At 32.4% G+C, this 72,089-nt stretch overlaps 6 protein-coding genes and 1 long non-coding RNA gene across 7 annotated transcripts in view; 4 read left to right on the forward strand and 3 right to left on the reverse strand.

The window, feature by feature from the left end:
• Positions 1 to 12,839: 12,839 nt before the first annotated feature.
• Positions 12,840 to 15,269, forward strand: LOC112032254 (probable indole-3-acetic acid-amido synthetase GH3.1). The gene is made up of 3 exons (XM_024065018.2): positions 12,840 to 13,298; positions 13,414 to 13,515; positions 13,613 to 15,269. The coding sequence occupies exons 1-3, from the start codon at positions 12,964 to 12,966 to the stop codon at positions 14,985 to 14,987; spliced, it is 1,812 nt and encodes a 603-aa protein (XP_023920786.1). The 5' UTR covers positions 12,840 to 12,963; the 3' UTR covers positions 14,988 to 15,269.
• A 6,962-nt stretch (positions 15,270 to 22,231) lies between these two features.
• LOC111992695 (uncharacterized) lies at positions 22,232 to 24,125 on the reverse strand. Its single transcript, XR_010628917.1, has 2 exons — positions 23,865 to 24,125; positions 22,232 to 22,563 (listed from the first exon to the last, which is right to left on the reverse strand). It is a non-coding gene; the product is annotated as an uncharacterized LOC111992695 (long non-coding RNA).
• Positions 24,126 to 28,906: 4,781 nt separating this feature from the next.
• Positions 28,907 to 32,405, forward strand: LOC111989438 (uncharacterized). The gene is made up of 5 exons (XM_065773303.1): positions 28,907 to 28,968; positions 30,746 to 31,340; positions 31,388 to 31,465; positions 31,634 to 31,705; positions 32,271 to 32,405. Exons 1-5 carry the CDS (start codon positions 28,907 to 28,909, stop codon positions 32,403 to 32,405), a joined length of 942 nt encoding a protein of 313 aa, XP_065629375.1.
• A 943-nt stretch (positions 32,406 to 33,348) lies between these two features.
• Positions 33,349 to 34,292, reverse strand: LOC112008425 (aquaporin PIP2-7-like). The gene is given in 3 exon segments (XM_065773291.1): positions 33,349 to 33,548; positions 33,551 to 33,757; positions 33,760 to 34,292. Coding segments are annotated over 3 exon segments (777 nt in total). The 5' UTR covers positions 34,178 to 34,292; the 3' UTR covers positions 33,349 to 33,396.
• Positions 34,293 to 36,074: 1,782 nt separating this feature from the next.
• On the reverse strand, positions 36,075 to 38,635 carry LOC112008441 (uncharacterized). Its single transcript, XM_065773304.1, has 3 exons — positions 38,532 to 38,635; positions 38,385 to 38,472; positions 36,075 to 37,254 (listed from the first exon to the last, which is right to left on the reverse strand). The coding sequence occupies exons 1-3, from the start codon at positions 38,633 to 38,635 to the stop codon at positions 36,442 to 36,444; spliced, it is 1,005 nt and encodes a 334-aa protein (XP_065629376.1). The 3' UTR covers positions 36,075 to 36,441.
• A 10,938-nt stretch (positions 38,636 to 49,573) lies between these two features.
• LOC136067429 (E3 ubiquitin-protein ligase APD2-like) lies at positions 49,574 to 51,771 on the forward strand. The gene is made up of 5 exons (XM_065773281.1): positions 49,574 to 49,926; positions 50,554 to 50,689; positions 50,803 to 50,872; positions 50,993 to 51,320; positions 51,406 to 51,771. Exons 2-5 carry the CDS (start codon positions 50,606 to 50,608, stop codon positions 51,482 to 51,484), a joined length of 561 nt encoding a protein of 186 aa, XP_065629353.1. The 5' UTR covers positions 49,574 to 49,926; positions 50,554 to 50,605; the 3' UTR covers positions 51,485 to 51,771.
• A 19,564-nt stretch (positions 51,772 to 71,335) lies between these two features.
• The window catches only part of LOC112033213 (metal transporter Nramp3.2), a 4,850-nt gene continuing 4,096 nt past the window's right edge, over positions 71,336 to 72,089 (forward strand). Inside the window, 4 exon segments of the mRNA XM_024065985.2 lie at positions 71,336 to 71,713; positions 71,716 to 71,751; positions 71,754 to 72,086; position 72,089. The exon segment at position 72,089 is cut by the window's right edge and continues 17 nt beyond it. Of these exon segments, the coding sequence (XP_023921753.2) occupies positions 71,587 to 71,713; positions 71,716 to 71,751; positions 71,754 to 72,086; position 72,089 (497 nt within the window). The 5' untranslated portion in view covers positions 71,336 to 71,586.

Consider the following 72,089-nt stretch of genomic DNA (forward strand, 5'->3'; position numbering starts at 1 on the left):
TTTATAATAAATTATTACTTGCATTTAAAAAAAAAAAATAAAAGAGAGAAACTGTGAATTAATGTAATATTTAATATAAGTAACTAAGTCAACATAAATGCAACCTAATATAAAATTTAAGTTTTCTATAATTTTTAACTTACCTATAGATTTTTATTTCCTTTATTTCTATCTAAATCTCTCTCCCATTTTAACTTCGTTTTAGATTTCCATTGATTATAACGGGAATGAGAAAAACCCCACCATGAGGGCAGAGATAAGAGGAAGGGGGGTGGGGGTTGGTGTTGATTGATCTGAGTAATAAGCTGTAGGGAATTTTTTCTACACCACGTCAAAAAGATGGAAACAAAAGTGGTGAGTTCTTTAGTTTTGGGACCATTTTTTTTTATATACATATTCTTCTTTATCTTTTTCTATCTTATCTGTTCATAAGTGTTTAAGATGTTAAAGGTCTCTAGTTTCTTTTTAAATGCTCTGAAGTTAACTTTACATTTTATATGTTGCTACAATTGCAAACAGAATATCATACGCTCTAATATTATTTAAGCTTAGAATTTTTTTTTTTAAATTTTAGTGGGCATATAAGTTGCACCCACTCGTCAATACTATATATGGCTATACCAATAGGAGGAGAGCGGAAATAATTATCACTTCCTTTATTTTTTATGCTTTAATAAATGATATGAGGGATGAAAGAAAATAAAATTTTCTTTCTACTTGTGTTTTATTGTAGAATGAAAATGAGAAAAAAAAATATGGTAAAGTATGTATGTAAATTTAACTGGTGTTGGGTTTTAGACCTCGGTTAATGGATTACTTAGAAAATTAGCCTACTTAATAAATTATTCTAATTCTGCAATTTACCAATTCAAAAGTAAATATGTTTAAGTATGTTATATCAAGATAAATAATAGGATTTGACTTACCTTTGCTATTTTTTTACTAGATATCTCCTATTATTTTAAATATATATTGGCAAGTGGTTGTGAATTTTAATCTCCACATTTTATTTAGTTAGTAAGTAATATGGTAGTTTCTCATTAAAATAAAAGGAGATTCCAGTTAAAAAAGTAGTAGAGGTAAATTAAACCCTAAATAATATGCTACCAATTACACAAAATCAAACACTTGAGACCATGATATGCGAGAAAAATTAATAGAAAAACTTTCCAAAGGAAAAATCACTATGGGAAAAACCTTCCCCAAATCCCAATGAAGCAAATTCAGTATAACATGAGAAATTATTACGATCTCAATAACAACATTTGTCTAGACTCCATAACATGTAAAAAATTACAGTAAATATTTTATTGAACCAAAACATTTGGACTCATCAACTATATATACTGCCTCCACAAATGACGCACATGTGATCACAATTGGAACCTTCGATCGACTCCAAAAATATCCTAGAGATTTCTTCACATCAGCAGCTTGTACTCATTGTCTTCAATCACCGTGCTGGATCAATCTCTAGACATCGATCTCAAGTATTTAATTTGAATCAAATTTTCTAATATGAAGAGTATATGGTGGTTGTGGTGGTAGTGAAAGTGGTCGTGAGTAAAGGGCTGATAATGAATTAAAAACCATGCCAAACTGCTCAATTAAATTTTGATTTGTACATCATTGGGCAGACAGTATACTCTCTAGTGTGCTTTGATGTTTGTTTTAAACTGACAGTAGCTAGGGCATGAAACTACAAGTGCAATCGACTTTTTGAAATTAAAACACCTTAGCCACAAATTTCGATCAATTAAGTTGTGATAAAAAAATTTGTCGAACTTCAATCGAAGAGCTGTCGAACTCTGAGAGAATTGTACATTTGACTTAATTTTCTTGCACAGATGAGTTGTTTCTTTATCACTTCATATAAGACACATTACAAACTCAATTTTGACTCGCACAGAGGTCATGGAATTCCCCTACTATCCTACGACCTTAACTACAAACATGTAAGACAAGTAATAAAATTTATTTAGACAAGATAAAATTTTAATAAAGCTAAAAGTGGAAGATAATAACCATTATTTAGACCTGAGATCCTCGCTGTTCAGCTTCCTTCTATTTTAAAAAGCAGCGAAAATAAAGAACTTAAATTTGAGGGGAATATATCTCTCTCAAAGTCCCCCAAATTCTCTCTCTCTCTCTCTCTCTCTCTAAAATATTTATAAAAAAAAAAAATCTAAACAATGAAATCATTGGAATACAATTTCTAACCCATTTGTAGATTCTAGTTAGCTCAACTTGTAAAACCTCTAATGGTTGAATAAGTCTCCTTACCCATTTGGTTCGTTCTTCACCTTTTTTTTCCCTTTTTTATTTTTGGCCAATTCCTTTTACTCCCTCTCTATTTAAGGGCGTTTGATTCGTCATGATATTACATTATACTATAATATTACGTTATTTTAATTTTATATTAATGTAATCTCAATATAAGAATACAACATTGCATTATTTAGAAAAATTATAAGATTAAAATAATGTGATATATTTTGTAATTTTAAATTAAGATAATGTTAGAAAAAAATAAAATAAACCAAACATCTTAATGTCACATCATCATAATATGTATCACATTAAAAACACATCACAACGGACCAAACAGCTCACCGTAAATAACGTTTTAATGATAGTATATCCATCACTTATTACGCATGGATGATGTATATATCCAAAGGACAAGAGCCTAGCACTGCACAGAGGTGATAACTTGTCCCCCGCCACCTGCGTCATTCATGATCCTGATAATCTCCAACTTGATTGTGCCTGTCTACTTCACTGTTAGCTTCACAAGCTTCGAATAATATGGATATCAATATATTTTGCATGATTGGAAGAACGACAAATTGGGGAAAGCATTGAGGGTCAAGGTCAAGGACGTATGCTGATTTCCACTACATACATGAATTGTTAACAAGGGACCACACTAATCACTAACCTAGGGTAGATTTCGGTCTGCTAGCCTAAAGCTTTATATATATAACATTGTTGAATAGTTGTTCCCTATTTTTTTAGGGAATAGGGGTACCTTATATGCTTCAGGTTTGGGCATTTTAAAGGTGCAATAACCTAAGTTGAGAGTGGGATGGCCATTTTCATGATTTTTCTTTAGTCTAGTATTGCCCTAGGGTTCGTTTAAAAAAAATTGAAGGTTCTTTCCAGCATGCTGATTAGTTCTCCATCACATGGGTATGAAATTACTAATTGAAATTTTGTACCTTTAGTGCCCTTAATTATCCTAAAGTATAGAGATCAATTTTATTCAAGAAAAAAAAAAATATAACTCTATATATTGATGTCTGATTAACTCTATATTAAATAAGTTCAATCTCGTTAGTTCAAATCTGGTTATTATTAATCCTGAATCCAAGACATACATCATGGACTTAATCCTAATTAACATTTTCCAACATGACCGATGCCCCATTTGATGATGATCAACTAACTCAAGACTCAATGACATGAATCCCTGATCTGATTAGGTAAATATGGATGGAAATATTTCAAAGGATTTGATCTGCATGTTGAATGCATAAAAGTATAGTGTACTAAACTTGAAAATTCAAATTGGTTTTCTTGACGCCACCGATCATCTACTGCTTCAAAGTGACAAATCCAGTTACGCCACCCAATCACCTTGACCATGTTTGTTTGTTAACAATAAAAAAGATTAAAAGTCAATTGGTTGGAAAATTTAAGAGGTTTTAGTCAGTTTTCTTGTCGTAGTATTTCAGGACAAGAGGCCTGGCTGGCCAAGTGGATGTTTAACTGAATTTTGACGAAATTTTAAAATCTAATTTGATGAGAATTTTCAATTTGAAGTTTCCATGAACTTCCTATGAAACTACTAGCTATATAAATTAATTATGCTTAGGATTAGGATAAAAATATGGGTTGCACTCGTTTTTCGTAGATATAGACATTGACATCATGCATGCTTGAGCACAGTAAATGTGGTATAGCCTTATTTTAATTATTATTGGGTGATAGATGACTAGATGGTAGTTAGGGTGTCAAGTGTCAACATGCAAGAAAATTTGTTTCTATAAATAATTATTAATAAATCCTTTTTTTGAGAAACTACTAATCAATCATAAATCACTTTTTTTTTTTTTTTTGATAAACCAGTAATCATAAATCATGGTCTCATAACCCAGGATCATAGTTTTTTTTTTTAATTAGAATTCTTTGTTCGACAGCTGGTTTTAATATAATATAGAAGAAAAAAAAAATCCAGTGATATTCTGCAGCTGGTTGACATTTCATTTGGGTGTTTAAAAATTATGTAATTGATTTTTTTTTTTTTTAAATTTTGGTTAAGTGCATATAACGACCCAAAATTATGATGAAATTTATAACTTATGCCTAAAATTTTGAGAATTTGTAACTAATACTTTATAAGAATTTGTGTCAATAACTTAATATACAGTCAACCGTCCAAAATAAGAGGGTTAAAGTTAAAGGAAAAATTCTATAGTTTTCAAAAAATACTTACACGCGTAGTTTTTTGAGTCATGATGATTTTTGTGCAAAAGTGGCGAGTGTGTGTATTGTAGGTGTGAAATAGATATTTTTCTAAAGTTAATAGACCCATGATTTGTGGATGATCTTCAGCAGGCAAAAAGATGGATCTGCGATCGATTATCAAACCACAAATTATAACTTTTTTCATTTTTGAGAACAACAAATTATAACTAAATACCTATAAACCAAAGTCTCCCATCTCTCGTACAAACACAGATTCATGATAGTTGGGTTTTGTTGTGAGTTGGAATTATGGTGTCGATTGGGATGGCTTCAAGGACAATATGGATGAGTTTTATTAATCTCTCTATATAATTCCAAAACTTATAATAGGCCAACTATAAGGATAATAACACCAGAAATTGGCTATGAGATCCACTTTCTCCCTCACGAAAATATTTACAAGTTAAATAAACATATTTATAAACTATATATCCTTAAACCCCAATGCTAAAATTAAAAATTAGAAACTATAATTACTAATTCTAATTCTACTCTACATCTATGTCTCTAACATAAATGTTGATTTCTTTTTAAGGGCAAGCCTATGTGAATTGTAGAGGCCACAACAGTACGTCTAACACAGCAATAAGTTTGCAATATTCTTAATTTGCTAAGTCTAGTTCTTCCCTAGCTATCTCAGAAAGCAAATGACAAAGCGAAAAATTCCGTATGCAGAGCACTTTTGTTTTTTGCCCCCATATTAAGGATAATGACAATTCCATTTGATTCAACCTGTGGGATGCAGGTATAAAGTTTTTTTTTTTTGCTTTTTTGAGAAACCCTTAAACCTGCTTCCCCCAGGTTGAATAAAATGGAATCTCATTATATATGTTCTTTTTTGGGGCTAAACTGGAATCTCATCATAAAAAACTAAAAGCGAAGTAAATTGCATGTCAACAAATATTGCAAACGACACAGTATCAATACAACAATGTACCACCAACTTCAGGGTTTACTCAATATGACGAGACTTTTATAGTTTTATTAGGACTATTCTTTCATTTTCATCAAGTTATTCTAAATGATTGTCTACACTTTTTTTTTTACTATAAATACCAAATAATCCTTTTATTGATTCCTTAAATACATGTCTAGCATATAACTACTGCAAATTAAAGTCAAGTATTTTCTTTTAAAAAAGTTTTATTCTCTCTTTCTTCCATTTTTATATCTAGCTAGTTAGATATCTGATAAGGCGGAGGACAAAGTAACTAATTATGCACATTGCAATGCGAATGATTTTTGCAGCACTTAAGAAATCACCTACTGTCCATTTTAGGAGAAATTATTATTTACACTGGGAGGACTATTGATGTGGTCCTTCCTGACCAATGAAATGATGTTATCTATATGTATGTGTGAGCTTCCTAATCAGCACAATGAATAAAAAATAAAAATTACCAGATGATGTCACATTTGCATAAATAACATCATTTTATTGATTAAGAGGCCATGAAAGATCATGTCAGCAGTTCTCCTGGTGGACCTAATAATTTCTCCCATTTTTAGAGCCTTAAAGACTAATTTCACCTTCATAAATGTTGTCTTTTTGGTAAGTTCACATTCCAATTTTACTTTAGAAGAAAACTAGATTTCTTCTCCAATCAGAGCTACATGAACTATTAATTCCAATCAGTGAATCTCCATTTGAATTGAAAACCTTATCGCATTCTTATTTCCATTTCAACGGGACCATTGGCTCATTCGTAAAGATGGGGATTTGCTCCCTCAAAGGCTCAAACTTTCGCTGTCAAAATATCGATATTTATTTTCCCTCAATAGGTAATCTACTGGGTTTATCCTAAAAGAGATGATTATTTAATCCTTAAATTCATCATGCCTTAATTTTTCAATTTATTTTTTTAGATAAATAATTGTTGAAATAAAGATGAGGGTATTTAGTTAAAACCTACACAAGATTTAAACAATTACAGATGACAGAGTTGAGGTTCATACTCTAAAAGTCATTTTTTTAAGACGATAGGCACCATCTACCGATTCTTTTGGTGTAGCAAATCAAATATTTTTGCACTTTATCCCATTACACAAACAAGCCCAACTATTTAGTTATGTATTCTTAGGTCAAGACTTTGTAACTCAACTAATCGTGACACTTTCTAATGTGAAAAAAAAAAAAAATTTGAAAACTAAGACCAAACCCCAAACAATTTTGTTAGTTAGCTACATTTCCAAACTATTTAGAGCACCCACAACCCAAATCGCCCTTGTCTCTACCCACAAACGGCGAAGGCTCCAAGCGGCAGTGGCAAGGGCTCCAAGTGAAGGATTTGTTGCAAAGCTTTTCTTCTTCCTCATTTGTTTGGTTTTCCTCTATCTCTTTTCTCTTTAAATGTGCAGAGTAGGAACTCGAGTGTTTCATACTCGAGTTCCACTGGAAAAATCATAAAACTTGAAGTTATTTTGTGGCTCGAGTTCAAAGAGCAAAATCAAGTCTCTTAGACTCGAGATGTTAGTTTCCTAAATAGTTTGGAAACGTTGCTAACTAACGAAATTGTTTGAGACTTGGTGTTATTGTCCAATTTTTCTCTTTGTAATATTTCTAAATTCCAATAGAGACATTCAATATTCAAATCCCTTCTCTCCCATTGTAACTATCAAATTATCAAAAAATAAAAATAAAAAACAGTTATATAGTCATAAAAGTCTACATCACTTGTAAGATAAGAAACACCTTAAAGTAATGTGTTTCTTACCTAGAAATAATAGTATAATAATGTGATTATATGAGTATGAAAGATCAAATTTGTTTTATCCTTGTGTTGTTATAAAGATAAATGAGAATAATGATTCAAGGTGGACCTAGAATTTCATGTTGGGGGGGGGGGGGGTTGCAGAAGTATAAGAAGAAGAAAAATCCAAATAGGTATCCACTAATACTAAAAAATTATCAACCAAGATTAATACACAAAATCATTGTTTCTTAATACATTAAGACACAATCATTTACCAATAAAGACAAAATAATACAAAATAATATTGTTTCTTAAAAACATCAACTATTGCAAAAAAAAAAATATTTTTTGACAAACCAAAACTTACTTTTGCTATTCTAATATAGCATTTAAAATGTCTTGTAAAATAGTATTTTTGGTATTTGGTGTTCTAAATACTAAATATTTGCCATTTAGAACACCTAATATTAGTACTCTAATACTCTACTGACTATGATATTTTATTTTTTATTTTAAAATTTTGTTTCAGTTTTTGAGTTAGGTAGTTGCTAGCTAGGCTAAGCTAATTAAAAGAGAGGGGCCTAAATTTTTGAAAGAGTGAGTCACAACTCTAGAAATAAATAAATATATATAATCATTAAAAAATTCTTTTTTTTTTTCTTTGGGCTTGGGGGGGCCCAATTTTTTTTTCCTTTTTTTCTTTGGGCCAGGGGGGCCCGGCCCCTTGGCCTTCCCTGTGGGTCCGTCCCTGAATTATTCTATTATAACTATTCCTTATAATATTGATTTCTATTGCATTATAACAACCATTTACAATGTACCAAAAGGCATCTTAAATTAGAAAGACAAATGTATTTTGTTCACTGTATAGTCTTTTTCAACTTTAATTAATTTTATAATAATATTAAAAGTAGATTAATTAATTAAAAATGGTTAAATTTCTGCTCTATTTAATTAGCTGGAAAACATGTTCCAAAAGTATTACTTATTTTCATGCGTTTGAATGTGACTTTCAAAATAATCTATAAAAATAAAATAAAAAATAGTTTGTTATGTTGCATTGATTCACACAAGAGCCTTTGATATTTCGTTTTAGTGTGGTGGTGGTTTTGGTGGCAGAATTAGAGGTGGTGTGGTCGCGACTGGGTTCTGGCGGTGGCAACAATGATAGTAGTGAAGCTATTGTAGTAGTAACTAGCAAATAGCATATAGTAATAGTAATAGCAATATCAATGGTGGACACAATATGGTGGTGTTGGAGACTTGGAGTTTTTTTTTTTTTTTTTTTTAAAGAGAGTTTCAACATATGAAATTCGCTGTTGATAATAACATTTTATCATTAAACCAAGACACTAATCAGTTTTGGTGTAGGCGGGGATTGAACTCTAGATCTCTTATTCAACCATTAAAAACTTTATTAGTTGAGCTAATTAGAATCCACAAGGAGACTTGGAGTTGGTGTTATGAAATCGCCCAAACGTATTTCCACTAATAAAGCACATTTTAATGCTTTTGAAAGTCCAAATGGAAAAGTGGGCATGCATATTAACGTCCATGATCAGGTTTTTTTTTTTTTTTTTTTTAATCTGATGAGTGTAAAACTCTTTTAAAGCTTATAAAATACAAATGGAAAATTTGAAATGCCTTTTTCCATGATTCGGTTTTACCTTTTTTTTTCCTTTAAAAAAAAAAAATTCTTCTATATCTGTTGAATAGTAAATAATTTAAGAGATGTAATTTATAGACATTATATCTGAAAATATATGACGAAAACATTAATGTTATAAATTGGAAAATTTGAGAGTAATATTATAAGCAGTTAAATCAATAGTGTGTTCTTCTCCAAAAAAAAAAAATTATATAAATCGATAGTGTGGGTTTTCTAAAAATAAAATAAAAATCAATAGTGTATATTTGAGCCTCAATTTATTTACGAGTGATTTAAGGATGCAATAAAGAGCATCACTAAACGAATTGACACATAGAATTAAATCTAATACATGTGAATTTTTTTTTTTTTTTTGGGGGGAGAAATTAATACATGTCAAATATGATGAGGTGTATAAGGGAGTGGGAGGGATTTCTTTTATTATTAGTGTGTTTAATAAGGAAAACAATGCGTGAAGTTTGTCCACATATCCCAAAAAATAAAAAAGTTTTAAAAGGTGGTCAAGCATTTAAAGGAGTTAATAGTCTATACAATTTTTTTTTTTTTTTTAGAAACAATAGTCTATACATAATTGACATAAAATTTATTTATATTTTAATTTTTAATTAACATAAAAATGGATTTTATTAAAAGAGGAAACACATTATTAACCGTGTTAAAGAGTTCAACCGGAAAATATCATTAAAATTCACTAATATATGATATTAGATGCGAAATTATCATTAAAATTCACATTTAAGGGAATATATCTGAAATTGCCCTCACGTATTTCCACTAATAAAACACATTTAAGTCCAAATGGAAATAGAAGAATTCCATTTAACAGGTCAGCTTTTCTCATGTACGCCGTGATGGGAATACAGTGGCTCATGCACTGGCTAGACGAGCTATTAATACACCTAGTTTAAATGTCTAGATGGAAGATGTACCACCAGACATATACCATCTTGTTCAGGTTGATTCAGCCTTTTGTGACGAATAAAATAAGCATACTTCTTTCTCAAAAAAAAAAAAAAAAGTCCAAATGGAAAAGTGGGAATGCATATTAACGGCCATGATTGGGTTTTCCGTTGTTTGTTTTTTTCTTCTATGTCTGATTAGTGTATAAACTCATTTAATGCTTTTGAAAGTACAAATATATATATATATATATACAAGATAGAAATTCTACTCTAACCTAATATAAGTAAATATATGTGTGAAACTCCCTCCTGAAGACTTGAAATCCTAACCCTTGCCCATCTGCCCCCACACACCACAAGTACTTATACTTGTAGAGTAATTATTGCACCAAAAATGTGTAGTGGTACAAATGGAAATTTTGAAATGCTTTTGTCCATAAATGAGTTTTATTTCCTTTTTTCCCCTTCTATATATGATGATAAGTAATAAATTTAAAAGATGCAATTTATAAACATTTTTTTTATATAAGATAGAATTTCTACTCTAGCATAATCTAAGTGTATATGTATGTGAAGTTTCATTCTAGAAACTTGAACCCCGGCTCTTGGCCCTCACACCTCACAAGCACTTATACTTGTGAAATGACCATCACACTAAGGGTGTGCAGTGGTGCAATTTATAAACACTATATGTGAAAACTTTGACAAAACATTTAATGTTAAATGGGAGAATTTAAGAATAACATAAGTAATCAAATAAAAAATGTAGGCTTAAACTTTGAAGGAAATATAAATTTAAGCATCAATTTATTTAGGAGGGATTTAAGGATACAATAAAGTGCATAACTAAATTACAAAATAACAAGACTTTACATGTTTTGATTCTCTATTTCATGACAGCGTAATTTGAAGATTTAGAAATCACGTCGTTAACATTCTTTTGAGGTCTGTTTTTTTTTTTTCTGTCTGTACCTCTGTGGGTGGAGATTCACATAAAAAAAATAATAAATAAAAAAATAATTGAACAAAAAAAAGAGCCTAATGCTTACTCAGAAACAATGTGGAATGGATTAAATTTTTGTCTGAGAGAGTTGTGCGTTCACACCTGTACTGCGCGCGAAGGTGATGCTTTGGAAAGACGACGTTTAAAAACTTCAAGCCCTAATGCATTGATAGCTTAAAAAGTTTGTTTTATTAGTTTCTACTTAAGATACAATGATGTGGCATTGGGTTTTAATCTCTACCGTTGATTTATTAGTGAGTGATGGAGCTATTTCTCTTTATAACAAAATGAGATGTTCAGTGTTCTGTTAAATTTCACTAGAGGTAAAAACCAAAACTTGAAACCGTGCAATTGATTTTAAAAACCAAATGTTTGTTTTAAGCAGTGTCTTGGAGTATGAGCAAGTTGGTTCGGCATTTTATGTCTAAAGTTATGACGCATGTATTAATGAGATTGAATTGTGAAATTGTCTTCTACAATTATATATAGTATATAATTAAATATTATATTATAATTTTTTTTAAATATATTAAATTAGATTAATCAATTAAAAATACAATTTAATCATTTTATAAAAATAATTCAACAATAATGTTTACAATATTTTAAAACAATGGTTCACAAGTATTCCATACTATCGCTTCAAACCAAAGAATTTTTGCTTCTTTTAAATAAATAAAATCAAAATCAATGGTTAAAGTTCCTTTGGATTCCTTTACTATTAAAGCGTGAGAAGCCACGCAGTATCAATCTTGTATTAGATTTCGAATAATTTATTCTGAGTATTCCACAAGAGATGGAGAAAAAAACAATAATAATGTAGTGCAACAGACATAGAGGTAATGCTAAAGTTAACCTACTCTAATTATATAAAAATCTTACGACAAGCCTAAATATGAATAAGTACAAAGCAAAAATTTCAGCAAAAAAAAAAAAAAAGTACAAAGCAAAAATTCTATCGAAATCGATGTTGAAAAAAAAAACCATCGAAGTCACATCCACGTGATTGCTGTACGCCTGTACCCCAATATCTTTTTGCAAATAATTATCGTTAATTATATTCTTATGATTATATATGATTAACCATTTTAATATGTATTAAATACTATTTTATACAAACGTACCAAAATAAATATTTATCATAAAAATTATCAGATTTTGTATCTTTGAAAATCTATTCCAAGCAAAACATAAGTGGTTTACTGGTTGATTTATATATATATATATATATATTTCCTATGAAACTATTTCATAAAAAAGTTGACTTCAAACATGTTTAGAGTTTTAAGATCCGTACGATGTTAAGTACGTAAAATAAAATTATACATGATAAATATAAATATATATATATATATATTTTTTTTTTTATTACAATAAACCTTCCTAACCACCCTTACCACACCTTCTTATCTCCCAACACAATTTTTTAATAAGTAAAAATAAATAAATAACTTTTAACCTTTTGAGTTTTGACTCCTTGCCCCTCAAAATCATGAACCTAAAATATTCTCTCCTACATAGTCCTAGAGTATAATTTTCTTTTATCTGACAATTCAAAGTTAGGTAAGTAGGTTCTCCCCTCCGTATGCAACACGAATTTCATACCTTAATATTTAGTCTCCAGCCGTCTCCACACACAACTCCTAATTCTCGAAGCTGGCTTCCTTAGTTATCACTGATCAGCCGGCAGCTGTCATTGTCGGAGACCAACAGATTCACCCCGAAAGGGCCGCGTGGTTCGGCTGACGACTAGGCTTGTGCAAAAGACCCCGCTGATGTGGCAAGCACACGGCCCCACCTGTCACATGACATATAGACATTCATACATGTTCTGGGCCCCACGTGTTCCCTTTTGAGGTTGCACGTTCTGACGCAAAAGTAAATTTCTTAATCTAACGTTGTCGCTCAAATCAGCAAAGCGCCGTTAGAGCCCTTCCAAGTTGCCATTGGTCCCGACCGTCGTATGACGTGGAACATGACGTCGCCAAACCAGTTTTCACCCTATAAAAGCATGCTCATTCACGAGGTATAAACTCGCACCATATACATTCTGAACTTTGCTCTTAGGACAAAAAGAAAAACCAGTCTTTATATTCTCAGCTTTGTCTCTCTCTCTCTCTCTCTCTCTCTCTCTTTTAACTCTTTATTTTTTGAGTTTTATCAACAATGGCCGATGGGGAATCACAGTCACAGGTCGCTTCGCCAATTAGGCTTGGCCCTGTTGTGTGTGAAAAAGACGCGAAGGCTCTTCAGTTCATCGATGAGATGACAACGAACACCGACGCTGTCCAGGAGAGGGTTTTGGGAGAAATACTGAGTCAGAACGCTGAGACTGAGTATCTCAGGCGGTACCAACTCGATGGAGCAACGGACCGTGACACGTTCAAGTCGAAAATCCCTGTTGTTAGCTATGAGGATCTTCAGCCTTATATCCAACGTATCGCTAATGGTGATCGCTCTCCGATCTTATCCTCTCGTCCCATCTCTGAGTTCCTCACCAGGTGAGTTTCTTAGTTGCTGTGACTATGTTTTTTAGTATAATTTTTGAGTTGTAACGTGATTTTTATTTTTATTTTTTGTGGCTTTTGGGTTAATGAAATTGTGATGAATTTGCAGTTCTGGGACTTCGGCTGGTGAAAGAAAATTGATGCCGACGATTTATGAGGAGTGGGACCGTCGCTCAAAACTGTACAGCCTTCTCATGCCTGTGATGAACCTGTAAGCACATAAATCTTTGACTTGTTATATATTTCTCGTGTGGAACAAGTTTCATGTTTAACTCTTTTTCTTAATGGTTTTTTTTTTTTTCCAACAGATACGTCCCGGGTTTAGACAAAGGGAAGGGACTTTACTTCTTGTTCGTGAAAGCAGAAACAAAGACTCCAAGTGGGCTTTTGGCACGTCCCGTGCTCACCGGCTATTACAAAAGTGACCATTTCAAGACTAGGCCATATGATCCCTATACGGTTTACACCAGCCCAGACGAGGCCATTCTTTGTGCCGACTCGTTTCAAAGCTTGTATACTCAGATGCTTTGTGGCCTCTTGATGCGTGAGGAGGTCCTCCGACTCGGTGCCGTGTTCGCCTCAGGCCTACTCAGAGCCATAAGGTTTCTACAGCTTAACTGGAAAGAACTTGCCCATGACATCTCAACCGGAACTTTAAACCCTAAAATCACAGACCCTTCTCTCAAAGAGTGCATGTCCAAAATTGTGAAACCAAACCCAGAACTTGCTGAGTTCATAACCAAAGAGTGTTCCGGAGAGAATTGGGAAGGAATAATCACAAGAATTTGGCCCAACACAAAATATCTGGACGTGATTGTAACAGGTGCTATGGCTCAGTACAGACCAACGCTTGACTATTATAGTGCTGGATTACCACAATCTTGCACTATGTACGCTTCTTCCGAGTGCTACTTTGGGCTTAACCTCAAGCCAATGTGCAAACCTTCTGAAGTGTCCTACACCATCATGCCAAACATGGGTTACTTTGAGTTCTTGCCACACGACCCGAACGCTCCGGCGCTTTCTCGTGACTCACCTCCACGCCTTGTGGACCTTGCCGACGTAGAAGTTGGAAAAGAATACGAGCTCATAATCACCACCTATGCCGGACTCTGCCGCTACCGTGTGGGTGACATCCTCCTAGTCACCGGGTTCCACAACTCGGCTCCACAATTCCGGTTCATTAGAAGAAAGAACGTGTTGTTGAGCATCGACTCGGACAAGACGGACGAGTCTGAATTGCAAAAGGCGATTGACAATGCATCAGAGCTCCTAAAAGAATTCAACACTAGTGTGGTTGAGTACACAAGCTACGCAGACACTAAGTCAATCCCAGGACATTATGTTATTTACTGGGAGTTGCTAGTGAAGGACCCAGCCAATTCACCGACTGAAGAGGTACTGAACCAATGTTGTTTAGTCATGGAAGAGTCAATGAACTCGGTTTACAGACAAGGCAGAGTGGCGGACAACTCAATTGGACCACTTGAGATCAGGGTGGTTAAAAATGGCACATTTGAAGAGCTCATGGACTATGCAATCTCTAGGGGTGCGTCTATTAATCAATATAAAGTACCAAGGTGTGTGAGTTTCAACCCCATCATGGAGCTCCTGGACTCCAGAATAGTCTCAGTGCATTTTAGCCCTGCTTTGCCACATTGGACCCCGCGACGAAGTTGTTGAACAGCCAAAAAGTCCATGCCTTGTTGATGTAATTTAGCCTTTAAAAGTGTCTCTTTGAATTTTCAGGGTTTGTGTTCGTGTAATAAGTTCAGATCATCTTCTGTGCGCATGATGTAATTGTCCAATGATGTGTTTGTTAGTCCATCGTATCTTATCGTTGTCTGTCTTTCTGTCTTCCTTCAACTTTGATAAAGTTGAGGAAAAGACTTTGAAAATGTAGGTCATGAACAGCTGTCGTTTCATATATCTTGAATTTGGTGGCAAAAGTTGTAAATTTGCTTATATTTTAAGGGTTGTAATTTTGTATTTATCTGCGTTGTTGGACTTTGGGTTTATTTGCATGGATTTTAGCGCATGTACTAGATATTCCTCCACAAGTTTGCAGCTTTCATTATTGTGCGGATAGAAAATTTCCATGAAGATGCGCTTGGTATCTGTTTCCAAAAACAGTTTCTAATTTTAGACATAAAAACCTGTTTTTGCCCCAAAAATGATCATTGGTTTGTTCTGCGAAGAGAGATTTCAAAGAACAATACTCCAAGAACAGTGAAAAATGAAAAAATAGAGAACATAATAAAGATTTCCTCCGTTTCTGGTTTTAGAGAACAACGAAAAACACAAAAAACCATGGATGAATCTTCTATACTAAGTGCACAAAACCATCTATAAATTTTTTTTTTTTTTTTCCCATTCTCGCCTGATGAGTTCTCTCTCTTTCCAAATCCCTTACCTCAATACAAATTTCGCCTCTCTTGAAATCCCTAACTCCTTCCACTCTTCTCTGAATTAATCCTCATTTTACTGTTACTAGCACCAACTTCGAGCTCTCTTCCAAGCTCTTTATGCTCTATATCCGTTTCTCTAACCTTAACAACGACAATAATTCTTAGAAGAAACTTTGGATCTCATTGTTGTGATAGCAGAATCTCTTAATATCAGTTTGTTTTATAGAAGGATTTTTAGATAGTACTTTCTAACAAGATTGTTGCGGTTAATTATTAACTTAATATTAATTTATTATACATGAATGAAGCCATGTCACATGTGAAGACTAAATGGGGCCATTCCCCCCTAAGATTTTATTTATGTTTTAAACTGTATATTTTTATATGTATGATTTTAAATTTTGGGGTTAAATTTTCATGGTCCCCCTAATTGAATATTGCCAAATAAATTCATAAAATAAAATGGTTATTTAGTCCATTCTTGTCGCTGATGGAAAAAAAAATTCATTTTACATAAAAAAAATTCTTTGTTTGCGAACCTTTTTTTTTCCCAAACAATTGTGTTTAATTAGCACTTTTGCTATTTTCTGTTTAGGACCCAAAATAATAATAATAAAAACTACAAACTTTGTGATTTGGATATTGTGTTGTTGTTTCTGAAACCCAAATGATTTGTTTGAGTGTTTTTATATTTTATATCTTAAACTAACAAATTAGAAGAATATTGTACACATTAGAGAATATGGATTGAGATCAGTTACAATAACCCTAATATGCAATACATTTTTAATGGTTGTGATCAAAAGTTAAGAAGGTTACTTTTAATATTAGCCATTAGATCAAAAAGGTTTAAAATTTAAAAACTTAAAAGTCAAAGGAGGTAAAAGATTAAAAAAGTTGAAATTTTTTGTGAGTAATTTTGGGGTATTGGCTATGGCATCAGATCCAAATCCAAAGAATAGAACGTTGAGCAGCTGAGGTGGAGTAGTTTTAAAATTTTGTTTTTGTGTGTTTGTTTTTTTTACCAAAAAAGAAAAATAATACTTGGAAACCCTAATTAGTTTTTAGTTAGATGAATAATGGATATATAATGAGATAATAAATAAGATTTTTATTTTATATGTAGAAGATGAGAAAACCAACCATACTTGACTTTTCGAACCATGAATATTATTAAAACTAGACATTACAGCAAAATCAAAAATAATTTTTTAACCTACTCTTTCATTTTGCAGAATAAAAGGGAAATTACAACATAAAGTAATTTATTATAAAATCAATCACAGACGAATTTTGGAATTCAAAATAGCATTAAGTTTAACTTAATAGCTTAATGGGACTTTTTTTTTAAATTCAATTTTGGAGGAGGAAGATTTGAATCCTAAATGACTCATTTCAAAATACTAGAAGGTAACAATTAAACTACTAGAAGGTAATAGTTAAATTACAAATCTCTTAGCATAAGTAATTGCGTTAAAATGTATTAAAAATAAATTATTTTGTCTTTATGTTATTTATATTTTGTTAATACTAAACAGATGTTAGTTTAAATGATCATATATTAATTTACTTTTGAATCTTAGTATATTTTTTTTGTTTTTGAAAGATGAATCTGTTTTTGTTTCATACTCCCCCTTCTCCCTCAACCCCGAAAGCATAAATTATTTCTCCATCCCTACTATTACAATTTAAGAAGGATATCATAAATGGAATTGGGAGCAATTTAATTCTGCTTTCATAACAATTAATGGGATCCAACAATAAGCAAAATTTAAAAAAATAAAAAATAAGCAAAATTAAATTGCTAAATTGCTGTGATGCCATAGACGGAGGCCTATAATTTCTAATATCAGTTTGTTGTGTTGAGTTCGAAAACCAATTCCTTATCAATTTAATTTTACTTTCATTCTAGATTGTAATAAAAAAAAATAAAAAAAACAAAAACAAAAACAAAAGATTATACTTTTTTTTATCTTTAAGATTGTATTTAGGAAGAAAGCATTATACCTTTTCATTTTTCAGATTATATCTGGGACTAAAGTCAAGTAATTTTTCTTTCATAATTCCATTGATGTAATTCTAAAGTGATTTAATAAAAACTTATTTCATGGATGAATTTTTTTTCTTCTAATAAAATAAGTAGCTAATCAATTGTAAAATTCTCAATCTAAAGGATAACAAATATTTAGTTGAGTAACCACTCTCATGAGGACCCAAACCTTTAAAAGAGTTCTCCTCTAGGAAAACAATCACTCATCCTCACAACGTGTACTTTGGGCACTATTGTTTACTGTAAAATCATCACTGTAAAATTGATTGTCTCTATTTTAAGTAAAATGGAAAGGATACATATAATAAGGTTTAAAGATTGCTAATTGACCAATTAATGACCATAGCTTACATACACCACGCTACAAGGCACCCTCCTCTCTCCTCAAACCAAGAAGAAGCTAGCATTTATTGTTTATGCAATGAAATTTCTTTCAAAGTATATCGAAGTAATACTTCCTTCTATGATATAAATGATAGATCTTACTAAATTTATAGTAGGGTTCATCATTCATATGAAAGTAAGGAATATCACATTGTAGTAGTCCAAAATATTGAATAATTTTCCTTATGATTGCATATGATCTTCTACTGAAACATGCCAAAGAGTATATGGCTAGTACCCCAAAAAAAAATCCAGCAAAGCCTAAACTTTGATTGACAGGAAAGAAACGATGTGACTAAAAAGGAAATCAGTAGGGATAGATTAAAGTACCTTTCCGTCCATGTGAATGTCTAGCTGACCTTCAAAGGAGTAGAGATAGAAAGTAAATGAAAAATACTTTTAGAATGAGATGCATTAAATTATTCTATTAACCTTTGTTTTGCGTCCACTATTCAACCGAAATTGTATGGTGGGGGAATGTAGTAAAATAGTCATTGCTTCCTTTCCCTCCTTTACCCCCGCTCCTTTTCAATCAAACACAATGCCAGATTCATTGATTCTTAAGTGAGCCTTCTCACCAGAAAGATCCCAGTGGTTCCATCAATAAGCATTCATTCAAAAGGTGAGACACACAGAGTTTCTCTTTTCCTTACAGATGATAATAAAGTGGAGCCACCACCGGAAAAATGTTTTTCGCACTACAAGAAAAGACGTGAAAGCTAAATATTTTACTTAGTAACCCATGAGTGGGACTAAAGCGATTTTGGCTGTTAAAGATAACCTTTGGATTGTCTCTAATGTCGCTCAAAGTGATTCAACCTTATCAAAGTGTAATATTTGATTGTCACCTTGTCTGGTAAACCCTTATTACAAACTGTGTATCTTAAAAATACGGAGGTGTCGTCTCCTTCAGTTCCCTGGTTTGAATGTAAACTTTGAATAATCCCATCCAAACTATACATAAACCCATGTGCGTTTACTGTGTATAAAATTCATTCAAGATGCTTTGTTATTATAGTCAAATAATTTTTCCAAATATCTTTACGAGGCAACCAAGGCAACAAGAAGAAGCTTTTGGTGCATAACGACGATGATGGCAATGTCCCCTCCATCATGGACATTCTTTCGGCCATACCAAAATGGGAAAGGTACAGGGTGAACATTTATTGATTACGGACCAAGATAACACTTTGTCGCTTTCCGTTTTCCTTGCCACTTTATTTTTTACTACAATTTTTGTCAAAGCATTCTTCATCGCACATGACAGTTATCACTAGTTGCTATTTGATTAATAAATGGAAAGCATATTCAGAAATTTTGATTTCAGAAAATTGGATTGGGTTAACTTATTCGGGGACTTCTTTTTACTGTTAACTGTCCTATCCTAGATTGTTAAGTCTGTTCTGTTTGTCTTGGTTAGAAGTACTTAATGTTGTTTGTATCGTGTTTGGTTTATTTGCAGCAGAAATTGTTGTAGAATTGTAGTTGTTTGAAAAATTATTTTACTAGTTTATGCAGCTTTTGATGCTGGTTTTCTGTTCCCGCTATGCGGCGAAAGGCTAGCTCTTTTGAGGTTGAATAAAACTTGCTTATTCAGTTAAAACAAAGACCAAAATAACACAAAATCGTGATTGGGTTGGAGAAAAATTATTTATTGAACCAGAATATCTCTGGGATTTTGTTCATCCCGATAAGTAAGTTCACACTAAGAAATTGTCCAAGACCATATTTACACAACTTAGAAAAAAAATTACTGATCCCACACGCATACTTCATTGGCTTTTTTATGTGATTGGTCCTCTGATAAGAGCCAAAAATGAAAAGAATTCGCTGTCTAGTCTGAGAGTAACCTACAGTCGGGCCTAAAGTCCATCAAATGACCAAAAAAAATTTAAAAGAAGTGTAAAGCTATAAAAGAGAACAACATTTCCTTCAATTCCCAATTATTATTTTTGCTAAAGTTGTAAACTAGTAGAGCCTTGAAATTCCTCATTCGAGTGCCAGTCATGTCGAGAACTATGGCTATCGCTCTGCCACTACCATAATATCATGTAAGTATTTTTTAGCTTAAATTTTTTTTTTTTTTTTTAAATGAATTCAAGTTACACATTGTATAACTTCACAATAATTACCCCTTTATAGATCATATATTTCTAAGAAATTTAATTGATGGTTAAAAATATAATGTCATCATAAATATTTTATTGCTTGAGAGAGAGAGAGAGAGTTTTTGGCCCTTAAAGTTTGAGGGTGTTTTTTTTTTTAACCCTTCATGTTTGATTCCGCTTTCATATTGGCCTTCTACATTTCAAAAGTTTTATTTTAGGTATTCATGTTTGATTTAGTTTTCATTTTGTTCCTTCATGTGTTTGATTCAAATTTTTGTTTGACTACCCTTCATAAAAATGAAAATTTTGAAGCGTAAAAATAAAAATAACTCCAAATTTTAATAGCAAAAAATGTGTTAGAACATATGTGATTCAATGTTACGAACATATGTCAACATTTTATGTAATTGACTAATCTTTTAACAAAATACATTTTACTTGTAATTTGGTAGATTTAGAATGTGTTTAATACTTCAACGAATAAGGTTTCAAGTTCAAGTGTAAAAGCCATACTAATCTGTCCAATAATCAAGTAAGAAAATGTTAGATTTTAAAACTTGATAGTTAGCTCAATATCTCTTAATAGCTCACAACAGATACGAAAATCAGTTTTTTTAGATCTAATTTTCGACCCATGCTTATGTATTTGTGTAGGATTTCTTTTCTCACAACCTTAAACATATTTAAGGCTTATTTTAAAAGCTGTCACATAAAAGAATACAATGAGAACACATGAAAAATGTGACCAATGTTTTATTCTCTCTAAAAGAAGTTACTGCGTCTTTACGTCTTAGGATTTTATAACCAAGTGCTTTTTGATCTTCATTGTTGATGAAGTGAAGATCTTCTGCAAATTGGTGTGTTAGTCACGTACTAGGAGTCGTGCATCATTGGTTAGTCACATACTGGGATTCGTGCAAAAATGTGGTGTTCATATATTAAAGAGTTCAGAGATTCTGAGGCAGTAGAAGATGTCACGCCCCAAACCCGATATCCGGATTTGTGACCATGACCGGCATGCTAATATCAAGTTTAAACCTGATATTAACAAGAACCAACTTAACTTTTAACAAAAGGTTTTAGAAAAGCTTTTACAAGGGCTTCCCTCTTTCATATCATCTTTGTTTCTTTACTTAAATGGTATACTTTTTCACTTGACATTCAAAGCATCTATACTGAACTCAAAGAATAACATAATCCAACAGTTTTTTTTTTTTTTTCAAATTTCATACTTTCACATAATACATCTCTTTATGCTTTAAGGTATACACTTTCATTTCTTACAAAGTCACCATATATATTTTCATTACAAAATAATCATTTTAACTTAAATAAAATAATCGGTAACTTTGTCTTAAACTGGAAGCATCTTATAGGATAATAAAACTTTCCTTCATAAACTTCTTCTCGTAAAAATATTATGACTTTCGTAATCGTAAACCTTAACGTTTCATAAGAAAAACAGATATCTGATGACTTCTTAACATGAACTTGTACTTTCTTTAGAAACTTTATCTTTATAACATAACAGAACTTCAGAAACTTTTATCTTTAATGAACAGCTTTCTTTTCATCATAAACTTCTTCTTTTCATGAGAGCTTTTAACCTTTACCAATGCATTTAAATAAAATAATTCTCTCATGATTAATAACATAACATAGCTGTTCATAAAATAACTTATTGGTTAGTCCCTAGCTGATAAGTCTGTACTTATTTGGGAGGCTTCTAGCACCACAGTGCTAGGCATCCAGCATTCCCCACAATGCCAGGTATTCCCGGGATCACATCATAATACATATCTTCCAACCATGGGGGTAGGTTGGCTTCCCCCACAAGTTGGCCGTAACCAACAAGGGGCGGGTACAGCAGAGCCAGTCCCACTTATAATGGCCAATCAGATAACGTTTTCCATGGAAAGCTAGTAATTAACCCCTACTAGCAGAGTTCAGATCATCAGAGGACATAACCCGAAAATATTTCATACTTTACATCATACTGACATTTCTTATTTTGCATAATATTTCATTATAATAGCATTTACATTCTTTTCTTTAAGCATCATGTTCGTGGAATTAGTAATAGTATTAATATGCTTAAATCATATACATAGGGTTTCGGAAGCCCACGAACATATCTTTGTCTGATAATGCTTACATGCCATATCTCTAATCAAAAACATTTTAATGCATAACATACTTTAAAATAATCTCATGACTTACCAAATGCCCATATAACTTATCCCTTACCTGATAGCAGAGGAACCGAGAGCCTAAAGTCGAAGGAGCTTAGACCTGGAGGCTGGTAACACCTAAACCGAAATCAAAGCTTATTACTATCAATTACTCCTTAACATAAACTTACACATTCATCTCAAAGTCTATCTCTTAAAATTAAAGAAATCCTAATCCCACCTCCACGAGGTTCCCACAAACACAAAATACATTCATCAAACCCAGTGGTGTACTAAATCATAGAGAAATCAAAATTCTCACATTCATATCATATTTCTAGAAGAGCCAACCTCATTTCAAAAGGGTGCTTTGAGATTAGGGCAATAGTGCATGCATAAACATAAACTCTTTTAAGCATTGTCATGTAACCATAAACACTCTTAAGGAAACATACAGCATGTTCAACAAAACAACTTCATAAATACAACCGTCGAATAATTTAGAACCCCTCCTTTGAGTACTATGCCTTAAACCAAGTTATAAAAATTTAGCTATGATCGAAACATACCACATGATGAGCATAATAAATTATAGCTCAAATCATTCAACCTAACTTTAGAATTAAATCCTCAAAGTTAGGCATGTCCCTTACTGTTCACTGTTTCATTCCAGCAGCATATACTTCAATTATAAAATACAAACGGACCATCAAATCACATCCAAACCTCATACAATTTTACAGAGCAACTCCTCTATATGTCCAATATATACCATAAAAATTTCATAGTCAAAACATCAAATCATAATTTACTAAAAATCATACAATCTAGAATACTCAAATCTGTCCTGACAGAATTTCTTGCAACTTCAAAATTAAATCATTATTTTTCTACTCATCCAAATGCTGTGAGACCAATTCCATAACAACCGTATATGTCTTAGCTTTCCCAGAAAATAACCTTAGCATCCAAATTTACTATATACAATTTAATACATAATTTATAATGCACGAACACGGAATCTGTCAGAGAGGCAGTTTTGAAACATTTTCTTATATATTCACAAACAATTATCAAAGGATGTTATTTTCATATGGGGATTTTTATGCACTCATTAGACATGTTAGAAAATACTTATATATAGTCATTTTACCATGTAGAGCAAAATTACATACAACCAAAAATCCCAGCAATAACATCAAAAGTTCTGATCCTAACTTTTTCTTAATTCCTTAGTCATACACAATCCTTAATTAGTAAAACCCTAAGCTACATTCAACAATTCACCAACACTATTTCAAAGCTTCTTAAAACAGTATATATATATATATATATAAACTTACAAGTTCATGATTCTCTAATTTCACAAATCACAAATACCATTACTAAAATTCTTTAATAAAATCATGAATTCTAAGATGAGAGGAGCTAGCCCTTACCAAGTTTGTTGTTCTTGAGGGGAATTAGAGGTAAGAGAGCTTGAGAGAGTTTTCTTTCTTTTTGGTGTTGGAGCCGTGGGCATGAGAAGGAGAGAGCTTTTTGATTATTCTGTTTGCTTGGAGAGAGTCAAGTAAGAGATAATATGGAGACTCATCTTTCTTTGGTGTGTGTGAACCGGTGGACTTGAGAGAAGACTTAAGGGAGCTTCCTAGCTCTTTCCTTAAGAGAAAAGAAAGCAAAATGAGTTAAGAATTCCAGATTTTTTTCCTTGGACCCGTGGGAATAGAGAGGAAGAGATTTTCTTGGAAATTCTAGTTGCATGGAAAAGTCAAAGAAGAGATGTGGAGCTTGTTCATTGCATGGCCAGCCAAGAAGTCTTTGGGTATGACAACATGCATAGTACTTTGGCTTAGGGTGTGTGGAATTTCCATTGGTTGCATGTGGGTGAAATTCTACTATACTATCCCATGCATCATGCTTAATTAAAACACCTACAACTATATCTATATATATATATATATATCATAACTTAACCACTTAGTACAGTCCAACAACTATATATATATATATATATATCTCATAACTCAATCAGTTAATTTAGTTTTGTCCATACTTAGTATATATATACATAATAAAATTAACCATTTAATTATTCATAATCTTTACAATTCTTATTCAAAGGTATTATAAGATAATATATTTATTTAAATACTCTTAGATTAATTTTAGTAAGTAAGTGGCTTAACATATTAATTAACTATTAATTTGGGTTGGGGTGTTACATGAACGGTCATGACAGTCTCCAGGGTACGACAAACATCAAAGTCGGTCGAAGGAGGTGGAGGAACATCAGCAGTAGCAGCAGCATCACCAACTGGATCAGGAACATCCTTACCAGCAAGACCTGTAGAAGAAGAAGGAGGAGGTGCGCTACCAGACAGCTCAGACCTAGGGTGTTTAGAACCAGCTCGAAAATGAGCGGCCCTCTGTCTAAGAAAAGACACACCTATCTAATTTAATTGGACCGTGGGAATGGAGAAGGAGAGCTTCTTGAGTCTTCCTTCTTTGAGAAAGTCAAGGAAAAGATAAAGGTGTAGCCAATAGGAACAAAAAGGAAGAAAACAAAGAAGCTAAGCAAGAAGACCAAGAAAGTTCATGCAGCCAAGAAGTCAAGCAAAATATCTTGGGTGATTCACGTATATTGCTAAGGAAAGAAAGGATGACTCACCTTTTCAACCTTTCATTTTCTTTGCATTCACACTTACACTTTTTTACAAAGAATAATATCACTTTGCATATATATATATATATATATCCTTACTTTAATACACTTAATTAAACACCAACAACTATGTACCTAATAACTTAAATAACTTAATATAATTTTGTACATACTTAATATATATACATAATACAATTAGCCACTAATTATTTATAATCTTTACAATTCTTAATTAATGGCATTATAAAATAATATGTTTATTAAATACTCTTATATTAATCATTGAAATAAAGTGGCTTAAAATAATAATTAATCACTTGAACACAGATTAATTATAAAATTGGGTCGGGGTGTTACAACGTGGGGCAATAGAAGTTTTGCAAAATTAAATGCAACGCTTCCATTACTATATATATATATATATATTATCAATAGTAAAATTCCCCTCCATTGCAAGTTGTGTATAAGTATAACAACTATTTTAGCAATTTGTTTTTCAAAACCTGTTAAGTTGATAAATTGTGAAATGATATGAGCAATTTTACATAGGTCCACTACTATTTTGATTTTAATTATGCCAATTGTAAAAGACCATATCAATAGTTGTGAAAAAGTTTTATGTCCCTACTTGTAAAATGAATCATGTGATATTGTGGAACATCTCTCAAGTAGATAAATTTGTGATTAAGAAATATATTTATAGGCGATTATAGAATTGGAATAATATGTGTAACAAATGGAACTCGAAGGAACTATAATATAATATACTAAGCACAACATCATCTGATTCTCAAGTAGATAAATGGTGATTAATAAATATATTTATAGCCCATTATAGAATTGGAATGATACACAACAAAAAGAACTTGAAGGAACTAATTATAATATATAATATACTAAGCACAAAAATAAACCAAGCTTGCCTCTGGAGAGTAAAATTCATAGGCACCTATGAAAGCAAGAAATTTGGTTTTGAAGGAGTAATCATTTGACTCATATTTCTCGAGTGATCTTGGCAATTGCAAACCAGCTTCGTTTGGGAAAACATTATCCTTGACCTTAGGTCTAAGAGAAAGGGAATAGTGCTTGAAATTTAATGAACCTCTCTCATCAGAACTCTAATATATAGAAGAGAATGGGAAAATGAAATACTGCCAATTCCAAATTTTGCCACGTCTTATATCACAAGTGAAAATACTGTCAATGCCAGACTTTTCCATTTCTGAATGTCAAAAGTGAAAATGCCAGATACTTTGACATATTAAACTTGGAATGACCATGATTTTTGTGGCATTTTGCATAAGACAGTGGAAGCATATGTTATGTTATACGATTTATCCAATTGGTTTTCTAAGATAAGACGCAACAATATGCTATGCTTGCAAGAATAATCATTCTAAAGGAACTAAAGGATGCCTTTTTTGGTCAAAAAACAAAAGATGTCTTTTAAAAGAAAAAATTTGTAAGGACGCCTGTCCTTTTCACTTTCATATTCAATAAAATAAACCAGTTCAGGATAAGCTTTGCACTTCTACAGTTTTATACATCCTCTGTACTATTACAACAATATTAGACTTACCAACCTTTTCTATATATATATATATATATACACACACACACACGGTTTAATACTATATTTTGTCTACCCTCATTTTACATTCAAAAATTATACTCTAATTGTTTCTCTAAAAAATAACAAAAATTATATTTTTACTTTTTGAGACCAAGGGAATGTTGAATTTAACTTAATTTGTCCTAAATAGATGTCAAAATGACTTATTTTTGTAACTCAAAGTTAAAATGACCAAAATGCGCATTATTAGACAAACTTTAACCAAGCTAACCAATAGTTAAACAAATTCAAATTTTCTTCTAGACACCAAATTCCTTCATTTACACTCAATTTCATATTTCCAAACAATTTCTACAAGTTTGAATGCGGTCAACCTAATTTGACCAAAAAACCGACAGACCCATCGAGACGAATTCGAGCCCATTTTGAAGATAATTCAAAATAACTACTCACGGGCCTAGGTCAGATTTAAAATGAATAAAATATCATGAAAACTGCAAAAAAGTACCAAACACAGCCAATTTTAAGTTTAAGTGTTTAAGACCTGATTAGATTTCAGCCTGGGTTGAATTATAACCAAACAATCACTGATTGGCCCCAAAAAATGAATAGTTGGACATGTTTCATCATGGATACGAGGAAGGTCCTTGCTAGGAACTCTATCGCAGCTGCCTTCCACATCTGAAATTAAAAACCAAGAGGGAAACATCAATCTCAATTCCTTTGAAGACATTAAGCACTTATTCACACAATATATATATGTATATATATAAAAGGAAATTAAGCACTTGAAATAATATTCTAGGGGTTGGAATAAAATGCTGAAAAAGTAGAAGTTGAAACGGAATGTATATCAAGTAATTAAATAAGTGTTGGCATGTAATAAGTTAAACAATTTCGATAGATGAAAATATTTCGTGGGAGATCATATTTAGATCAATTATACTTAGATGAATAGTAAAATTTCCCTCCATTGCAAGTTATGTAAGTAATTTTTCAAGGACATAATTACTTTTCACAATCGTTTTAATAACTTAATAAGATGATAACTTGTGATTCAAGTAACATCATTTTTACATAAGTCCACATCTTATACAATTTTTATTACATACCAATCATAATAGACCCTATCAACAAGTTGTGAAAAAAAAATTATAAAATTTTTTGTGTCCCTAAACGTCTTGTAAAATGAATGATGTAATATTGTGGACAGTAATCTCAAGTAGATAAATCATGATTAAAGATTTATTTATAGCCAATTATCGAATTGGAATAATATTTGTAACAAAATTGAACTTGAAGAAACAAACTACTATATAACATACTAAGCACAAAAATAAACCAAGCTTACCTCTGGAAAAATTCATGGGCACCTATGAAAGCAAGAATTTTTGTTCTGAAGGAGTTATTTGCCTCATATTTCTCAAGTGATCTTGGCAATGGCTGACCAGTTTCGTTGAGGAAAACTTTTTCCATGACCTTAGTTCTAAGAGAAAGGGATGAGAGAGCTTCCAATTTAATGAATCTCTGTCAAGAAAACTGTCATATAGAAGAGAAATGGAAAATACTGCCAATGCCAAACTTTGCCGCTTCTCAATGTCACAAGTGAAAATGCAACAGATGTTGCCATATCAATCTAGGAAGTGACCTTGGTTTTGTTGCATTTGGCAGAAGAGAGTGGGAACATATGTTGTGTTATTCACTTTATCCAACTGATTCTAAGGACCGTGGGGCGTGTATGCCTAAATAAAACGCAACAATAAGTTTTTACTTGCAAGAATATTCATTCTAAAGTAACTAAGGATGCTTTCTTTTATGTTTCTCAAAAAAATAAAAAAAAAAATAATAAAGGATGCTTTTTTTAAAAAAAAAGGAAAAAAAGAAAAAGAAATAGTGATGCCTGTCTTTGATTAGTTCACATTACTATTCAATAAAATAAACTAGTTAAGGATATATAAGCACTTGTCACGACAATAGAAGTGAGACCAATCTTTGCATTGTTACACATTTATATATCCGCAATACTATTACTACAATATTAGACTTATCAGTCTTCGAAAAAATATATATTAGACTTATCAATCTTCGGAAGAAAAAAAAAAAGGGGCTTATGCAAGAATTCAAGTGATAACTTATAGACAAGGGAAATCCATCCACATTTATGGTTTGTACCCCACATACCCTTCCATACTCCATATATACTATCTACTAATGTATCTATCTATTTAAAAAAAATACTTAACGGCATGAGATTACATGAGTCTTCTGTCTCACATGTGAGACCATATGTGTGGTACTCAGATATACTGTAAGTGATAAGTCTCATGAGAACATTTCATACGATAATTTTCCAATAGATGTAATTTTTGTTGCTTAGTTTGATAGATAAAAAATGGTGAACATTAGATAAGGAACAACTCCTCTTTTTACACAAACCTCCCCTCCCAAAACATAAATGAAGTAGACCAAAATGGACCGAATAGGAGCAAAGTAAACCGAATGGACTGAAATAGACTGAGATGGATTGAAGTGGACTGAAATAGACCAAAATAGACTGAATTGGCGATACTATTATTACAACAATATTAGACTTATCAATCTTTCCAAAAAAAGGAAAAAAAGACTTTATTAAGGTTTGAAGTGATAACTCAGTGATAATGACATTCTTTATGGGTTTCTATATTTGTGGTTTGAACTCCGCTTTCTCCTTCCGCACTTTCTACTTATCTCCGAAAATAAAAAATAAAAAAAAATATTAGACTTATCAAGAACTCAAGAGTAGGGATAGCAATTTTGCCCCACCCTACCCCACTTGACCCACCCCTCCCTGCTTCACCCCACACGGATTTTCCCCACCTCGCAAAGGTGATGGGGTGGAGATGGGATGAGATTTTAGCCCCACACCACGGGGCAGGGCAGTGATGGATTTAGACTTTTTAAACCCACCTCGCCCCGCCCTACCCCACTCTGCGTTAATAGGAGTTAAATTGTAAAATTTTCACACCCTAAAACCCTAATATTTAAACAAACATATTATCAATTTATTTTATTCTACCTAACATGGTTCTTTGCCTCTTTTTTCTCTCTAGCAAGATTGGAAATAAGATATCAATTTTAATGTTTTCTTTTGTCTTTATTAGAAACAAATTTGTATACTATTGAATCATTGATTTTGTACTAAAAGATTTTTGTTTTTATTGTGATATTGTCTTCTAAAACACTTGGATAATATTATTCAATTTTTGCTAAAAATTAGTTTGATTTGATGGGATTAATTTATTTGTAATTTCAGGTATATTTTTATTAATGAAACATGTTTTATTAGAAAAAAAAAAATGTAAAAGTGGTGAGCAAATCAACAAGAAGTAAAGTTTTACGGAGTGGGGCAGGGTTTCGCGGGGCCCCAAAGGGTGGGGATGGGGCAAGAAAATTTTCCCCATCATGCGGGTCGAGGCAAGGATAGAGCAAAACAAAATCATGCGAGGTAGGGCCGAAGACCCCATCTCCTTTGGCCCCATCTCACCCCATTGCCATTCTTACCCAAGAGGGTCCTAAGACCTCTCTCTCACAACATGCGAAAGTCACATATGTGGTATTGCATAAACTTTAAGTAAGAGATTCCATGAGAACCGTAAAGAATTATAAAAACTTTCTCTATTGCATTGGTATCCAATTGGGAAACAGTGTAGTTTCCGGTTGGTATTTTTTTTTTTTTTTTTTTCCCTAACATTTTATTTTACCGCTTTTAGTTCCTATCCTGAAAAACGCTTCCATTTTGATCCCTGCCGTTACATCAGAAACGAAAATAGCTGATGTGGCAAACGACAAGAATAAATAATATTAAGTTAATGTCCACGTGACCTAAATTAATAATAAAAATACCACGTCAGCCTCTAAATTAAAAAAAAACTAATTTATTAATTTTAACTAATTAAAAAAAATTAAAAACACAATTAAAAACTAAAAATCATAGGAATTGAGATCTAAGTGTGTCTTGAACAAGAATAACAAGGACACAATCCCAAATCCAAGAACACAAACCCAGAAATTTAAAAAAAAAAAAAAAAAAAAAAAAAAAAACCCAGAAACTGCCTTAAATCTCCACAACAGTCCTACTTTGCCAAACCCTTCCACCCTTTCCCTCACAATCGCCTCAGACACCTTCAACTCTACCTCATCATCCTCTGCCTTATCATCGCTTTCACTCACCAACTCCTCTTATCTGCCGAATCTGACCCACTCGTCAAAGGCCACACCCCCGTCCACCGCTTCAATTCCCTCCAATCCGCTGCCGTCCTCTTCCTCTTCCTCCTTCTCTCCGTCTTCCTCTTCCTCTCCGACTCCCCTTCCTCCCTCCTCCCTCTCCTTCCCGATCTCTTCTTCGCACTCGACTCAGCCCTTTTCTTCTTGCAATACTCCGTCTCCTCCACCGCCGCCACCGTCCGGACCTCCGATCTCCAAGCCAACTGCGACACGATCTCCGCGCAAATCTCCGCTCTCATCTCTCTCCTTTGTCTAATCCTCGCCTGCCAGCCCAGGCGCTTTGTTGCCGATGTGGGACTCGGGGCTGCTTTCTGCTTGCAAGGCCTTTGGTTTTTGCAAACTGGGTTGTCTCTCTACGTTGAGGCTTTTATCCCTGAAAGGTGTCACGAGTTACTTGATGTGGTGAGTGGCCTTTGGGTTTTGCAAACTGGGTTGTCTCTCTATTGGGTTGTTCTTATGGATAGCTGTGGTTGACTGATTTCTTTGAAATTTCTGGGTTTGGTGTTGGTGTTGCTGTTGGTGTGGATGGTTGTGATCAACTGGTTTCTTTAAAGTTTTTGGGTTTGTTGTTGGTCTGGAATGTGGATAGCTGTTTGTAGGTTATTTCTGCATTTTTTGAGTGTTTGATTTGCTGGGTTTCGGTGTTTTGATGATCGCTGAATTTTGTGTTTCCAAGTTGGAGCTGATTTTGTGTTTCTAATTTGGATTAGTGGGTTTCCAACTTGGAGATTGGAGTTGATTTTGTGAACAAAGAGGATGCAGATCTATTGATTTTGACTGGTGTGCGTTGGGTTCAAATTTCTGGGTTCAAAATTATNATTTTTTTTTTTTTTTTTTTTATACTTTTAGTTTTTTATATTTGAAAATTTTCTCCTTTTTTTTACTTTAATCTTTCTTTAAATTTTGTTAAATGGTTTCCTAAAGGAGATAACTTAAGTTAATGTTTATATTTTATATTATTTGATATTTATTTGTATGGTTAAAGGAACATTATTTTTAAATATTAATATGTATTATTACATTTAGTTATTTTTATTTTATAAATACTAGATGTGCAAATTCACTTAAAATATTTAAAAGTACTTTGACTTTATTTAGTAAATATTATTAAATATAAACTTATTATATAATTATGTTATATTTTATAGTTATAAAATAATTAGTTAAATTATTTATGACATCCACCCTTTTTGGCCTTTTTTTTTTCTTTCTATCTCTTAGACTCTTACCATTACTATAATACAATTGTGACAAAATACAATCCACCATTTATCTTATAGTGGTTATTGTTATCTGAATTTTGTGTTTCCAAGTTGGAGCTGATTTTGTGTTTCTAATTTGGATTAGTGGGTTTCCAACTTGGAGATTGGAGTTGATTTTGTGAACAAAGAGGATGCAGATCTATTGATTTTGACTGGTGTGCGTTGGGTTCAAATTTCTGGGTTCAAAATTATGGGTTCGATTTCTGGGTTAGGTTTTTAGTTTCAATTTCAGATTATTGATTTGTTGATGTTGATTATTGTTTGATCTGAGTTTTGAATTTTAATGTGTTTGGTTGTAAAGAAAATACAGGAAAGACAAAGAAAAGAAAATAAGACAAGAATTAAATTGCGAAGAACATGTAAAATCATGTTCTGGGAAAGATCACAAAGAACATGAACATGTTCTTCCAAAAAATTAACGAAAAGAAAAGAATGTGAATTTGGTTTGTTGTTTTCTCATTTTTTGTTTTTAATTTTTTTTCTATTTTTAATTTTTTTTTCTTTAGTTAAAATTAATAAATTAATAAATTAATTTTTTTTTTTAATTTAGGTGCTAACGTGACATTTTTTAATGTCAAATAATATTTTTTATTATTATTTTAATGGCCATGTCATCTTCCGTTTGCCACATCAGCTATTTTCGTTTCTGATGTAACGGTAGGGACCAAAACGGAAGCGTTTTTCAGGATAGGGACTAAAAGCGGTAAAAATAAAATGTAGGGACTAAAATAGGAATAGCCTAAAAATATAGGGACGAAAATGTGCTTTTCGCCTAAAAAATATGAGCGTGCTTGTAGCACGTGTAATGAGATCACTTTTTTTTTAGTTGTACTTTTTGACACAACACAGTATACAAATTGCTGCTGCTTTATTACTTACCCGTGAATAGAGGGTTCAAAATTACCACTATGTTTGGAATCCGTTTATTTCGCTGAAACTGAAATTTTTTTGTTAAAAATACTATAAATAAATGTAAAAGTTAACTAAAATAGTATAGTGAGACCTATGAATAGTAAAAAAAAATGCAATAGAGCCAATAAATAGTAACAAAAATAAGTTAAATAGTGAAATAAGTTGACTTTTTAATTTGAAATCAAACGCACACTTAAAGCATAGCTAAAATACACTTCTATTTTTTAGAATTGCCAACAGAGTCTCCTGGAACTAAATGTTACTATTGGAAATACATTATCTAAACTTTCCCTTGAAGATTAACTAGTAGGATTGCCGTTCTTCCCAAAACAAGCCCTAGCTAGCCTCAAAATATCATACTCCTCTTTTTCTTCCAAATCTGAACTCTCCTTTGGTAAGTGCATAGAGTAACCATAATAAGCAATGCAAGCAAAAAAGGGCCCAACCCAGCAACCCAATGGCCATCCCATAGTCTGTCTCCTTGCAACAATGCTGGGCCCAAGCACTTTGCAGGGTTCAGACCGACACCTCTATAGCCAGCCCTCCCAGTAACTGTTGCTAGTGCCAAAGATGCTGCCCCCACAGCACATACCATTGCCATGCCAAGTTCCTTGCACCTTTTCTTGTCAAATGCCAGTGTCACACCAAGAAAGAGAAACACGTGCAGACGAATTCTAATATCAATGCAATTTCAGGGCTTAGTGGATGTGTTGTTGCTCCATTGCCATTAATTGTGCAGCCACCTAAGGAATGGTTTTGTACTGTTTGACGGTCCATCACATTTTGAAGTATGAAAAAACCAATAACTGAACCTGCACATTGAGCCAAGACGTAGATGGCAGCACGAGCAAGAGTTATAAGACCCCTGAGTGCAGCTATGAATGTTAAGACTGGACTCATGTGGCCACCAGATAATGGAACCGTCATCATGAGAAACAAGAAGAGTATAAGGAAGATAGCAAGTGGAACAAGAAGCTTTGGTTCAACCACATTTGAGTCCAAGATTGAGGTGATGATAGTGGTGAGGGTGAGCACATAAAAGGCAGTTGCTAGTAACTCTGTGATAGCTGCCTTCCACATCTGAAATTAAGAACCAAGAGGGGAAACATCAAGCTCCATTCTTTTTGGGAAAAACAAATAAATCACACATAATTGAGGTTAAGCACTCGAACTAATATTCTAGCAGGTTGGAATGTTCTTGGGGTGAAAACTGAAAAAGTGGAAGTTGAAATCGTGTTTGTGTGTATACATATATATCATGTAAGTAAATAAGTAAAACAATTTGGATAGAAGAAGAAATTTTATGGGATATCAAATTTTGATCAATGGTTTTTGGATGAATAGTAAAATTTACTCCAGTTGCATGGTATATACAAAATGAGGGATGTATAATGTTGTCAATTCCATTCCCTTATAGTCTGAACAATTATAAAATATTTCCGTTTCAATCACTAGATTGGTATATTTTAACCACTCTTCCAACTCAACTTAAATTCCAATCAATATTGGTAAAGGTTTGATTCACTCACCAACTTTTTTTTTCTTTTTAAGTTTTTAACTCTCTTTCTTTCTTGTCTTTTTTTTTCTCTTCTTCCTCGATGACTTGGATCCTTATTTTTGTATTGAAGATGAGTTATGTCTTACCCTTTTACATGATATAAAAATAGAAGTAATTTGGTATACAAAAATAAATTAGTATTGAAATATTCTATTTCATCAATAATTTAATCAGAACCGTCAGTAGAATAAAATTGACAACTTTATATAATATGAATAATTCTCAAAATACACTCAATTTCACTACTTGTTGACTTGTGTAACTGTGAGTGGTAAACACTTTCTACTCATATGGATCCGCTGCTTTCTGTTAATCACTCACAATCACAAAAGTAAAAAATTTGTAAAATTGAGCGTGTGAATGAGTGTGGTTGTAGTATTGTTGAACATATCCTCTCAAGTAGATAAATCATGTATTCTTTATTTGTTGCCCATATTAAATTGGAAAAGTATTTGGAACAAATTGGATTGAAGAAAATTACTATATAACACACTAAGCATGAGAATAAACAAAGTTTACCTCTGGAGAGTAAAATTCATGGGCACCTATGAAAGCAAGAAATTTTTTTTTGGAAGGAGTTACTATTTGCCTCATATTTCTCAAGTGATATTGGCAATTGCTCACCATCTACTCTGAGGACAACTCTATCCATGATTAGTTCTAAGCGAAAGGGACAAGAGCTTTTCCAATTTAATGAATCTCTCATCAGAACTCCTATATATAAAGAGAAGAATGGAAAAAATACTGCCAATTTAATTATACCATACTTAGCTACTTCTCAATGTCACAAGTGAAAATGCCAGATGTTTAGCCATTTTTACCTTGGGAGTAACCTTGAAGTTTGTAGCATTTCGCAGAAGACAGTGGGAGCATAAGTTGTGTTACACGCTCTGTCCAACTGATTTTTTTAAGGACATTGGGGCTTGCAAGTCTAAATTAACAAATCAAATGCAACAATAGGGTTTAGATTTAGTTGCAAGAATATTCATTCTAAAGTCACCAAGGATGCTTGCCTTTGATCAGTTCATATTTTGATTAAATTAATGAAACCAGTTACTGATAAGCACCTGGCAAAGTGCGACCAAGCTTTGCATTGTTACACCTTTATATATCCGCAATATCATTACAATAATATTATGCTTTCCAAGTAATTTCCATTGGAGATCATCAAACTCATTTTAAATTTTGCTAATTTCACTCATTCTCTTGAAATAACTAATTGAGGGTGATTTTATGAGATGTGTGTGGAGAATAGAGACTAATCTATTGTGTTACTTATGTTTGGGGGGGTATTTTTGGTGTTTTAGTATATTTTAAATGCCCCAAGGCCTTATATGTTAATGATCCATGTAACTCATCTTGTAGACTTGTAGTTGTCATAATAAAACTATAGATTTGTAACAATCTCGAGAATCCGGAACCCTAGTTTTGGGTAAACCATATAAATCTTAGTGTGTATACATGTGTGCTCGCAAGTGTTGATCTTTTCTGCTCTTTCTTAACAAAACTGATTTTTCAAAAAACATAAACACATTTTGAGATCAGGCTATTACTTATTACATCATGGCAAAAGAGTTGCATGAACTTTTTCTTGAAGTCCATGCTACACGGACATAATTTAATTCAACACACCTAGAACGAAGGCCTCAAAGAAGTGTCAAGAGCCTAACATTTGCAATTAAATTAAAACCCCATGATAATGAAGCCTCAAACACCAAGAATACCTGCCTGCCTTTCACAAAACTCTTAGGAAATACCAATTCTCTCAAGTTGAAAGTCCATTTCTTCACTTCTTGTGAGCATGGTTTGATGCAAATATAGCTTTCAAAATATTCAAGAAGTCATGCTTGAACCCATCAGCATGGAAATGCTGCTGTGGGATGAGCTTTGTGTATAGATAGAATGCCACACATGCAATAGCAGGCCCAGCCCAAAAAATCCAGTGCCCATTCCAAAGGTGGCCCCCTCGAACAAGTGCTGGGCCCAAACACCTAGCTGGGTTCATACCTACCCCAGCATAACCCTTTGTTGCTGTCAAGGTTGTTGAAATAAACACAAGAAGGCCCACTACTATTCCAATTATAGAAATGACCACAACTCGGCCCAAAGCTCTAGCTTGGCGATGATCAAAAGCAATCCATATTGCAGCAAAAAGAAGCACAAAAGTACATATTATCTCTAGCCATAGGGCCTGGCTTGCCCCAAGTCCAATCATAATGGGCCCATTTGGGCCTGGTACAATGACATTGAGCGTGCAACCTCCTAGTGAAAAAGTATCTTCAATGGTGCTGCTTACCACAGCTTTAAGTGCTAGTGCACCTAGCACAGCACCAGCACATTGTGCCAATATGTATATGACAGCCCTTGAAAGGGAAATTAGGCCGACAAGCATGGCGGCTAACGTGACGGCGGGGTTCATATGGCTGCCGGAAATTGGATTGATGGCGATGAGGATAATTGTTGTAGTGACAGCAATAAGGAATGACATTATGAGTTTTGGTGTTTTGGTTTCAGTCTCGTAGGTGGAGATGACTATGGTGTCAAGTGCAAAAACAAAGACTGCTGTGCCAACAAGCTCTGCCAAAGATGCTCTCCATACCTGGAAATCAACATTAATTTGTTAATAAGAATGAGTGAATAAACTAAGGTTTTCACTTGCCACAATACAAGTTAGGGAATGCGATAGTGTGGTAGCTTCCACCTCAAGGGCAGTTGAGCTAGACCAGCCCAAGTCACCTGCCCTATTCTATGTCTTGGTAGGTTGGGTTCATCAGAGCCAGGGCTAATTGTAAATCTAGGACTAGGAATAAGTTGAGATTTTCATACATAATGCCTTAGTTTATAACTAATATTCCAAGTGTGCACTATTCTTTCACAATAAATAAATATTGGAATACAATATTTTTCACAACAATTAATATGGCTTATGGAATTGATGCATAATACAATTAGTGGGGGATATTGGTGAAAGTGATGGTAATCCAATCACAAAAGATCATGTTAACCATTTTGAAAAATATTGTGTTCCTAGTATTATTCTTTTTTTTTTTTAACAAAATACTTTACTTCCCGTAATTTGATGGAAAAATTATACATAAATCCATTTATTTTCAAAATTTACTTAAATTTCCTATATGTTTCATACTTTATATTCACTTCAGTCCAATTAGTTATTAAGATAAATGAAAGACTTATAATGATATTTTTAAATAATGTAAAATGCTTAAAATATCTTTAATTTTTCTATTATAAGATTCTTATAATTATTTTTTACCTCCCATAATTTATAATTAACTTCTTGTATCCAAAGCTCTCAACCCAAAGATAGAAGGCACAAGGATAGTGGGGTTGAATTATACTTTACCTCCCATAAGTTGATGGAAAAATTATACATTCATCCATTTATTTTCAAATTTTACTTAAATTTCCCATATGTTTCATACTTTACATTCACTTCAGTCCAAGTAGTTATTAATATGGATGAAAGACTAATAATGATATTGTTAAATAATGTAAAATGCTTAAAATATCTTCAATTTTTTATTGTAAGATTCTTATAATTATCTTCTTGGATCCAAAGCTCTCAAACTTGTGCCTTCTATCCTTCACACACTCAAACTATAGTTTTAATTTCTGTTCCTTCAAAATAAAGTGTAATCCTATCTTTCCGTAATCAATGATAAAGGTAGAATAGTCAACCCAGAGCAACAGGAAAAAAATTATGGTAACCTTCAAAGAGAAGAACTCCTCCAAGCCCAACATCTCACTCAATTTAGTAGTAGTGCACTTCTCTTCCTCAGCTTTCCATTTCTGTGACCTGCAAAAAGATTATTAGGAATAAGTTGGACAGTAGATCACTCTGAATAATTCATTTACCCTGAGTGTAGTGTTACTTGCATTGGTGTGGAGGTGCAAGGTTGGACTTTGTTTCCAGCATAGACACTTTCTTCATCCTCCACTACAGGTACATTCTCAGCCATCTCGGCCTGCCAAATACTATATCTTTCTTGGTTACACTCTGTATTCTATTTCTATATATATATATGTATAGTCAGCTTTGAGATGTAGGACTTGGTGGGTTACATATGATTCTTGACTTTATTTTCAACTGTTTTCCTTGAACTACATTATCGGCTACTGCTATTATTTAATTTTTGACAACCAAATGTCACTTTTTTCTAATTCAATGTTGAATGAAAATTGTCAAACATATTTATACTAATTTTATAAATCTAATAATCTTTATATAGTTGTCTTCTAGTTATATAATATGCCAATCAAGGAAATTTGATATCTTTTGTAATCGACATATCAAATCTATCCTGCATACATGTAAGTTCACTACTGTAGTCTCACATGTAATGTTAGTAACTTATTGACTTGCACTGCACGTACACAATTTTTTTTGGCATATAAACAGATATGACTGATAGGCCTGATTGCTTCATAGACTAGAGGTCTAGCTTTCCTGAAAACCTGAGGCAACTAAATTATTGGATATTTAAACCTCAAAAGTTTCTTCCAATTTTTCTTCTTCACCAAGTGTATTGATAAAAAGAAACACGAAAACTACTGTCAAGTTGACAACAAAATGCAGTTGATAGCACAACAATAATATAATAAAATTCTTAAGTATATTTTGTTTTATACTTTCAAATTCAACATATCAATTTGTAAGACATATATAATAAAATTTGTAGTAATTATATCATCACTCCAAAATATTTTAAGACTCATTTTACAACTATTGAAATGGTATGTTTGTAATTTGTATACAATAAAAGTAGTGTCAATTCATGTGAAATTAATATTGCAACAATAACAATTTAACATATTAGCAAGCAGTAAAAAATGATGGAAAATTTTTTGTATTTCTTTTTATTTTTGTTTAGTCTATGTTAGTAGGTGAAATATGTCTTAAACACCATACTACAGGAGTTACAATTTGCAGATAAAATTAAAGTACATCTTAATCGAATGCTTTTATAAAGTGTGAAATTTGATGGGGTTGTTGCTCCCGTGCACGGGTTCCACTAGGGCCTAGTGGGCATATTACCATAGTTTTAGCTGAAGTACTTTATTGGCCTGAAAAGTTGGAAGACTATAGTAAATAGGGAGATTGATCCATCATTGTCAAGTCAACCAATTGAAAATATGTGATACATAGATAGGAATAGGAGTATACCCATGAAAGGTTGTTAGCCCATGACTTCACTTCCCCATGATGCTTTGCAGAGTAAACTATTGGGCCACAGGAGGGAGAGTAGCATTTTAATGAAACACACAATGTCTTAAAATGGGCTATTATTTTCGAGGCCCAAGTTACAGTCAAACTTCTACTCCTTTGTCAGATTTTATTAACAGCCAAATGGAGAGGGATCAGAGGGTGATAATTTATTTGTCAAAGCACTGCCGAGCTATGCTGTCAAACTGTTTGAGGAAATGCTTGAAGGAAGGTTGACCTCTAAACCGATTTGAAAGAAAAAAAAAAAATTAACTCACTTCATGGCAATTGATAAAACTATCTACATATATTTTTAGTCACATGATCAATTTAATGAGTTATGCTACTTATTTAAATAATACACATGGATAGTTTTATAAGTAATCACGTAATGAGTTGGAGAAGATTATTCCAATTCGGTTTGAAGGAAAACTATGTTCCATGCCAAGTGATTGGTGTTTCTTCGAACCAACATGCCAATTGGACACAATGACATTTCCTACTCAGCAGAAGTGATTGGCTAGGAGCAGGTTTTGCTCATCCCAAACCATTTGGCCTATCCTTCCCCACCCCCCCAAAAAACACACACACATTCATATATATTGTACATATCATGTTACCATCCTCTTATCACTTTTTTATTTTATTTTTTTTCCCTCTTTGCACTTTCACGACTACTCCTCCCCTTTTTCTTTCATCTCTACTTTTTTAACGTCAAATTCATGTTATTAGCGAATAGAAAACACTACCAGCCCATCCTAAATCTGATCTATCTTGCTCTCACTCCACGCAAGTTTCTTCGCCCAAAGATGGGACGAGGCATCCCTGATCTGACCTTGCCCCAATCTATTGTCATCCTTTGTGTGCCTTTCTTTTAAAAAGGTATTTAATGCATCGAAGATATGTATAATCTTTCTCATAGTATGTAGATCCTATATAACTGTACATACTATAAAGAGAAAACGTGTACATATAATGTGTACATATTCGATTCGATGCATGAGATAACTAATATTGCCGTCTTTTTAAGTTTGTGCTGTGTTACAGCAATGTACAAACTCCACCAAGACATGACCGTAATAATTTCTATAGTAACCAATGCCTAAAGGTTTAGAAAGGTTAACAAGGAGAGAACATAAGTGGAGGATCCACCAAACGTTTTCTCTAGTGGGTTGAACCATAGTCTAACCTCAACCCACCAATAATAATTCTGAGCCAAACCCATGTCCCGTTGTCATCACCAAGGATTTGAACTTCGGACCTACCCCACACCAAAACCCTAACCATGGGCCATCATCCTAGGTTGTAAACAGCTAATCCATTTATATAAGTTATAGATTAATACCTTGATGCCTTGATGATGATCATAGATTATATTTTGTCATGAGCTTGGAATTTTTATTACATTCAGCAGCCTAAGGTGTGGAACAGGAGACATGGAAACATAGAAATAAGGTATAAATAAATTATTCAAAATAGTCTGAAAGCAACTCTTTTTTTTTTTTTTTTTTTTTGGCTGAGAAAACCAAAAAAAATTAGAACAATTTGTTAGCCAAAGAATTACATGTGAAGGTATCATAATACTTGAATTTGGGTTGGGTTCATGACTGCCTCTTTTGTGTAAATGACAGTCCAACAACATTGTGTAATACCATCACTTACATGGATACTTATTTGCTTGCCTTTTGTATAATTGCATGCCATAAAGTTTTTGAAACAACAGACAGTACGAGGAGATGGATGATAAGTTTAAAACAAAGATACCTTGGAATGCCAGGTATATAGATAATGGTAGCTGCAATATTGTGTTTTCTTTTGACCTTAATATATATTATATTATCTTTCTTTTGCCACATATTTTGAGAACAAAGTGTGAACCGTCCTTTTACATCTACTATTAAATGGAGTTGCATAAAATAAAAGCAGCCTTCCAAATTTGTTCTGTTGCTTAGCATTGCATAAGTGGTCATAGAATCTCCTAAACTTGGTCTCCATGAACCTACCATCTGATTTTGTCTATTCATATAGATTTTGTCTTTTCATATATATTCAGTTGATATTTCCAATGATTCTTCTTTGATCCAAGCGTAAAGATGGATAAGACAAAATTTTGATTTATCCAGAATACAGAATAATTCTTCTTCTTCATAAAGTTAAATCATGGCCTTGCTTGTCACATTCTACCATAACAAACTCTAATCTATACCAGATTTTCTTCAGAGGAAGATGGCACTAATTCCTTCACTCAGATGGTCTTTTGCACTACTGTTAATAGTATTAGTTTCTATATGCAGTTTATCAGGCATAATACTTATTCTTTGATACTTCTTTGATTTAAATTTTTGGGAGAGACTAGGGAGAATTTTTATTCTTTTTTTTTTTTTTTTTTTTTTTGTGCTTAATCAGATGATGTTTTCTCTGCTTTGCAGATTGGTATGATCCCTTGGATCCAAATGGAAACATTTTAAAAATAGTATAACAATTATCAATGAAATCTCTCTCTCTCTCTCTCTCTCTCTCTCTCTCTCTCTCTCTCTCTCTATTTATGTGTGTGTATAAAAGATAAAAACAAAAACAAAAACAAAACAAAAAATCTATTTTTTTAAAATCTAAAAAATAATTGAATTTTGTATATTTGTCCTTATATAAATAATATATCTAATTACAATGATCAATAATATTTTAATAATTTTTTTAATAATTCCTATTTATTTATGAAGAGGGGATCATCCTAAAAGAATTAATTCAAAATTTAAGATTAAAAAATAAATTCTACTTGTACACCTAAAAGAAATTTAATTTTTATTTCTTATTTTAATATTTAAATCATTTGTTTTAGTATTGATTTTATTCAGATGGTTATAAGTTATATCACACATTCTAACTTAATAATAAATAAAAATATAATACCCTAACTTAATGTAACATTTTAACATACTAATAATAAATATAACACCCTAACTTAAAGTAATGTTTGTAATTGTATTGTGCTTTAGCCTTTAAGAACACATATATTATTATTTTTTCTCATAAAAAAAACATAGATATTAATATTACACATGAAAAAATAATGAATTCAATAATTGAAACAGTTGAAAACAAAATTAAGCCAAAATCCCAATTCATTAATGAAAAAATATCCAAAGTTCTGAACTTTAAAAAAAATGAAAACAGAGTTAAGTAAAGATAGACTTATATAGGAATTTAGACTAATGGATATAAGAACATTTTTTGATCCTTCTTTTTCTCTCATATCCAATTTCATGTTTAACAGCAAATTTTGTTTTTAATTAAAGAAGATAGATTACATGGAACAAAGCACCAAACAAAAACCATAACAAATTAAATCCACGTACAATAAAATATTGATGTCAACAACAAATAATCATGTGATAAGAAAATAAAAAAATACAAATATATTGCTTGCTATATTGACGTTTAAAAAAATATACTAAAATGTGCTATCAAACATAGAATTTTAGCCTATCTATAAAACTTGTTGATAAAAATCATATAATATATAATAAAAAGGCAACAAAATATACAAAATCTATTTAATTTGATGAAAGAAAAAGAAAAATAATTGCAAGGTTGTAGGTAGGGTAGAGAGGAGAAGGAGGAATATAATAAATAATTGTAAGATACGTAGTAGAAAGAATAATACACCAAAAAACTGCGTGTATATATAGAGAGAGAGAATTTTACGTTGTGAAGAAAATGATATGAACAAAAAGAAGGAATCTATGTGAAACTCATATACTTTTTTTTTAACTTTATTATTAGGAAAAAGATGACATAAGATGCAAATTTATCCACACAAAAAAAGAAGAAACGTAGTAAAAAAAAATTAAAAATGTATTTTTGTTTCACATATTTTTTTTTTTTTTAAATTCTGTCTTTTTTCTTTCACGTATTTTTTATCTCTTTTTTTTATTTAAATTCTATCCTTTTTTATATATAGGTAATTCTATCCTTTTTTATATATAGGTAATTCTCTCCTATTGATTTTAGGCTTTGTTGATAACATTTTAGATAGACACAAATGTAGTTGTAGTTGTAAATCAAATACTACTTTCTTTTGTTACTTGATTATTAAGAAAAAATGACATAAAATGCATATTTATCAACAACAAAAAAAGAATTTAAAAAAATTAATAAAAATGAACGTATGTTGATACGCAATAGTATTCAATTCCATCTTCTTCTTCTTTTTTTAAATTCTATCTTATTTGCTTTATTTTATGTATTTTTTATTTATTGAAATTCTGTCCTTTTTTTTTGGTAATTCTATCCTATTCATTTTAGATTGTGCTGATAATATTTTAGATAGACCAACCAACTAAATTTAATCTCTTTTTGAAATTTTAGAAAATACTTATTGTAGGTTACACGTTTTGTTAAAACACTTATTGTTATTTTATCCAAAGAAATTAATAAGAACAAATATATTGTAAAAAATAAGGATTAGATGGATTAGATGAAGAATTTGGATTGTAATCAAATTAAGATTTTTATCAACTTAAACATTATAGGAGAAGAAAAATTGTATATATTTTTTCTTAAAATCTAAAAATTTTAAAAACAAAATCTGCAATTTAGCGAAGTTGATCACTTGGCGCAACCACGACTTCTAAGCCCAATTTTTATTATATAGTATATGATATAAAAAGCGTGAATGCGCTAAAACTACTGTAAAAAGCTACAGTGATTTGGTTTGTTCAACATTTTGAAATATTTTGCTGCTTTTTTTTTTTTCCCTTTGAGTAATTCCTTTTTTTATTTTATATAGAGCTGCTAGTTAACACAATAAACTATCATAATATTTTCACAATTGTTAAAATATTACTTCCTTATAGATCAAAATAAAATATCATACTGGAACTAATCACGACTAAAAATAAAGGTATTGTGAAAAAAGAAGTGTTACATCCACAACATTTTTCACAACACTTTCATAACAAATCATAAGTAGTAAATTATTATTGGTTCTAATTTAAACGTACTAATGAAATTACTTTTTTATCCACTAATAACAACTCATAAGAACCAACTATTTATAATTTGTAATGAAAATGTTGTAGACATAATATTTTTCTTGTGAAAATATTAAGACATCTTCTTGTCGTTATAATATATTCACAACTATTGAAGTATCAATTTTTTAAGACATCTTCATGAAAATATCAATTTATTACAACTGAAACAAAATATAACAAAATTATAAGATATTTTTTTAAAATGCTGTACCATTCTGTTGAGCCAAAATGCACTGTTTCATATACAGTTTTCTTAGGTTGAGTTTTTTTTATTTTTTATTGTATTTTTATCTTTATGCATCATTTTAAGTAAAAACACATATTTTACACACAAAAAATAAAAAACTTAGGATAAAAACACTTTTCATCCTTTATGTTTAGGATAGTTCACAGTTCCTCCTTAAATTTAAAAATCAAGCAATTTTTCTCTTAATATTTTTGAAAATAGCAAATATGTCATATTGTTATTCTTTTAGTTAAACCTTAACGAAAGTTTATGATTTTTAAAATATTATATTATATAACGTCTAAAATACCCCCGCTAAATTTTAACATCCCAAAAATTTTATTCACGTACTTTGAGTTTAAAATGGTGGTATAAGGTGTTTTATTTATTACATAGATCATTGATTTTTTAGATTTAAATATTTGTAACTCATATTTTAACTAATGGAAAATTCGATAACACATGAACGACAAAATTTTCATTGTGTATGGTTGAAGGTATTTGATGAAGAGTTTCAATTGTAGCATATAACAATATTCATTACGAAAATTTAAATATTGTAACATGTCTTAGCAAAATTAGCTGCTTATTGTTGGAAAATGATAATATTTGTAAACATTCTTAGAAGTTTTTAGTGAGTGGATATTATATTTAGCAAATAAGTACAAAGAAACTATTATAGTAAAATAGATATTCATATGTTAAATAACTACCGTAACTTTGTGTGTGATAAAAATTCTTATACGAATGAGATTAACTTTGTATAACATACATTTTTTATGTACATAGTTTCATACTTCTTCAAATAGAAATTTTATCTTAATTTTCTCACTCAAGAGGTAGCACGTACAGGCTGCACGTGCCACCCTAACTAGTATATATAAAAAGCGTCAATGCGCAAACAATAATTCGCTACTGTGCATTTGGTTTGTTCAACCTACACTGTTCATTAGCCTTCTTTTTTCTTTTCTTTTTTTCACAGTAAGCCGATTTAGTTTGTGCTATTTTTGTCTTTTCTTTTAAATATTTATATGTGCATATACAGTTACACTGACTTAATAACAATATTTTCACAATAATTGACAATTTGCATTGTTCATCAGCCTTTTTTTTTTTTTTTTCACAGTACGCCAGTTTTGTTTGTTTTCTTTTGCATGTCTTTTCTTTTAAATATTTATATGTACATACATAATTACACTGACACAACAAATTCTTACAATATTTTCACAATTATTGATGTGTCAATTTTTTAAAGGTCAAGATAAAATAATAAAATAAGAGACTGAGACCAATCACAACTGAAAATAAATGTATTATGAATCTATATATAAAAAGCGTCAATGCGCAAATTGGTTTGTTCAGCCCACACTGTTCATTAGCCCTTTTTTTTTTTCCACAGTAAGTCGGTTTAGTTTGTGCTATTTTTGTCTTTTTTTTTTAATATTTATATGTGCATATACAGTTACACTAACTTAATAAATTCTCACAATGTTTTCACAATTATTGACAATTTGCACTGTTCACAGCCTTCTTTTTTTTTTTTTTTCACAATACGCCGGTTTTGCTTGTTCTCTTTTGCCTTTTCTTTTAAATATTTATATGTGTATACACAGTTACACTAACACAACAAATTTTTACAATATTTTACAATTATTGAAATGTCAATTTTTTAAAAGCCAAGATAAAATAATAAAATAAGAGACTGAGACCAATTGCAACTAAAAATAAATGTATTATGAAAATATTATATCATCTTTTTCTTGTCACAATATTTTCACAATCACTAATATCTCAATTCCTTATAGATCAAAATAAAATAAAACAAAAAGAAATGCTATGTCTACAACATTTTCACAATAATTTCACAACAAATTTTATGTGGCAAAGTATTTTTGATGAATAAAAAAGTGATATTAGTAGTGAGCTCAGTTTAAGACCAATAATAACTTGTCATTTAGAATTCGTTCTAAAAATGTTATTGATGTAGCATTTCTCTCAAGTAAAAAAAAAAAAAATATATATATATATATATATATATTCTATCCTAAAAATGAAAGTATTCTTAGACTTCTTTTCTAGTATATAGTCAAATTGGGTGAGCAAAAATTCACGGTTTTACGCACAATTTTCTTGTATTGTCTTTTTATTTGTTTTTTTTTAATGCGTAATTTTAAAACCAGTAATAATTTTTCACCTAAATTTATTGTGAAAATGTTGTGGACGTAAAAAAATAAATAATAAAATATCAAACTGGGGCCTACCACAGCTAGAAATAAAAAATATTGCGAAAATGTTGTGACATTTTGTTGTGTTCCTAAACTTCTTTTTTGTGTGACATTTTGTTGTGTTCCTAGGTTTCTTTTTTTGTTTAGTAAAATTTGGTAAGCCAAAATTCATTGTTTTAGGCATAATTTTCTTCAATTGGCTTTTTATTTTTTATTTTTTTAAATGCACAGTTAAAAGTGGTTAGCCTAATTTAAAACCAGTAACAATTTACCACCTAGGATTTATTATGAAAATATTGTAACGTAACATCACTTTAAAATAAAATAATAAAATATCATACTAGGAACCACCATAGCTAGAAATAAAGGTATTATAAAAATATCTTGACATTTTGTTTTGTTTCTAAACTTCTTTTTTGGTTTAGTTAGTTTGTTGAACTAAAATTCATTGTTTTATACATAGTGTTTTTAGGTTGATTTTTTTTTTTAACACATTGTTTCAAGTTTTTTTTTTTTTTTTTAAAACACATTGTTTTACACACATACACACCTGCACAAATTGACAAAGTAGCACTTTCCTCCTTTATGTTTGGTGTAGTTTCATTCCCCCTAAACTAAAGTTTACTAATTTCCTCCTTATAATTCCTAAAATATTTCATTGTGCAATGTCTAAAATACTCTTACTAAATTTAATGTCCCAAAAAAGTTTTTGTGTATTTTGAATTTTATGTGGTAGATTGGTAGTCATGCTTGGAAAGTTAGAATGATGATATATGGTATTTTATTTGTTACCTAGAGAACACTAATTTATTAGGTTTAAATCTTCTAGACTTATAATTTTATCTAATAGAAACTTTGATGACAGATGTTTTTTGTTATTTTGTTCTTTTTTTAATTTCTTTTCCTAGTTAAAAGGGTGTTCATTAAAAATAAGCAACATAAACATCGTAGTTAGATTCATAAAATAAGATGATAAAGAATGAAGTATGAATAACAAAATCTTCATTGTAGATAATTGCAAGTATTTAATTTGATGAAGATTTTCAAAAAAAAAATTGTAGCATATATCATCATTCATTACAAAAATTTAAATATTATGGAAAGATGATGACATAGTATTTAAATTTTATGATGAGTAGTAAATAGATATTCAAATAGATATTACATTTAGTAAATAGGTTCTAAGAAATTGTCATAGTAAATAGATATTCAAATAGAAATTTTAAATTTAAGTACATGACTTCATACTTTTTCAACAACAAAAATCTATATTAATTTTCTCACTAAAGGGCAGTACGTGCCTTGCACATGCAACTCACACTAGTACTTATAAAAAATTACAATAATAATTGAAGGCAGTCAATAAGAATATTAATCATTTACTTATCTCTTTCTCAAAGTTTTATAGATTTGTATTTCAAGCCCAAAAAAAAAAAAAAAAAAAAAACAAATTTTTTCAACAAACTTTATTGTAATCTAAGGCTACAATTCCATTCAATATATTTTTATTGAAAATGAATTATGATAAATCTACCATTAGATTACATTTTCTTCTTATATCATTCATACTTGTAAAATATTGAAGATAGAAAAAAAAAAAAAAAAAAAGTAATAACTATGTCATCAATGAAATGTTTAAATTTCAAATTTTTGTAGTCTAAAATTATGCATAAAAAAATAAGTTTATGGATCGAATCGTAAATAATATCTGATTGACACGAAATTTAACATAAATGTTAAGCATATAAAGAATATTATATTCAATGGTTAGATTTTCAAATGTAATCATGTTAATTTTTTTATGGGAGTTGTAACATTATTCTACAATAAATTTTATAACCAAACTTAGCCGGATTTTTTTTTTTTGTTTTTGGCTGAGAAAGACTCACCAGTTGAGTTAATTGGCATCTTAATGCGGTTAAAAATGATCACTTAAAGATGTCTTCTCTCTCTCTCCAATAAAAAAAATGACTTCTCTTGATTCTAAACTTCACGTTGGATCATATAAAATAATTTGGGTTGGGCTCCACTTTGTACCAAAAGCCCAACCAACCATTATAGTTAATGTCGTTACTCGCCGCCAGTCGCCAAACACTTACAAGGAAGGTTGGTTGAGTCCGAAAGAACAAGTGACAACTACCATTCTATACCCACTTCAGTTTTCTTTTTGTCCCTCAGCAAGCATACCATAACATAATGTTCCTTTCCAAAATTGTATCGCTTAGACCAACCGTCCCATGCCCAAGTCCAAGTCAATCATGCGGCTGCAAGAACATGAGGCTTGTCGAGGTTGTTAGTTGCTACCAAATTTTGTAGATACATACTAGCCACTTGTATTTCTCATTTTTTCTAGCATTCATAGACCAGACTGAAATTCACCTTATTTTCACAATCTTTAAACATAGCACCCGTTCTTGGTTATTGCACTTGATTTTAAGTCTTCCTGTAAAGGTGTAGCCATAATGCAAGCATTGTAAGTTCACTTGGTGAAATGGGTGCTTTTTCCTTGGATTCTCAGAAGAAACCAGAGCTGACCTTGAAGATTCAAGGTCTTTTTGAGGTAATGTAGGAGTCCTCTCTCTCTATATTTTTCTCAATTCAAATGTCTAGCTAAGTCTGGTAGTGTTGAAAATGGGAAAAAAGGGCTGTAATGTAGATCTTAATTTGTCTGCTACATAGACTAGAAAACTGTATATATGCACATTTAGGTGCCAGCTGCTATTTGTTTTTTAAAGCATTTTGAAGTAGATCTTTACCAGTTGTTCTAGATTCTTTGCAAACACAGTGGTCAACATTGGTGCTGTTCTAAACACTCCAGAGTATTATTTGAGGCTTGAAGCTCTGCTTAGCCCCCTGCATGTGGATTTACATTAACAAAACAAGGGGCGTCTTTTTGGACGAGTGATATAGATAGTAGATAGTAGATACCATGTTGTTAGCATTTGAAATGTATGCTTTCACCTTTGCAAGACAATCATATGGTAAACCTCTTTCAAAAATAAAAAGTGATGAATATTATCTCGGATATGCTTAAAATAGGTTGTGCTGGATTGTATTTTTCGTGGAAATGCATAAATGATCAGAGCATTCATTTATTACAAACTTTTTTGTATTAATCAATGCTCTAATCACTATTCAGTGTTTCATTCTTGCGGCATCATAGCTAATTTTTACATTTTTTCTTCAGATATAACTTGAATTTGTGAGCAAAACAAGACACAGAAAAGACAGCCAAAACCATGTGTTCCACAATACACGTACTGAGTCGAGTACAGCTGGACTTGGCTAACTCCCAATCCTTTAATTTAACCGGGTCCAAAGAAGTATGGCACTATCCCTATCCCTCTTTTTTTTTCCTTTTTTTCTTTTTTTATATTGAATTTCTTTGCCGACTAGTCATTAGAAGATAACCTATATTTTGCCTTGACAATGACAGGATGATATAGATGAATGGTGCTTCGCAATTGCTTTTGTGGCTCGATTGTTTATTTATGCTGCAGTTTTAGGTAAGTTACCTCCAACCCGTAACGAATTTCTTCCTAATTGAAAAGAAAATTAAGGTAATGAAATTGCATTCAGAAATTAAAAGCTGATGTTAAATAATTCATGATCTTTCAATATTGCAGCATTGCTCGCGATTGTTGTATTTATGATTATGAGGTATCTTGAAAACTTGGAGGATCGGAGGATCGAAGGAGAAGAGGGAGGAACTGAAACAAATCCATTGTTGTCAGCAAAGACAATGCCAATCACATATGGAACTTGTGGAGACGATTTGGAATCAGGGAATTTTAGTTCTAGTAATAGTTGCAGTAGTGGTAGTAGTAATAATACTAGTACTTCCTCAGAGGACTTGTATGATGGAAAAGTATGTGTAATATGCTATGATGAGCAACGTAATTGTTTCTTTGTGCCTTGTGGTCACTGTGCTACCTGTTATGCCTGTGCTCAAAGGTATGGATTACAGTGGATTATGTTATTGACTTATTGTATGATTCAATATATAAATCTCTTACGGAAAATACATCTTGTTTTGCAGGATTTTTAATGAAGAAAACAAGACGTGCCCAGTATGCCGAAGATCCATTGGCAAAATAAGAAAACTTTTTGCCTCTTAGGACTATTTTTTTTTTTTTTTCCTTTATTTTGCGTGAACAAATATATTTGTAATTTTTGGGAGAGGATTAGTAAAATGTCACTGGGCTAGTTTTTGTTTTTTGTTTTGGGCTGAAGATGTCACTGGGCTAGTTGATAGCAAAGTAGGAAAAAAGTGAGGTAGAGTATATAGGGTTTGCTTACTTCAGAATTCTTTTTCTAATTGGGCCCATTAAGACCAATTTGTTATGTATTGGACTTTCGGCTTCCAGCACCACTGAAATAAAATAAAAATAGATAGAATTTTTTAGGGGCAAGACTCACCTGCATTCCTATACTCTTTTTTCTTTTTTCTTTTTTCCCAAACATGGTGAGAAGCGTTGCCAAGAATTGATCCAAATGAAATAGGACAGAAAAGATAATGGAATGAATCAAACTGTTCGTTTAATTTTTCAGATCTCTCCTTTCTCCAAAAAAAAAAATCAGATCTCTCATTCCACTTCAACTCAAAATGCTGAAGATGGTAATCGAATGCATATAAATGGGTTGGGGATTAGTATATATAAATTCTCAACTCAAACTCTTAATACAGAAAAGTCCTGGTTCACGAAATGATTTAGAGCCCTTAATGGACCATTGTATTGATGAGGTTGATTTTTGGACATCTTCTACTCAAATTTTCATTTAAGAAAAATAATTGTGAAATTAAAAGCCACACATATTTCTTCTCAAAAAAAAAAAGTTACACATCTAAATATGTTAGATTATATATATATATATATATATAGATACGATATATTTAAACCTACATTCGCTTCATGATGATATTTACCCTTAGGCCAAAAAAATTGACTGATTTTTAGTGAAAGTAGGACTCAAATTCATATCCCTTAGTCAACAATAAAAAATTACTTATTGAACTAATTGAAATCTACAAATTTATATTATATATATAAAACCAAAGTCGTTTGCTTTTTAGTTGATCTCATAAAAATTGCCGCATAGATTTTTTAGAACTCACAATTTTACACGTCATTATATATATAAATTAATTGGTATTAAATTCTTATTATTCTAATTTATATTTTTAATTGATTTTAATTTTTTTAAAAGGAAGCTGACTTTTTTTTTTAGAAGGAAAAGGTAATTGACTTGAAATTCTATTTTAAATTTTAACCCTCTATTATAATCTTGTCTGATCATACTTTCTTTAAATATTAGAATAAGTAGTTTCATATACAAATACAATCATAATAAATTTATATTAATAATTACTCTAAATATTAAATTTTCATATTTTAAAAATAATAATAATTAAATTAAATATTTTCTCCTAGTATATTAGAATTCATGCCCGTCTTCTTCTTCTTCTATTTCTTTTTTTCTTGTAACGTTTAAATAAATAAATAAGACTAATTTTAGCATGAATCTTATAAGATAGAATTACGCAATTGTAAGAGATATGATATACACACCAAAAACATTATATAACTTTTCGTAATATAAAACTGCACGATCACTATACTGTAAACTATTAGTAGTGTGGCCCATGGGCCTAGTATGACACTTTTATAATATGTTGAGGCTTGACTTAGCAGTACGGTAAAGCAAAAAGAAAGAAAGAAAAAAAAAGTAGTAAAGTAAAGCGGTTAAGCTGTACCTAATTTTCGCCTCTATGTGGAGTGCGGAGACTTTATGACATCGATGATTGATGAATCTGATGGGGACATGCACTAAACAAAGGGTAGGTAGGAATGATCAAATTCTACATCATTAGGTAAACAAAGAGGATTTACTATTTTCCTTCTCAAAAAAAAAAATTTTTTTTATTTTTTTTCTTTTAAAAAAATATCTAACCGAGAAGTTCATACTTCATAGTACAGGACTTGTTATGGGAATAATTACTCAAAAAAACCTAATAATTTTATCTTAATTTTCAATTTTGTTAATCTTAATCCTAAAAATATAATTTTTAAAATTATTGCAATTTAAAATCTTAAGAAGTCCCTCTTAATAAATAAAATAAAATAATAAAAACTTTACGAAATGTATTCTTAGAACTTATTTAAAGACCAAAATATCCCTCAATATAAATCACATATGATGTTTTGTATTAGAAAATTTAAATAAATAAATAAATAAACTTGAAAAATCTTAACAAATAAACACAATATCATAAGAATATCATCATTTTTTTTTGGAAATTTTTTCTTGGCACCAAAATGTTGTGTGGTATTTTACTAATGTTAGTATCCAATACATTTAAATGCAATTCACTTGAAATTTTATTATGTTTGGTTCATACTAATTCATTGAGAGTACTAATTAAGATAATTTAAAATTTTCAAAATGAATTGAATATTTTAGACTTTAACATATAATTTGGAAACGCCCTTAAACTTTGTGGCAAATGAATTAGGTAATTAATATTTTCCTTTCTTACACTACAAAAGACTGTTTGGTACCAACTTATTTGCAATTTTGCTAATTTATTTTCACTGAAAGTCAATTAAATTATGGTTATACTTAGAAAAGTTTTTAAAAATTATACATAAACATATAAGCTACTGAGGTCATCAACTCCTATTTTGGTGAAACCCTCATGCAACATCTTCTGTGGCAAAGTAGATGAAAAGAAAATGGAGAATATTTTTTTCCAACTCAAGCTTAATATCCTACGGATTTGCATCATGCATGTATGTGAATTTTACTCATAGTCCATGCTAATCTCTCAACAATCTATGTTTATATCATACGGGAGACATTATTTTGATCAAATTCACTGTCTTGGTTAGATTTAGTGGCAAGCTTAGCAACTACTAGATAATAACATCAATGACCAATGCATGTAAACATAATTAGCTAATGTTATAATGAGAAATTATAAAAATTAATATTTTCGGTAGGCAGATTGGAGAATTTGGAGTCATTATTTTTGTTGAAGATGAAGACCTGCAAGTGTTGTAGATGAAAGCCTGCAATAATCACTATGCTACACGCAGTTTTTGTAATAAACAGAAAACTACAAGTCGTTTACTTGAATGTTAATGAGCATGTCATGTACACGTGACTTTAAGTTAGTTGGTTAGTGGAGTTGGTTAATTTTCTGTTAGCATAAGTTAGTTATGCTCTGTTTCTCTTTTCTTTCATGCTTTGTATATAAACCTCTATTAGATCGATAATAATCAGTTATGCTTTTTTCCTCATTTTTGGTTTTGCTCTCAAATCTCAACAATTTTTAATTAACTTAATATTTAAAAATTTTAGTTATTTGTGTACATAAACAATCATAGATAATTTCCAATTTTAAAAGAATTTTAACTTTTATTTTGATAAATAAATGCATGGTAAGGTATTAAAAAAAATTGTTTTGTATCTTTTATTTTGTTAATAAATGGATGTTAGTTTGAATTTTCGTTTTTTTTTTTTTAACAAATAAAAAGCTCATACTTTGGCACCTCTCAATTGAAATTCTAATTTTGTCTCTGATGGGAATGACGAAACCAATAACATCATGACCAGGAAGTCTTCCAGTGACGAGGTTATATGAGACAGACGAAGGAACGCTTGGACGTGCATATCTCCACACCGTTGACGAGGAAAACGCAATGCATTCATTACAGCACAATTAAGTCCAGAACGGTTACAAAGCCAACTGTATGAGCCGTTGGAACACATTAAAGCCACATTACACAAGACCAGACGTTACGAGGAGGAGCATTAAGATCTCCATAACTACTCCAACGACTATAAGCCATGAAGGTATGTATATAAAGCCCTCTCATTACCAAGAACAAGAGATATACAGGCATATACTGAAAGAAAGCTATTATTCTTTATATTATCTATTCTCTGAGATTTTCTTGCACACTAACTTTGGCATTGGAGGCGTGGTGGCAGGCACCACACCGGTGACCCTTTCCTGAGGTTGCAGATTGGCTTCATTCAACCACACTGATTGGTGAGTTCACGCTCCATCAGTTTGGCGCCGTCTGTGGGGAACGACATTTTCGTGTTCAAACTCGAAATAGTGGTTCCTTATTCTTATTCTTTTTAGGATGGAGTCCAATCAAGATTCTACAGCCCTAGCACAGCAAGTTCAGGCTCTTGCAGCCACAGTTGAAGAACTAACTAGGCAAAACCAAGAAATGAGGCTACGGCTTCAGCAGGAGGAAAATCGTTCGAAGGGAAATCAGGAAGACGAGGGGGATAGCAACAGAAGAAGTGACCATCGAAGGCCAAACACTCCCGCCGAGCAAAATTCAGACATTCTTCGGGAGATGNTAAGTTCATATGCTATAAAAGATCGAATTGATTTAATTGGATGATGCACCTATGTGTAAGATTAATTTGAGTGATAATCTTGTAATCGAATTTTATGTTTTTGTGGTTTTTCTTTTTCTAAGTTGTTTTTATTGGTTGTTTACAGTCACTCAAGCTATGAGGGCTTGAATATCTCGTGTATGTTTTTAATGATGGCATGCTAGAACTTTGACATACTCGCCTGATTTAGTGTCGAGACCAAGTAGTATCACGCTCCTGACTGCATCGATCAACAAACTGTAAAATTATATGGCTCTCCTTTATTCTCCATGACTTTAATGTGTTTCTCAATTCAATCACCTACTTTCTTCAATGATAACATCTCAACAATCAAACCTCAACATCAATCCAATGTTTCATGCTCACGCTAGACACCAAGATTTATTACCACTTTATTTTGAGGGAAAAAAAAAAGTCTCTATTGGCTCGCTTATTGCACAATACGTTTTAATTTGCAAATCTAATTGGTCTTTGACAAGCACAGCTTGACCCTTTCGATCCAAGTTATTGGGGAGTATTTTGGACAAGGACAACAGGTGCGGCTCCAAGAATTTTCTCAATTCAATCACCTATTTTCTTCAATGAGAATGTCTCAACATATCAAACCTCACCATCAATCCAATGTTCATGCTCACGCTGGACATCAAACATTTATTACCACTTTATTTTGAGGAAAAAAAAAGTCTCTATTGGCTCGGTTATTGCCCAATACGTTTAATTTACAAATCTAATTGGGTCCTTGACAGGCACAGCTTGACCCTTTCGATCCAAGTTATTGGGGAGTATTACGGACAAGGACAACCAGTGGCGGCTCTAAGAAGTTTTCTCAGGGTGTTCCTTAAGAAACATAAATTATACTATCTAATAATAAGAGAAATTCATATATTGACAACAACAATTAAAAAAAAATGCAAATATATAAAGTTTATAATTGCCTTTTATGAGTTTTTATATTTTGAAATCAGTACATGATAGTCTCATTATCAATACTACAATCTACATATTTTTCAATGTACACAACTAAGCAATCATTCATTCATTGAATATAGAACAAATTATGGAGCAAAATTTAATTTTATTGGCATAAAAAAACTGAGAGTGTTCCCAAATTTTTTTTGAAATTAATGTAGAAAAATATAAAATTTTAAATTATTATTATTATTATTATTATTATTATTATTATATATAATCAAGTCAGGGTGGTCCTGGGACCACCCTGGCCTTAAGGTGGCGCCGCCCCTGCGGACAACAAGGGTAAGTCACATGAATATAGAGAAAGGTTTTGGTATGCGACAATTGCTGCATAATGGGTTATGTGGTAGCAAAAAGAAAGCAACATATGTTCAAGGGTTGTATATAATACACATCATCAAGTAGGCTCTTGGACACATGTTGCTTTCTTTTTACTGCCACATAACCCATTATGCAGTATGCAACAAAATCTTTCCTTATATACTTTTCTCATAATGTATTTTTAAAGTTTGAATAATCCATTAGTTTTTTGTTCCACCATGTTTATCTGTTGTAAAACTGTTTTTGTATGTATTGAGTTAATAATTTAAGATCATCCAGTGAGAAAGTTAAGAGATCTTTTCTTCAATCTATTTTTGATGAAAAAAATCTTTAATGCCCTTTAGATACCAACAATAAAGACGTTTAATTGAAATTGTGGTGGATCTCACTCAAGCCAACCCGATAGATTTGGAGACCCAAAGCGATAGCTATAAATAAGTCTTTTTATTATCAGTTAAAATAATATTTATCTAGTGTCTTTTACATCATAATTCTCTCTATCTCTCTCTCTCTCTCTCCACTGCTAAGAATGGAACTGACTTAAGTATCCGAGTACTCACTATTATCCCAAGCCATCCCATTTCTACCATGTAGGACTCAATTAGACTAATTTATAATTTGATAAGTGAAGAATAAATTATTTAAACCTTAAATATCTCAATTATAATTATCAAGACGTGTCAATTGTAGGATTACAAAGATTTTAATGTAAGAAAACATAATTGAGAGTGATCAAACAAGAAAGTTTTCTCAGGATCAAGACCATGAAGGATTATGCTCAATCTATTCTTTCTTACAAACAAAAAATAAATAAATTGTTGTTGTTATTGTTAAAAAAATTTATAATTCTTTTAAGCATGCATGCGGAACTTTAAATTTCGATAAATTAAGACAAAATGACACCTTTTTTTTATTTTTGGCAAAATGACATAAGCATAAAATGTTATCCTTTTTATTAAGATAAATTAAGATGAAACAATTTTATTTTAGCAAAATGAAATTTCAGTAAAAGAAATTAAAATATTGGAGATTTTTCAGCTGAACTATAGCAATTCCAACTTTAAATTAAAGAGAAATGATATGTCTACAACATTTTTACAACAAATCCTAAGTGGCAGGTTGTTACTGGTTGTTATTGTTAGAGCAAAAAAGTAATCTTAGTGTTAGTTTCAAATTTAAACCAATAACAACTAACCACCTGTGATTTGTTGTAAAAATATTATGAATGTAGCATCTCTTTTAATTAAAACAACACAACCTCAAGACAAACGACTGTTACAGCCTGTTTGATTTTTTTTTTTTTTTTTTTTGAGATGAGCCTAATTTATAATTTGATAATTGAAGAATAAATTATTTAAACTTAAATATCTCAATTAGAATTATCAAGACGTGTCAATTGTAGGATTACAAAGATTTTAATGTAAGAAAACATAATTGAGAGTGATCAAACAATAAAGTTTTCTAAGGATCAAGACCATGAAGGATTATGCTCAATCTATTCTTTCTTACAAACAAAAATAATAAATTGTTGTTGTTATTGTTAAAAAAATTTATAACTCTTTTAAGCATGCATGCGGAACTTTAAATTTCGATAAATTAAGACAAAATGACACTTTTTTTTTTGGCAAAATGACATAAGCATAAAATGTTATCCTTTTTATTAAGATAAATTAAGATGAAACAATTTTATTTTAGCAAATGACATTTCAGTAAAAGAAATTAAAATATTGGAGATTTTTCAGCTGAACTATAGCAATTCCAACTTTAATTAAAACAACACAACTGGAAGACAAACGACTATTACAGCCTGTTTGACCTTTTTTTTTTTTTTTTTTTGGAGAATGAGCCTGCTTGATTTAAAAAAGAAAAAAGAAAAAGAAATAGAAACAAACAATTTTTGTATTGAAATTTTGTTCTTTAGAATATTGTAATAGATAAAATGCACATGTTATTTCAATCCACCTCGATTGGAGTAAATCTGTGCACATATTCGACTTTAGGAATGTACAAAAGCACTGAAGCACAAAACTATTTTTGTTGCGATCCGCATCATGGGTAATACTGCAGAAAAGAAAAGCATAAAGTAATAAACAAACAGACCGACTCTCTGTTGCTCAGAAAAGCCATCAGCCACTCGTTTTCAACATCTCACTGTTTGCAAGGAATCTCCACCACACGTTAAAGTCCACAGCATCAATGCCGGGACTCACCAGATATTCAAGAGCGTGAAATGCAAATTCATGCAATCTTCATCCTCAACTCTTTCTTTTTTAAGGCGTTTAGGAATGCGGCATGATTGTTTCTCAAAAAAATAAATAAATAAAAATGGGGCATAATTAAATTACAGGTTAAAATTCAATCATTTTATAAAATTTAGAATGAAATATTGTTTTCATTTCTGAACTTTACTGAGTTTGGTTTTTGTCTCTAACTTTAAAATATATGTTTTTTTGTCCTTAAATTTTTGTAAACATTTTTTTTTTTTGTCCTTTCATCCGTGTACACGTTAATTTATATCACGCATGGCCTAACAAAATGCTAATGTGTTAATTATTTTTAGCATTATTCCATCTGACTTGGACCAGAAATTTTATTTTTAAAAAAGTTGGACGCGTGGTATGCAATTATTGGTCACACATTGACATAACATTAGACAAAGACCAAAGTAACGTACACTTCAAAATATAGATTATTTTGACACAATATCAAAGAGTTAAGAAATTAAATTGACACATTTGACTCATTATGGACTACCTTAACACACAAGACTGGCATTAGGTGCATATTTAAACCAAAAAATTATAACCCAATGATTTGGAATCTTATAACTGTGTTAAAAAGGCTATTATAAAATTCCAATACTCTTTCCTTTTCCCTTGATCTCTCATTATTAGAAAACATATTTAAACCAAAAAATTATAACCCAATGATTTGGAATCTTATAACTGTGTTAAAAAGGCTATTATAAAATTCCAATACTCTTTCCTTTTCCCTTGATCTCTCATTATTAGAAAACATATTTAAACCAAAAAATTATAACCCAATGATTTGGAATCTTATAACTGTGTTAAAAAGACTATTATAAAATTCCAATACTCTTTCCTTTTCCCTTGATCTCTCATTATTAGAATACATATTTAAACCAAAAAATTATAACCCAATGATTTGGAAACTTATAACCGTGTTAAAAAGACTATTATAAAATTTCAATACTCTTTCCTTTTCCCTTGATCTCTCATTATTAGAATACATATCATAACGCCAATAAGAAAACATTATTAAAGCGTAAAGAATTAGCATCTGCAACCATTAATAACCCATATGGTAGTATAAAACTTTTTTTTTTCTTTATACCAATGGTTATTTTAATATTTTTAATTTTCTAGCTACTAAAGTCGATGACATTTTGGACATCTATAATCTAGCTATATAAAATTGAAGCAGCTTGGATTTTAGTTATCTCATAATATGTGCCACATAAGTATTTAAAGTTTCAAAAATTTACACGTTATTAATTTAATATTTTTTTAATTAAAGTTATATTCTATTCCATATTTAAACCCTCTATGATAATCTTGGCATATTATTTTTTTTCAAATGGTAGAATATATAATTTATTATACAAACATAATCATAATAAGTGCTTAATGCTAAAATATATAGTAACATACATAGGGGTGGAGGGAGGGGGCCATGATTCCCCTTAACTTTTTAAAAATCCTCTCTCTCTTGTATTTTTGGTATTAAAAAAAAAAAAAAACAATTTTGGACATAAATTTGAATAATGGCCCCCTAGATTTTTACTAAAAACATATAATGAATTTATATAGTTGACTAATACTTTTTTTTTTATACAAGATAGAATTTCTACTCTAACATAATCTAAGTGTATATGTATGTGAAACTCCCTCCTGGAGACTTGAACCCCGGCCCTTGCTCCCCACACCCCATAAGCACTTATACTTGTGAAGTAACCACTGCACCAAGAGTGTGCGGTGGTATTTTTTTTTTTTTTGTTCCCTCTAATTACTCTTATGTCATAAATAACTCATTAAATTAAAATATATTTAATTTATACCTACGTGATTTAATTATGCTTTTATTAAATTGACTTGTATATGATTTTAAACATGTCAAGACTTGCTTTTTTATTTTTTGCAAAGATGTAAAGACTTATTACTTGAGTTAAATATTTTTGTTTAAGTAAGAAAATATCATAGAGTAATGCTACAAATTGCTAATATGGTGAATGGTTATTGATAAATGAAAAAATCATATTAATGGTGGACCTTGGTGAAAACCAGTAAAAAGTTGGTCACATCAACATTTTGTAAAAACATTATAAAATAGTTTGTGGCTATAGCATTACTCAATCACTTTATGTTAAACTTTCTCATGCATTGCACGGGTTACTAATTAGTGTGTATATATATAAGTAAAACTTAGGTACAGTAATTTAATTAGATGTAGTACGTTAAGTTCCTCAATTAAATTCAAAACATCTTGATCCTTTCAAAAAAAAAATTCAAAACATCTTGATGGATTGAATTTAATTTTTCTTCGAAAATAAAAAATTGTTTTTGTTTTATTGGTCAATACATCCAAATGTTTGAATTTAATTGAGGAACCTAATGTATTACACTTAAGATACTATATATAAGTTTTATCCTTTATTTTTGTTATATAAAAAAAATGTAAGTTGCAAATTGAGAAATTGATATACATGATTCTTAAAAAAAAAAAAATTTGATATACATAACTTTTTATACTTCAACAATAAATATCTTTTAAAAAATTAATAATACAAATTTGAATTAAAGTATCTCAACATGTACTTTTTTACTTTTTATTCCACCTATTTGCATTTCTCAAATTTGAAATAAGTTGCCTTATTTCTGATAATATTCTAGTAGCATTTGAATCTTTACAATGTATGCAGAGACACACAGAGAAGGACGACTATATGGCCATCAAGCTTGACATGAGCAAAGCATATGACAGAGTGGAGTGGGATTACCTGTCTTCAGTTATGGAAAAAATGGGTTTCAATGAACATTGGATCTACCTTATGATGTTATGTGTCAAAACTGTGACATATTCCATACTAGTAAATGGGGAACCCAAAGGTATGATCACTCCAACAAGAGGCCTTAGACAAGGAGATCCACTCTTCCCGTTCCTATTCTTACTCTACACTGATGGTCTGAATGGGCTGATCAACCAAGCCTCTCAACAGGGACACATAAAGGGCTATTCTCTTTGTAGAAATAGTCCAAGACTAACCTACCTTTTGTTTGCCGATGATAGCTTGCTGTTTGCAGGGCCACCATAGAGGAGTGCCAAAGAGTTCTGGACATATTGGAAGTTTATGGGAGATGTTCAAGACAACAATCTTCTTCAGTAAATCTACTAGTGATGACATCAAAAATCAGATAAAGTTGGCACTGGGGGCTCCAGAAATTGTTCAGTATGAGAAATACTTGGGCTTACTATCATTGGTGGGCAAAAACAAAAAAGCAAGCTTCAATTACATAAAGGAGTGAGTTTGGAAAAAACTATAGGGATGGAAGGAGAAACTCCTCTCACAGGCTAGAAGGGAAATCCTGATCAAAGCAATGGTCTAAGCCATTCCAACCTACACTATGAGCTGTTTCAAACTTCCTTTGGGTCTTTGCTCAGAAATTGAGAGCCTAATACGAAAATTTTGGTGGGGCCAAAAAGGTGAAAGGAGGAAAGTCCACTGGGTAAAATGTAAAACACTTTGTCTACCAAAAAAGGAAGGTGGTATGGGCTTCAAGGATTTAGCCAACTTCAATGATGTTCTCTTGGCTAAGCAAGCTTGGAGATTACTTCATAATAAGGACACCTTATTCTATAGAGTCTTTAAAACGAATTTTTTTCCAAACTGTAACATTTGGGAGGCTCAAGAATCTAGCACCGGTTCACATGCTTGGAATAGCATCTTAAAAGGTAGAGATGTTCTACTCAAGGGTGAAAGATGGAGGATTCGTTGTGGAGAGGCTGTTAGCATATGGAATGATGCATGGTTACCATCTTTGGAGCATCCACGAGTCCTATCCGATATTGTTCCAGGCTTTGAAGATGGAAGAGTATCTGACCTCATCAACCCACTCACAAGAACATGTGATCCCAATTTAGTCCATGGATTACTGCCACTGGATGAAGCTGACTTGGTCCCAAGCATCCCATTGAGCCGTACTCCTGTGGAGGACAAGATCATTTGGCCCTTCAGCCCCTCAGGTAAGTATACTGTTAATTCGGGTTTAAAGTTTCTAACTAAAGTTAATTTGGTGCAGACTCCTACAACCAACTAGCAATGGCAAAGTGGCATTTGGAACCAGATTTAGGGGCTTAACGTCCCTAATAAAGTGTGGCATTTCCTATGGAGAGTATGCAAGGATGCAGTACCATCAAAGCAGAACTTAATGAGGAGGAAAATCTTAATGGAAGACAAATGTGAGCAGTGCAGTGTAAAGTCCGAAACGACAATCGATGCAGTCTGGGAATGTGCCACGCTTGATGAAATATAGGAGGCAGTTCCAGGATTTGAAGATCGAAGACAACATGCTATCTCAAACACTACAGATGTGATTAGTGTGCTACATGAGAAGAAGAAAAATCTGGAAATTATGGCCATGTTGATGTGGACGATTTGGTACCGACGCAACCAGCTCCAGGTCAGTTCAAATGAGTTTCCCAGATCGCAGGTCCTCCATCAAGCAACTCAATCCTTGACTATCTTCCAACAAAGCCAACAATCCATTTACCAGTCTTCAGCTACACCATAGCCTCCCCCCCACCCCCCACCCCCCGGCGCACAGTGGAGTCCGCCATAGCCAAATTGTATTAAACTGAATTTCGATGGTGCCATGTTTTCGGAGTTGGGCAAGGCTGGACTGGGAGTGGTCGTTTATGATAGTCAAGGTACTGTGATTGCTTCGCTGTCGAAACAAGCTCCTATGCCATACTCATTGGATGTCGCGGAAGCCATGGTAGCAGCAAGGGCGTTTGTCTTTGCACAAGAACTGGGTGTAGCTGAATTTGTTCTTGAAGGAGACTCGGAAGTTGTGATTAACACCCTCCGTAGCAAGGAAGCCTCGTTCTTTTCGTTTGGCCACCTCTGGAGTCAGCAAAATCTATGCTTGTTTCTAGTATTTACTTAAATTTTGCCCATGTACGTAGAAGTGGTAACAAAATAGCCCATAACCTAACTAGACATGCAAGAAATGTCAAATGTTTATTAGTGTGGGTGGAGGATGTTCCACCCCACTTAGTTAATGTACTCTTTGCCAACCCTGACTAATTTTATAAAAGTAGTAGTTTTTATTCTCAAAAAAAAAAAAAAAAAAAATCTAAATGCTATAAGAAACAAAATCCAAGATGATGTGTGAATTGAATATCATTATTCATAAGACCAATAAAATTATCATCATCTGCTCTAAAATAACTGTTAATAAAAAGTCTAAAATAGTGTCAAAAGGAATACGCGGTCACATCGTCAGCAAAGCATCGGTTATTATCAAAAGGAATGAAAATCCAACACAACTGTTTTATTTATTCATTTATAGACCCGACGACAACACTATATTCCATGCGTCGGTATACAGTGCAAAACACGTGCAAAAAGGCGCGTACATGGATCAGGTTGATAATAATAAAAAAATCAGAGGAGAATTTATGGGAGTTAATTTTGTCTTAAAAGGGAGCAACACACAAAAACCCGTGCAACCACAAGGCATCCACGACAAAACCTCGTCTCTCTCGTTGCGCCCACACGCTTGGCCTCATCTCATCTGACACGAAATTTCCCATATAATCCTACTTCGAACCACCGATGAAAAGCGCTTCAAACTTGTAATAAATGACATGCCACTTGGCGTTTCCTTGGTATTTTAGTTTTCGTAGATATTGATGTGGACACTAATATCTCTCTGTCCCTCCACACATATAAATTTAACGTGGGGTTCATCACCTAGGGATTGATAGTTTGACTGGAGTCTCGTAATGGGCAAGCCAACAATTATGGGTGCCTGCCTCTGCCAGCCTGTAGTTGATAACTTGATCCATTTTTTTTTTTAGTGGAAGTTGATAACTTGATTGGGACAAAATTTGTTGAATTCAACATATTTGCCTGAATTAGGACAAAATTATTGTTTGAAATTTTGGGATGGATGATTGAACCTACGTTGTTCATCAAGAGTGGAGCTTAAATTTTTTTTTTTTAAGTGGTCACTAAAAAGTTTTAATTATACAAAATTTAATAAATAGATAATTTGAATATATCAATATAAAAAAAAAATAAAAAAAAAAGCAAATACCCAAAGTATTACAATTTTTTTTACTAACAAAGAGAATAAGAAGAAAAAAAAAACTAATAAAAGATAAAGTGCAAATTATAATGTATATATGAGAATAATAAAATGACCACAACAATTTCATAACAAATTTTATACAACAGGCTAACAAGTTGTTAGCTTGTTATTGGTGAGTAAAATATGTCAATATTGAACACGAATTAGAGTAACAGCTTACCACATAAGATTTATTGTGAAAATGTTATATATATAGTATTACTTTTATATTTATTGAACTCAAATTCTTATGAATCTCAAGTAAAAGTGTTCAAAATTTTTATTAGGGTGATCAAAATAGGTTAATTTAGTAAATAATATTTTTTTAAAAGTATATATATATAATTTTTTCAAGTTAGGGTGGTCATAGAACATATTAGTTTAAAATAGTTATTTATATAATTTTTTTTTGCACGTATAAATTTTTTTTTTTGGACAAGTGAGGGTGGACCCTCACATACAAGTAGAGCCGCCAGTGTCTAGGACCACCTTCACATACAAGTAGAGCCGCCAATGTCCATCTATCATTCATTTTAAATTTCACATTGACTAATATGATATGAGCAAATTAACAAAAATCTCTGATATCATAAAACAACAAATTTTCTTTTGTCTTGTTTGAGGAAATATTCTTTTGGAATAACATATTTTTAATTGTTTATTTTGGTTAAAAAATTAATTGAATATAAATATAAATATCTATCTAGTAGAAATAAGATTTTAAAACCTGTAAATAAGTTGAATTTTAAGTTTGCCCCAGCTTGCATGCTCTCAAAGTCTCAAGTCTCAAAGGTTATTCACTTATTCTCCCCACCCCCTAGGTTATCTATAAGTCTAATACAAAAGAAGATATGAGTCTATAAAACCGTATTATTTTATTTAACTCAAATAAAGTTAACGAAAAATTTTGAGTTTTTAAATTAAATAAATGATATTAGCTTTTAATAGTTATGAATATTTTGTCCATTATCTTTTCAAAAGGTATTATATTTTAGAGATTTTAAAATACAGTAAAGGATTAACAAAAAGATTTGAAAGGGCTACTTTTTTTTTTTTTTTTTTGAGAATAAAAAAATTTAAAAAAAAACGAAACAAAACAAAAAAATAGGTATATAAAATACAAAAAAGAAGATAATGCGCATGGTGAGTGTACCACCTTTCAGTGCAATAACCTGTATACATTCTAGATTCCTTTCACACACATATTAAATGTTTAAATTGCTTAATCTTATTCTTGTTTTTAGAAACAAGATTTTTTAAGTATGCTTTTTCTTTTTCTATTTTTTAATAAGATTTAACTATGCTGTTGTTTGTCGACAACTGTTTATTATATGATATATTTGTCACAACTTATTAGTCATAATATGGAAATTAAGAAGTAGTCTAGCCTAAATTTGAACTCAAAACTTTTTTTTTTAGTAAACAATAATATTTATTAGAACATACACGGAAATAGTAATACTAGTATTTTAAATCGGGTTTATAATATATTGTATGACCAGAATACAATTGCAAAAGGGCCTAACCTTTGTAGTTTTATCTGGAAAAAGTGATATTAGGGCTATTACTTATTAGAAATCATATCATTTAAGCTTACAAACGATTCAATTTAAAAAAAAAAAAAGATTACAAACGATTTTCTTTGGGGGTTTGGCTTACCTTCAGCTTGCAAAGTTAGGATATCTATTCTTACAAAATAGTTCTCAAACTCAGCAACCCAGTCCATCAATGGTGGATAGTTTGAAGCCTTTGTGGAATAAAATTTGGGGACTGAATGTCCTAGCCAAAGTGAAGAATTTGATTTGGTGTGTGTAGGGGCCTTTATTGAGTACCAGGCATTGGGCTGGGCTGCCTCCTGTGGTGATGGGCCCAAGTATTCTGAGTAGAAGAGTTGAGACCAGCCCAACTGTAACTCACTTTAGGCCGGCTTGTGCGCAAATTAGGCCTCGTCTGCCAGGAGTGTACTTATAGCAAGTAGAGTTGTTTCAAATGATTTACGGCAGGCAGATATAACAATAGCAGAAGAACAAAAATATGGTGACCTTTTCTTAATGAAAAATGACCAAGTAATCCCTATTTATAACAATCACAGTAATAACAATAGCTTTTACAAAAGAAATGAAGGATTAAGAGACAATATAAGTTAATCAAATAAATAATATCAAGTCAAGTTTGGATCCGTAGAGGCAAAGACCAAAGAGGAAGAACGTCTCCTCTCAATGAAACTAACCTCCCAGGAAAAGATCCTGTCGTGGGGATTAATGACTTTGAGGGAACTGGACCTAAATGATTAGTACCCAAAGGAATCTCTATTGTTTACTTGCCTCAAATAGAGTGGGATTTCGAGGGGGAGAGAAGGGAACAGACCTACTGGTGCATGCCCATTATATTATATTTTTTTTGTTTTCTATTTTCTCTCTTATCTTTTTTTGTTTTCTTTATTTTCCTTTTGTTTTTTTTTTCACTTCGTAATACCTCTGTTTTTTCCTCTCCTATACAGGGCACGGCAAGGGTCTTCTTATAGGGCTTGTCGTGATTGGGTTTTACCATTTTATGTCTTAACCGCCTTTGTCTGGTCTGGGCGTACTTGCAAACTACCAAAGAGTTCGTCTGTGTACCACTTACCTTCGCCAGAAAAAGGTAGGTTTGTGTCGTTTGTTAGTCCGCAGTGGCACCCTTTCCTGCCACGGTGTAAATGTTTCCTCTTTCTTTCCCTCATGGCATGCACCCAACGATTCCCTCCTCAACCTTGCCTCTTTTGGGTGGTCTGTCATCCCAGCAAGATGTACCTCCCAAAAAAGTTTGGGCAGGAGCCGCAGAATAGGTCTTTTCCCCTCTCCCTACCGCCAAACCATACTCCCCTTACCTCTTACCTCTGACCCATGACCCCACCACGTCCCATATTGGCTGGGTATAAGTTGGTGGTGCCTGAGCCTTGCGCGTGCTTCCCTTTTATGTATGTCCAAAATTCGCATGTTGCTTATGTGTTTGCCGCGGTTTGGAGCTTTGTTTAAACAGTCTGCCGCACTTCTTTGTTCTTTTATGTGGGCTGTTTTATAATTCACTACTTCCTTTAGGGGCTGGGCTTCATTTGATATTGGGTTTTACATTTCTCTTAGCCCATTTCTTGATTGTCATCATGTCCTACCATACTATCTTGTCATTTCTGCTGTAATGACTTGGTCCTGCTGGTCCTCTTTTAGACCTGCCGCTTACCCTCTTCCCCAAATGGCTTTGCATGGCCATGTGCTTTTTTACTTAGGGGCTCCTGTGTCCCCTTAGGCATCCTCAGCCCATTTACTTATTTTGGGCTTCCTCAGCCATTTTCCTAACTTTGTGTTCCCATGGGCTTTTACTTACTTCATTGGGCTTCTCCGGCCCAATTACTCTATACTCATCCTTGGAGTTTGTGGTCCTACCAACAATCCCCTACTCTCTTTGCTTACATTACTTTGAGCCTACCGTGGTCCATTCTTATTTTTTCACATCATACACTGCCCATGGGTTTGTTATTCTCTCTTTTCGGGTCTTTCCAGCCCACTTGCTTCCTCAAGGCCCATTTATTTATTTTATGAACCTATGACCCATTATTCCTGCCGCTTGAGCTTAATGGTTTATTTCTATGCTTGCCACTTCTATTTGTTGTCTGCGTTGCTAAGTTGAGCTTCCTTCCTTCTATTTGTGTTTTACAAAAATGACCCTCAACAATGTGCTTGTCAAAATTCCTTACCGACGAAGATGAACTTGGTTAAGCATAAGGTGATCATTGATGACTTGTATGAAATCTATCAGCTTCATTAGGAGTATGTCACTCATGCATTGTATCACTGCCTATAATTGGATATCCTCTGGAATTCGATACTACAATAGAACCATGGAACCCTCGGGAAAAGCGTAAACTTCATTGACATGATAGGATTTATTTTTGCTAGAAACAGGGAACTTGACTTGTTCACCTCAGTGATTTGGGTTATTTGGAACCATTGGAATAACCTCTGATTGGGAAAACCATATGTGCGCCTTGGTTAGTTGCTGCAGCTAGCAAAGGCAAGATAGCTAGAGCGTGTCATAGCTCACATGAGTACACCAATGCACCCGAACCAAAGACCAGTAGTTTCTTGGACACCACCTACGTTTTCATGCTACAAAGTGAATTTTGACGAAGCCACATTTATTGATGAAGGCAGTGCTGGTCTAAGAGTAGTGATACGCAACAACGAGGGACTTGTCGTGTCCTCTCTATCACAATTGATACCTCTGCCCCTCACCATTATAAAAGGTGGAAACATTGTCAGCTAGATGGGCCATTGAACTTGCACTAGAGTTGGGTCTCGATAACGTTGAAGGTGACTCTGAAATTTTAATTAAGGTCTTGAAGAGTGGTAATATATCCTTGGCTCAGTACGGACATATTGTATTTGATATCCACTTCCTTGCCTCGCTTTTTTCATTTTTCAATTTAAAACACGTTTGTAGGTGTAGGGACTCGGTTTAGGAAAGTTCCCCAATAATACATTTTTAGAGAGTGGGTCGAAGGGTTAGGCCCTCACAGACTAACAACGGAGCACAAGCCACCTTTTTCCATTGAAGGGGAGTGAGCCCAACTTACAAATAAGGGCAGCTCTTCGGCCTTTGTCCGAGGAGGTTCCCCCCTGAAACTGACATGACCTCCGAGTCATTCTATCTCCTTCTCTTCCATCCTCTCCTTCCTTTTGTTGATCGTCTATTGGCCTCCCCTCTGACTGTCCGTCCCATCAAAGGCCTTATCCGTACTCGAGGGGCTCACAATGATCAATCTTACCCTGTCAAGGGGTTACACCCCATTAATGCGGCCAGAGGGGTTAGGTGAGCGCATTCAATGCAGATGTGACAACTCGCCTAAGACTTGCTCCTTCGCCGTGCTCTCATCGCTGACGCGTGGCACTGGACCCCCTCCTCCTCGGATATTCAAGGAGTTCCCTCTTTGGTGGGGCGGTGCTCGTGTTCTTCCGAGGTCTCGGATGTCCGAGGACGGGGCCATCCCTGGACATGCTCCTCAGGGGTCGGTCCTCACGCTTCCATCCTCAGACCCTTCATGCATCCTCGGCGCAGGCCCTTGGGCCTGGCTTGGAGTGGGCCAAAGTTACCCGATTTTCTGGCCCCACAATAGGTATTGTAGTAAGGTGGCTCATTCTCTCACGAGAAGAGCAATCATTTCCTCTTCATTATCAATCTAGATGGAATATGTACCACCAAATATAATTCATGTATTGTAGGTTGATTTAACTAACCTACATAATAATACGCATGGTCCTTTTTCTCAACAATATATATATATTGAAACTTACTACCACATCATTTTAGTTTATAGAAAAACTAATTACATCAATTAAAAAAATAGTGGAGGTAAGCCAAATCTTTGTCTAGTAATCACTCTAATATAACATTTATGATAGTTATTTGACATCTAATTGGTAAGTCATCTTAACAAAATTGAGAATATTTTTTGTATTATAGTAAGGGAAAGTGAGAATAATTTTAGCGTTTTTCCTTCGGAAAAATAAAGTTAAAATACAAAAGAATGAGATTCTCAAAAAAAAAAAAAAAAAAAACAAAAGAATGAAAGGAAAGATGTAATTTAAACTTCATTGACAAAGATTCGGCCCCGATTACCTAATGTAGACAAAGACTGCCTCATTCGGTGTACCCCAGTTAACTTCCTGGTCGGTTTCCATCATTGTACAAAGATTGTCCTGTAACACAAGCAAAGGGTATAGTTAAATGACAAGAACGCCCTTGCACGTAGTTGAAACAGCCCAATCAATCCTCCTCACTCTCCTCCACGTGCCATGGTCTAAAGTGTAATGTAAATTAGTAAAAATCTATTTATCTCAATCCCCAAAAGAGAGAAAACTAATAAAGCCCAGAAAAAGTAAAAACGGAGGGACCGGCAGTTATCCATACGAGTGAGAGAGTTTCTCTCTTTAGTCTTTCCGTAACGATAAAGTTTTGGGACGATAAAACCAGAAGCAAGCAAAGCACAATCAACCACCACTCCCAAAAACATAAAACACTGTCACCCAAAAAAACATTTTCAACTCTCAGAAACAGAGACACACGCTCTTATCTCTGCGTGACGCCACGTGAACCTAATCACCATGCCGCCACAGGAGACCGAGCAACAGCAACAACCACTGTTAACAGGGGAGTCTGACGAGGAGCTAGAAGAGACAGCCTACGAGTCCGACGAGAAAGTCCTGATTATTGGGGTCGATGGTGAATCAGAAGGGTCGGGCTCGACTCGGGTCGGGCTCCGCCGTTTTCGTGAAGAAGCTTTGGCTGTTCACGGGTCCTGGGTTCTTGATGAGCATAGCTTTTTTGGACCCTGGGAATCTGGAGGGGGATCTCCAGGCTGGTGCGATTGCTGGGTACTCGTTGCTTTGGCTGCTTTTGTGGGCCACCGCCATGGGATTGCTGGTTCAGTTGCTCGCGGCTCGGCTTGGTGTGGCCACTGGGCGCCACTTGGCTGAGCTGTGTAGAGATGAGTATCCGAGTTGGGCGAGGTTGTTGCTTTGGGTTATGGCTGAGTTGGCTCTGATTGGGGCTGATATTCAGGAAGTTATTGGGAGTGCAATTGCTATTAAGATTTTGAGTAATGGGT

Source organism: Quercus suber, unplaced genomic scaffold, assembly GCF_002906115.3.
Source record: "Quercus suber isolate HL8 unplaced genomic scaffold, Cork oak 2.0 scaffold_72, whole genome shotgun sequence".
Taxonomy (NCBI): domain Eukaryota; kingdom Viridiplantae; phylum Streptophyta; class Magnoliopsida; order Fagales; family Fagaceae; genus Quercus; species Quercus suber.

What these genes read in the sequence shown, in the direction of transcription:
- LOC112032254 (XM_024065018.2), top strand. Translation starts at nt 12,964, where the DNA reads ATGGCCGATGGGGAATCACAGTCACAGGTCGCTTCGCCAATTAGGCTT. An exon ending in ATCTCTGAGTTCCTCACCAG is followed by an intron (nt 13,299 to 13,413) that starts GTGAGTTTCTTA and finishes ATGAATTTGCAG; the next exon opens with TTCTGGGACTTCGGCTGGTG. An exon ending in CTCATGCCTGTGATGAACCT is followed by an intron (nt 13,516 to 13,612) that starts GTAAGCACATAA and finishes TTTTTCCAACAG; the next exon opens with ATACGTCCCGGGTTTAGACA.
- LOC111989438 (XM_065773303.1), top strand. Translation starts at nt 28,907, where the DNA reads ATGAGATTACATGAGTCTTCTGTCTCACATGTGAGACCATATGTGTGG. An exon ending in GTGTGGTACTCAGATATACT is followed by an intron (nt 28,969 to 30,745) that starts GTAAGTGATAAG and finishes AAAAAAACCCAG; the next exon opens with AAACTGCCTTAAATCTCCAC. An exon ending in ATGTGGTGAGTGGCCTTTGG is followed by an intron (nt 31,341 to 31,387) that starts GTTTTGCAAACT and finishes TCTTATGGATAG; the next exon opens with CTGTGGTTGACTGATTTCTT.
- LOC112008441 (XM_065773304.1), bottom strand. Translation starts at nt 38,635, where the DNA reads ATGGCTGAGAATGTACCTGTAGTGGAGGATGAAGAAAGTGTCTATGCT. An exon ending in CAAGTAACACTACACTCAGG is followed by an intron (nt 38,473 to 38,531) that starts GTAAATGAATTA and finishes ATCTTTTTGCAG; the next exon opens with GTCACAGAAATGGAAAGCTG. An exon ending in AGGAGTTCTTCTCTTTGAAG is followed by an intron (nt 37,255 to 38,384) that starts GTTACCATAATT and finishes GTTGATTTCCAG; the next exon opens with GTATGGAGAGCATCTTTGGC.
- LOC136067429 (XM_065773281.1), top strand. Translation starts at nt 50,606, where the DNA reads ATGTGTTCCACAATACACGTACTGAGTCGAGTACAGCTGGACTTGGCT. An exon ending in ATTTAACCGGGTCCAAAGAA is followed by an intron (nt 50,690 to 50,802) that starts GTATGGCACTAT and finishes TGACAATGACAG; the next exon opens with GATGATATAGATGAATGGTG. An exon ending in TGTTATGCCTGTGCTCAAAG is followed by an intron (nt 51,321 to 51,405) that starts GTATGGATTACA and finishes CTTGTTTTGCAG; the next exon opens with GATTTTTAATGAAGAAAACA.